The 68993-nt window shown below is 49.2% G+C and overlaps 4 protein-coding genes across 13 annotated transcripts; 2 read left to right on the top strand and 2 right to left on the bottom strand.

The window, feature by feature from the left end:
• Positions 1-21717: 21717 nt before the first annotated feature.
• Positions 21718-34004, bottom strand: SH3BP5L (SH3 binding domain protein 5 like). Of its 2 annotated transcripts, none has more exons than XM_037817831.1 (7): positions 33910-34004; positions 32825-33444; positions 27636-27698; positions 27018-27146; positions 25608-25769; positions 24154-24327; positions 21718-23707 (listed from the first exon to the last, which is right to left on the bottom strand). In XM_037817831.1, the coding sequence occupies exons 2-7, from the start codon at positions 33005-33007 to the stop codon at positions 23249-23251; spliced, it is 1170 nt and encodes a 389-aa protein (XP_037673759.1). In that variant the 5' UTR covers positions 33008-33444; positions 33910-34004; the 3' UTR covers positions 21718-23248. The 2 variants fall into 2 exon arrangements, with proteins under 2 accessions (XP_037673759.1, XP_037673760.1); XM_037817832.1 differs by having other exon boundaries at positions 33819-33926.
• A 419-nt stretch (positions 34005-34423) lies between these two features.
• LOC119519974 (zinc finger protein 786-like) lies at positions 34424-38776 on the top strand. Its single transcript, XM_037817690.1, has 2 exons — positions 34424-34540; positions 34917-38776. The coding sequence occupies exon 2, from the start codon at positions 35186-35188 to the stop codon at positions 36227-36229; it is 1044 nt and encodes a 347-aa protein (XP_037673618.1). The 5' UTR covers positions 34424-34540; positions 34917-35185; the 3' UTR covers positions 36230-38776.
• A 7119-nt stretch (positions 38777-45895) lies between these two features.
• ZNF672 (zinc finger protein 672) lies at positions 45896-55547 on the top strand. 5 transcript variants are annotated; one of them, XR_005214112.1, is made up of 3 exons: positions 45896-46094; positions 51755-51904; positions 52591-52719. XR_005214112.1 is itself a non-coding variant. In XM_037817700.1 (3 exons), exon 3 carries the CDS (start codon positions 54144-54146, stop codon positions 55533-55535), a length of 1392 nt encoding a protein of 463 aa, XP_037673628.1. In that variant the 5' UTR covers positions 45899-46094; positions 51755-51806; positions 53932-54143; the 3' UTR covers positions 55536-55547. The 5 variants fall into 5 exon arrangements, 4 of the variants coding, with proteins under 4 accessions (XP_037673628.1, XP_037673626.1, XP_037673627.1 ...); XM_037817700.1 differs by lacking the exon at positions 52591-52719 and adding an exon at positions 53932-55547 and having other exon boundaries at positions 45899-46094; positions 51755-51806; XM_037817698.1 differs by lacking the exon at positions 52591-52719 and adding an exon at positions 53932-55547 and having other exon boundaries at positions 45899-46094.
• Positions 55548-57016: 1469 nt separating this feature from the next.
• On the bottom strand, positions 57017-66444 carry ZNF692 (zinc finger protein 692). Of its 5 annotated transcripts, none has more exons than XM_037817694.1 (12): positions 66334-66444; positions 65564-65751; positions 65250-65281; positions 64636-64899; positions 63583-63631; positions 63374-63493; positions 62809-63030; positions 62642-62719; positions 62459-62537; positions 60811-60925; positions 57695-57794; positions 57017-57532 (listed from the first exon to the last, which is right to left on the bottom strand). In XM_037817694.1, the coding sequence occupies exons 2-12, from the start codon at positions 65737-65739 to the stop codon at positions 57208-57210; spliced, it is 1560 nt and encodes a 519-aa protein (XP_037673622.1). In that variant the 5' UTR covers positions 65740-65751; positions 66334-66444; the 3' UTR covers positions 57017-57207. The 5 variants fall into 5 exon arrangements, with proteins under 5 accessions (XP_037673622.1, XP_037673623.1, XP_037673621.1 ...); XM_037817695.1 differs by having other exon boundaries at positions 62809-63027; positions 66231-66427; XM_037817693.1 differs by having other exon boundaries at positions 66231-66426.
• Positions 66445-68993: the final 2549 nt, after the last annotated feature.

Below are 68993 nucleotides of genomic sequence, written 5' to 3'. Positions count from 1 at the left end.
TAACTCTATATCTAGTTTTCTAAGGAACTGCCAGACTGACTTCCAGAGTGGCTGAACCATTATACAGTCCCACCAACAATGAATAAGAGTTCCAATTTCTCCACATCCCCTCCAGTATTTGTAGTTTCCTGTTTGTTTAATGGCAGCCATTCTAATTGGTGTGAGATGGTATCTCATTGTGGTCTTAATTTGCATCTCTCAAATAGCTAGTGAAGCTGAACATTTTTTCATGTGTTTCTTGGCCATTTCTATTTCCTCTTCAGAGAACTGTCTTTTCATATCTTTTGCCCATTTTATAATTGGGCTGTCTATACTAACGTCATTGAGTTGTAGGATTTCTTCATATATGCAAGAAAGATATCAGTCTTTTGTCAGATACGTGGTTTCCAAAAATTTTTTCCCATTGAGTTGGCTACCTCTTTACCTTTTTGACAAATTCCTTCGAGGTACAGAAACTTCTAAGCTTGAGTTCCCATTTATCTATTTTTTCTTTTGTTGATTCTGCTTTGGGAGTAAAGTCTAGGAAGTGGCCGCCTAATACAAGATCTTGAAGATGTTTTCCTACATTATCTTCTAGGAGTTTTATGGTGCTTTCTTTTATATTGAGATCTTTGGTCCATTTTGAGTTAATTTTTGTGTAGGGTGTGAGGTAGGGATCCTCTTTCATTCTTTTGGATATGGATATCCAACTCTCCCAGCCCTATTTGTTGAATAGACCATTATGACCCAGTTCAGTGACTTTGGGGGCCTTATCAAAGGACAGTCGGCCATAGATCTGGGGGTCTATCTCCAAATTCTCAATTCGATTCCATTGATCTATATGTCTATCTTTGTGTCAGCACCATGCTGTTTTGACAACTGTGGCTTTATAATAAGCTTCAAAGTCAGGGAGTGTAAGTCCTCCCACTTCGTTTTTCTTTTTTAGAGTGTCTTTAGCAATTTGAGGCATCTTCCCTTTCCAAATAAATTTGATAACTAGCTTTTCCAAGTCTGCAAAGTAGGTTGTTGGAATTTTGATTAGGATTGCATTGAATCTGTAGATGAGTTTGGGTAGAATTGACATCTTAATGACATTTAGCCTTCCTATCAATGAATATGGAATATTTTTCCATCTTTTAAGGTCCCCTTCTATTTCTTTTAATAGAGTTATGTAGTTTTCTTTGTATAGGTCCTTTACATCTTTGGTTAAGTTTATTCCTAGGTACTTGATTTTTTTAGTTGCTATTGAAAATGGTATCTTTTTCTTGAGTGTCTCTTCAGTTTGTTCATTTCTAGCATATAGAAACATTACTGACTTGTGTGCATTAATCTTGTATCCCGCTACTTTGCTAAATTTGTTTATTAGCTCTAGTAGCTGTATTGTCAATTTCTCAGGGTTTTCCAGATATAAGATCATATCATCTGCAAACAATGACAGTTTTACTTCTTCCTTTCCAATTTGGATGCCTTTTATTTCTTTGTCTTGCCGGATTGCCCTGGCTAGCACTTCCAGCACAATGTTGAATAACAGTGGTGACAGCGGGCATCCTTGTCTTGTTCCTGATCTTAGGGGGAAGGCTTTCAGTCTCTCACCGTTGACTACTATGCTGGCTGTGGGTTTTTCATATATGCTCTTTATCATATTGAGGAAGTTTCCTTCAATTCCTACCTTTTGAAGTGTTTTTATCAAAAAGGGATGTTGGATTTTGTCAAATGCTTTTTCAGCATCTATTGAGATGATCATTTGATTTTTCCCTTTTGATTTGTTAATGTGTTGTAATACATTGATTGATTTTCTTATGTTGAACCATCCTTGCATGCCTGGAATGAACCCCAGTTGGTCATGGTGTGTGATTTTTTTAATTTGTCTTTGGATTCGATTTGCAAGTATTTTGTTGAGGATTTTTGCATCTATATTCATTAGGGAGATTGGCCTGTACTTTTCCTTTTTTGTAGCATCTTTGCCTGGTTTTGGTATTAGATTGATGTTAGCTTCATAAAATGAGTTAGGTAGTGTTCCATTTTCTTCAATGTTTTGAAAGACTTTGAGTAAGATTGGTGTCAATTCTTTTTGGAAATTTTGGTAGAATTCCCCTGTGAAGCCATCTGGCCCTGGGCATTTATTTATGGAAGCTTTTTGATGACTGATTGGATCTCTTTGATTGTGATTGGTTGGTTGAGGTCTTCTGTTTCTTCTCTGGTCAGTCTAGGTTGTTCATATGTTTCCAGGAAATTGTCCATTTCCTCTACATTATCCAGTTTGTTGCCATACAGTTGTTCATAGTATCCTCTTATAATTTTTTTAATTTCCTCAGGATCTGCAGTAATGTCACCTTTCTAGTTCATTATTTTGTTTATATGGGTCTTCTCTCTTTTTGATTTTGTCAGTCTAGCTAGGGGCTTATCAGTCTTGTTGATCTTCTCAAAGAACCAAATTTTGGTGTTATTTGTCCTCTCTATTTTTTTTTTTTTTTGTTCTCTATGTCATTTATTTCTGCTTTAATCCTTGTTATTTCTTTTCTTCTACTTGGTTTAGGATTGGTTTGCTGTTCATTTTCTAGCTTCTTCAGTTGATTCATTAGTTCTTTGATTTTGGCTCTTTCTTCCTTTTTGATATATGCATTTAGTGCTATAAATTTCCCCCTCAGTACCACTTTTGCTGCATCCCATAGGTTTTGGTATGTTTTGTTCTCATTTTCATTCATCTCTATATATTTAGCAATTTCTCTTGCTATTTCTTCTTTAACCCACTGATTGTTTAGGAGTGTGTTGTTTAACCTCCAGGTATTTGTGAATTTTCTAAGTCTGTGATGGTTATTGACTTCTAATTGTATTCCATTGTGGTCAGAGAATATGCTTTGAATAATTTCAATCTTTTTTAATTTATTGAGCCTTGTTTTATGTCCCAGCATATGATCTATTCTGGAGAAAGTCCCGTGAGCACTAGAGAAGTATGTGTATCCTGGTGATTTGGGATGTAATGTTCTATATATGTCTGTTAAACCCAATTCATTTATCAGATTGTTTAGGTTTTCAATTTCCTTATTGGTCTTCTGTCTGGTTGATCTATCTATAGGAGAGAGTGATGTGTTGAAGTCTCCCACAATTATTACGGAAACATCAATTGCTTCCTTTAATTTTGCCAGTGTTTCTCTCATGTATTTTGTGGCACCCTGATTGGGTGCATAAACATTTATGATTGTTATTTCTTCTTGCTGAATTGCCCCTTTTATTAGTATGTAGTGACCTTTGTCTCTCAAAACATCCCTGCATTTAAAGTCTATTTTATCTGAAATTAATATTGCTACACCTGCTTTCTTTTGGCTGTAGCTGGCATGAAATATTTTTTTCCATTCTTTCACTTTCAATTTCTTTGTGTCCCTGTGTCTAAGATGAGTCCCTTGTAAGCAGCATATTGATGGTTCATTTTTTTTGATCCATTCTGCAAATCTATATCTTTTAATTGGTGAGTTTAGTCCATTTACATTCAACATTATAACCGTGAAGGCATTTCTTGAATTAGCCATCTTATACTTTGGTTTACATTTGTCGTATATATTTTTCCCTCTCTCTATTAATATCCTTTAATGTACCCATACTGAATCTCTTTAGTACTGAACCTTTCTCCATGTCTCTCTCTCCTTTCTTTGTTTCTCTGTCTGTAGGGCTCTCTTTAGTATCTCCAGTAGGGCAGGTCTCTTGATAGCAAATTCTCTCAGCATTTGTCTGTCTGTGAAAAATTTAAGCTCTCCCTCAAATTTGAAGGAGAGCTTTGCTGGATAAAGTATTCTTGGTTGGAAATTTTTCTCACTCAGAATTTTAAATATGTCGTGCCACTGCCTTCTCACCTCCATGGTGGCTGCTGAGTAGTCACTACTTAGTCTTATTCTGTTTCCTTTGTATGCGGTGAATTGCTTTTCTCTTGCTGCTTTCAGAACTTGCTCTTTCTCTTCCATGTTTGACAGTGTGATCAGAATATGTCTCGGAGTGGGTTTATTTGGATTTATTCTATTTGGAGTTTGCTGGGCATTTATGATTTGTATATTTATGGTGTTTAGAAGATTTGGGAAGTTTTCCCCAACAATTTCTTTGAATACTCCTCCTAGACCTTTACCCTTTTCTTCTCCTTCTGGAACACCAATGAGTCTTAAATTTGGACGTTTTGTATTATCTATCATATCCCTGAGGTCCATTTTGATTTTTTCGATTTTTTTCCCCATTCTTTCTTTTGTGCTTTCATTTTCCATTCTGTCATCTTCCAGGTCACTGATTTGTTGTTCAGCTTCCTCTAGTCTTGAAATATGAGTATCCAGAATCTTTTTAATTTGGTCAACAGTTTCTTTAATTTCCATAAGATCATCTATTCTTTTATTTAGTCTTGCAATGTCTTCTTTATGCTCTTCTAGGGTCTTCTTGATGTCCTTTATATCCTGTTCTGTGCTCTTCTTGATGTCCGTTATATCCCGTGCCATGGTCTCATCGTTCATCTTTAGTTCTTTGATTAGTTGCTCTAGGTACTGTATCTCTTCTGATCTTTTGATTTGGGTGCTTGGGCTTGGGTTATGCATATCATCTGATTTTTTCATAGGCTTTAAAATTTTCTGTTGTTTTTGGCCTCTTGGCATTTGCTTAACTTGGTAGGGTTCTTTTAGGATCTGTAGACCAATTGAAATCCTTATCTCTAATTTGTCAGATCTACAGCTTTGTGGAGTACACTTTCTCTGACTAACCAGCAGGTGGCGTCCGTGAGCCACCTGTTCCCCTCAAGCCAGTTCTCCCCTGCTTTGCCTTTGTGGTGAGTGGGGGAGTAAGTCTTGTGGGGTCCAATTGGTGTACCAAGCTTGCGTGTGTAGTTGGTGTTGCCCACCCTGTATATGGGGCGTGTGTCTGGGCAGTCAGGGAGGGGGGTGGCTCTAACAATCAAATCTCCCTGGTGTTCCTGGAGTTTTAAAGCTGCTGCAATAGTCTAATCCTTCAGTTCAGTCCTGCCACAGTTTCTCTCTGCCACTGACCCACAAGTCCTTGGTATTGGCGTGTGACCCCTGAGACTTGCGAGTGGGTCCCTCTTCCAGGCCTTGCACCCCCTGGTCCTCTGTTGAGGGATGACTGTGCTATGTCACAGGTGATTCCCGGCCCCCCAGGGTGGTTCTGGGCTGCCGGTCTGTGTAGGGAGGCCCTCAGTCTGCTGAAATGATGTCTGAATGGGGCTTGTTAATTCACACTGCTCCACCTTCCCAACTCTGGGACAACCAGCTGAGGGTGCAGGGAATGTCCATGCCCAATTTTGTGTTGTATGTGTGTTATTGTAAGCACTTCCATCACATTCGGTTGTCTGGGGCAGCTCTGGGCTATGGGGCTGGTGACAGGCAGGAGTGTTTCCTGTCCACCAGGATGATGGCTGTGAGTGGACACCCCCCTTTTCTTGGGAAGTTGTGGTGTTTAGTGAATTTTCTCAGCCACTGGATTATTGCCTTTTGTCTCTGAGCTCTCAGTTCTGCTCTTGTCTTGACCTGTCCAAATTGCAAGTCTTTGATGCTTTCTGTATTGGGCTTCTTAGAGTAATTTTTTTAGAAAAAGAAAAAAAGATTTAAAAAAAGAAAAAAAAGGTCCCTCCTGGCAGATCTAATGGGTTATTGAAATGCTAAGAGACAAAGCAATTAGGGCTATTAAGGAAAGATCCAGGGGGCAGAGAAATCAGTTTTTCTTCGGGATTTGCAAATGAGCCTCAGGGCCTGAGCTCTGCCCTTCCCCTTTCTATGTTCGCCATAAATCCAAAAAGCCTCTGCTTTTATTTTTTAGTTTTTCTTGCTGTTTTTTGCTATGCCTGTCTCCTCTCTGCTGGGCTGGCTGCTCTCAGCTTCTCTGGTGTCTGGTCTCAGTCTGTCTATGGTTGGAGTTTGGATCAGAAGAATGAGTTTCTGATAAGAGCTGCCACTGCAGTTCTCCTTTCTCCTTCCCAGCACTGACGGCCCCTCCTCCCACGGGACTGAGCCTGGCAGGGAGGGGCGCAGGTCCCCTGGCCACAAAAACTTACAGATTTTGCTGATGTCAGCAGTTCCACATTTTCATGAGTGTTGTATGAAGTATGCCCAAAGTCAGATTGCTCTGCGGTGTCCAGTCCACGCAGTTCCTGGCTTTCTACCTAATTTCCTGGAGGAGTAACTAAAACATGCACCTCACCACTCCGCCATCTTGTCCCGCCTCTAGACCATTCACATTTAAAGTAATTATTGATCTATGTGGATTTGTATCAACTATATTTGTAACTGTTTTCAATCAATTGCCAGAGGCTTCTATTTCTGCCTACTCTAGTTTCAATTAAACATTTTAACTTGTTCCATTTTGTGTCCTTTCTTATTGTATAAATTATACTGCCTTTTAAAAAGCATTAGTAGTTGCCACAGAATTTACAATATACATTTTTAACTAAGCTTAGTCTATGTTCAAGTATCAGTACTTCACTCCATGTGTAGTTTATGAATATTATAATAGGGCATTTCTAGTTGCTCCTCCTATCTGTTGTGGCATTGTTTTTATTCATTCCACTTATCTATCTCCACAATCACCCAATATAACTATTATTACTTTAGACAATGGCTATTTTAGCTCAACTAAGAAGAAATAAAATATTTTATTTTATCTGCATTTATTCTTTCTCCAACACTCTATTTTTCTTTATGTAGATCCAGTTTTTTACTTACATCATTTTTCTTCTGCCTCAAAAAAATATTTTAACATTATCACAGGGTAGTCCTGCTAGCAACAAATTCCCTTGTTATGTATTTTGTCTGAGAAAGTCTACATTTCTCCTCAACTTTTGAAGGATTTCTTTGATACAGAATTCTAGCTTGGCAAGTTTTTTCTTGCAACACTTTAGTTATTTCACTTCACTCCCTTCTTGCTTGCATGACTTCTGATGAGAACTCTGCTAAAATTCTTTTTCTTATTCCTCTATAGGTAAGGTGGGAGGGTGGTATTTGGGGTTTTTTTTTTTCCATGATTTTCTTTTCTTTGGTTTTCTGCAGTTTGAATATGATTCTTAAGTATAGTTTTTTTTTGTTTTGTTTTTGTTTTTCATCTTTATTCTGCTTGGTGCTCTCTGAGATTCCTGGATTTGTGATTTGGTGTCTGTCATTGATTTTGGAAAGTTCTTGGTCATTATTACTTCAAACATTTCTTTTGTTCCATTCTCTCTTTCTTCTTTTTCTGGTATTCCAGTTTTGCATTGTTGCATCTTTTGAAATTGTCCCACAGTTCTCAGATGCCCTGGGTTTTCTTTTTTTTCTTTCTTTTTGCACTTCAGTTTGGGAAGTTTCTACTGACCAATACTTAAGCTCAGTGATTCTTTCCTCACCTGTATCAAGACTACTGATAAGGTGCTCAGAGACAGTCTTCATTTCTGTTACAATGTTTTAAATTTCTAGCTTCCTTTTCATCTTTCTGAAGAGTCTCCCTCTTTTGGCTGGCATTATCCATGTGTTCTTGCTTGTTGTCTATTTTTCCCCCCAGTAGAGCCCTTGACATAGTAATTACAGCTAAATTCCCTGCCTGATAATTACAACATCTATATCATATCTGAGTCTGGTTCTGATGCTCATTGGGAGGGAGGGGCCAAACATTACTTATTTTACTAATTTTAAATGGAAACTGACTTGGAAACGTATGACGTGTTTTCAAGATTACTTAAGTAGGCTATATGGAATATGATTAAACCCTATCTTTTTTTCCCATGCATATCTTTATTTTATTGCTCATCTAACCACACACAGGATAAAGGGGGTGTCAGTCACAAGGTTTTTACAATCACATGGTCATAAGATAAAAGCTATATAGCTATACAATCATTATCAAAGACCAAGGCTACTGGGTTACAGTTCAACGATTTCAAGTATTTCCTTCTGGCTATTCTAAAACACTAAGAACTAAAAAAGAAATACTCATATAATGAGTGAGTAGTTATAATCATTTGTTAAATCCTAACTTCTCAGTTACACCTCCTCCCTCTCCTTTGATCATTCTCTCAATCTTCAGGGATATCTGGGCAATGGCCATTCTAACTTCTTCATGCTGAAAAAGCACCTCAACATGGGGTAGAGGAATGAAACAGGTTACTGTTCTTGGACAGACTGGTACCTCTGGGTTTCAGGGTTTATCTGTGGCATAGGAACAATCTGGAGGTTTTAAGGTTCTGAAAAAATAAACTTAATTAGTAAAACTTTTTTATACAGTCTTAGATAGAGCCCAGGGTATTCTTTAGGGTTTTCAGGAATACTGTTTGTTGGGGCTTGGCATACTGTGGCAATTCCAAAAAAAGTAACCTCTAGAATGACCTCTCAACTCTGTTTGAAATTTCTTAGCCACTGAAACTTTATTTTGTTTCATTTTTTTTCCAGTTTTGGTCAAAAGGCATTCTCAGTCCCATGATGACAGGGACAGGCTCATCCCTGAGAGACATGTCCCACACTGCCAGGGAGACTTACTCTTCTGGAAGTCATGTCCCGTGGGGGGGGGGGGGCGGGTAGTGAGTTTATTTGCAGAGGTTGGCTTAAATAGAGAGGTCACATCTGATGATCTTGGCATGGGTTATAATTTTTTGCTGAAAGCCAAAAATGTTTTATTGGGTAATAGGAATTGAGGTAAATAAGTTTTTAGTGTGTTTATTCATGCTAATATGACTAGGAGCTGTGCTTTGTATGAAGTTTCCTGTAGAAATAGGTAATAAAGACTTCAAATTCCACTTGTGTAGTGGCTTGAATTGTGTACTGCAGTGTGGAGATGTTCTTGATCTTGGTCCACATTCTGCTGGGTGTGGCCTGACTGTGACTTGATCTCCTCGAGATGTTACTTCATTTAAGGTTTGCCCCAACTGAATCAAGTCAGGCTTTAATATGGATTTTTTAATCCTTTATAAGCAGAATGAAAGTCCAATGGAGAGAGAGAGCCAGAGGGAGCATCCAGAAGCCAGAAGTCACTGGAGTCTGGAAGAGAAAGGAGAAGATGCCACATTGCCATGCGACAGAAAATCCAAGGACCCCAAAGATTGCTGTCCAGCCAAAAGACACCGACCCTGGGAGAACGTAAGCCTAGCCTCTGAAACTGCGAGCCAAACCTTCCTGTTACTAAGCCAACCCATTGTATGGAATTTGTTTTAGCTAGGAAACCAAAACAGTTTTTGCTATCAGAAAATGGGGTGTTGCTACAGCAAACACCTAAAAATGTGGAAACCACTTTGGAATTGAATAATGTGAAGTGCTTGATAGAAAAAGCCAGTATTACCTTGAAGAGACTTTTGGTAGAAATATGGACGTTAAAGGTACTTTCAATGAGGAATCAGAAGGAAATGATGCATTATTAGAAATTGGAAGAAAGGTGATCCTTGTTATAAAGTTGCAGAGTACTTGGCAAATTGTGTTCTGATGTCAGATTGAAAGTGGAACATTTAAGTGAGGAACTTGGATATTTACCTGAGCAGACTTCCAATCTAAGTGTGGAAGGTGCAGCCTGGTTTCCCCCTTGCAGATTATGGTAGAAAGCAAGAGGAAACGGATAAGTAAAGAATTAAACTCTTAAGCACAAAGGAACCAGAAATTTATGATTTTGAAAATACTCAGGCTATCCAGATAATGTGCTCTGAAGCTAGAGTCAGAAGCAGCTCTGTCAGGGGCCTCCCTGAGCGTCCAGGAAGCAAGTCCCCAAACAACAGGGCCCCATGTAAAAGTTTGACTGAACATATCTGCCCAGTTAGATATCTCAGAGGAAGTGAGGATGGGAAACAGTTATCCATAAGGGATCTGTGCGAAGTTCTTTTGTCAAATGGTTTGGACCCCCTTGAAATATACACAAAGCCAACAAGGATTTTGCAAAAGTTGTATGAGCAGAACCACTGCCAGCCTGGGCTGAAAGGGACAGAGAAGGGACTAATTAAAGGAAAAATGACTTCAAGGGCATAACCATGGAAGCAAAGGTCTGGATTGAAAAGATCTCAGGCCAAGAGAGTAGACCCACCCATGTTTGTAGAAAGGGCGTATCCACCCCTGTGCTTTGCACCCTATTGCTCAGGGAGCGTGCTGCCACCCCAGTGCTCAGAGACAGTGGACCTATGTCCCAGCACCCACGGAGAGCCTGGCTGCCATCCCAGTGATCAGAGAGGGTGGAGCCTGCGCCTCGGTGTTCAGGAAGGACACAGCCACCGCACAGTGCTCGGAAGGTGTGGGACTGCCACCGTATCAGGCCCCGAGGTTAAAACACCCATCCCCAGAAGACTCTCAGACCTCAAAATCTAATAGAGTTTGCCTTCTGGGTTTTAAACTTGTCTGAAACCCTTGACTTCTGTTTTCCTGTCAAGTTCTCCCTTCTGGAATGGGAATGTCTATCTTATTCCTGTCCCACCATTGTACATTGAGAGCAGAAAACTGGTTTTCTAGGTTTTACAGGTCCACAAATGGAAAGGAATTTTTCCGTAGGACAGACCACACTCTTAAATGATTTTGATGAGACTATATACCTAGCATTGTTGCTGAAATGACTCAAAGATTTTGGGATGCTGTAAGGGAATTAAGTTTTTGTTTGCATGAGGGAAGAACATTTCTTTTGGGGGTCCAGAGGAGGGGCTGTGCTGAATTGAATAATGTGCTCCAGTTTGCACACGTCCTTGAGCTTGGTCCACATCCTGGTTGACGTGGACCCACTGTAAATAGATCCCTTCAACACGTTACTTCAGTTAAAATGTGGCCCAACTGAATCAGGTGGGGCTTTAATTCAAATCTTTGGAGTTCTTTGCAAGGCAAACTGAAAGTCAGATGGAGAGAGAAGCCAGAAGCTGAAACTCAGCAAAACCCAGAAGAGAAAGGAGAAGATGCTGCCATGTGCATTGCCGTGGGACAGAAGATCCAAGGAATCCCAAAGACTTCCAGCTAGCCAGAAGATACTGGCACCAGGAGGAAGCCAGCCTCCTAGACTCTGAAACCAGAAGACAAGAAATTCCTGTTATCAGGCCAACCCATTGTGTGGTGTTCGTTTCAGCTGCTAGGGAGCTCAAACAACTAGTGTCTTTGTTTTGTGTACTCTGTTGACTTTGAGCCACCCTAAGTACTCTTCCTCAGAGAGAGTCCATATCTTACAGCTCTTTTAATTGCAACCCACTATTATTGTAATGAGCCCTATTAATGTGGTGGTAAGGTGTGGGGAGGGGGAGTAATTAAATCAATTAAATCTCAGTCTTTTCATGGGACTGTGAGCTTCACACGTGTCTCTTCTTTTCTAGCACCATTGTCCCTTGAGTGACAGAAGACTTGAGGGACATAGAGTGGGTAAAATGCACTCACCATGGTGTGATAAGCTGTGGTAAATACTTTTCCCTGGAGATTAGCCCATTATGGAAAATATTTTGGGCATGTTTCACAATGATTACTCTTCTCCTGCTGCTGCCCGAGTCATGAGGGTCTTTCTTGGATCTTCACCTGGTAGGGTTCCTGGAGGTAAATCCTCCAAAGTTGTGGTATCCCCCTAAGGCTGTGGTCTCCAGGAGTTTCTCCACCACAAACTAGCCCATGCTTAGCCTCCAGCAATTCATCAAAATTACCATTTAAGTATTCCTACCAGTTCATGGCTCCAGTGACTTCTGTTTCGGGTTAGTAGCTATTGACTGTGACTCTCTGGATCCACCAGTCTCTCCAGTTTGGGGGATGGTGGTTTGCCCTGAAACTCAGTTCTCTGATGGGTCTAAGTAGTCATTGATTTTAACTTTGTCCAGGTTTTCTTGTTGTAAGGATGGGAGTGACAACTTCCAAGTTCTTTCCATGTCAGAGCTGAAATCAGAATTCTCTTATGATGTGGATCTTAATAACAGTATTTTTCTATAGGTCTGAGAGATTGTTTTATGTTTACTTATTTAATGAATCGATATGCTTGCAAAAATTTTATTAACAATTTATTTTGCAAAATGATAGGCTTCTTCTCAATCAAGATTGAAATTTTGGAGGAAGAAACTCAAAATAAATTCATTCCACAGGCCTGGGTCTTCTCAGTCACATCAGTCAGGTAGTGTGGTGCACGCTGGGTGAAAGCTCCACGAAAACAGGCATTTTGTGGTATTCATTGAAAGTGAACATAAGACTTAAGACCTTACTACTCAAAGTGTGGCCCAAGGACGAGCAGCACAGGCACTGTAGGTTCTCAGACCCTGCCCCTGACCCGCTGGATCTGAACCTGTGTGTTCACCACGTCCCCAAATGATTCATGGACACACAGTCTTGAAGGTGCTGACTGAAACTACCGAACACTGGGCAATCTATGGGCCCGGTTTGAAGATCACCCAAGGCAAAAAGGCATTTATAAGGCAATTGTGGAAATTTTTCTTTGGCAGAGAGTAATAGATAATACCAAGAAATTATTTGCTAACTTAGTATGGTATGATGATCACACTGTCCTTAGTTCAAAAGTCCCTGTTTTTTTAGACATAATTCTGAAAATACAAAGGGCAAACAGTAGCTTCTGCCATCTCTTCTGATAATGTTCATGTTTTCCATCTATGGCCTAAAATATCCTGAATCTCCTTCTTCAAGGCACATGGTAGGACTGCACTTCCCACACCTTTGACATTAGGCCAGATGACTTGCTTTGGTCAATGAAAGATGAGTGAAGTGATGAGTCTTAGGAGCCTCATGTGACATTTTCCATGTCATCTGTCCCTGACTCAAAGGTGTGGACTTTTGTCTCTCTCTAGACCAAAGATTCTCAACCACCAACATGCCCCAGAATTAACAGGAAAGCTTGTTAAACAGATCTGGACCTTGCCCCACTAATGTCTGATCCAATGTGTCTGGGATAGGGTCTGAGAATTTGCATTTCTAAGTTCCCATGGTGATGCTTTTCCTGCTGTTCTAGAGAATGCACTCTAGGAACCAGGGTTCTAAGAGGATCCTCTCCAGGCATGGGTCTACTTAACCATGTTTAACATGTACCGTAAGTGGCAAACTTTTCTTCTATCATTTCACTATGGGATTGTAATGCTCTAAGAGAAAAAGAATGTCTCACAAAGAAGCATACAACTCTCACAACCCAGAAATCCTTGAAAACAACTCTTTTTTGATAAGAGCTTGTTCGGCTTCTGCTGGAGCAGAGCTCCTCACTGGATTAACCGTGCAGAACCCTCAACAGGGCCTCGGGCATGTTCTGAGTCATGTCTCCCTTGGTCCGGTAACAGGATGGCTTTTTCCCAGGAGAACATCCAGTATATTGCAAGAAGTCAGCCCTTTTCCCCAATGCCCTCCATGGGTCCTACCTATGTGTTGAGTTAGCACAAAGGATCTAGTTTCCTGTTATTGGCTATTAATAGCTGTTGGAGCCAAGAGAGGGTGGGGCACGTCTGAACCAAGATTTACCACTCATTTCCTGACATCAGAGCCATAAACCTGGTCAGCAGACAGCTACAGAATCAGGCAACTCCGGAATGACCCCACTTTGAAATGGGTCCAGATAAGGGAGGGCTATAAATGTGACCGTGTTCAGGCATCTCTGAGTGCCCATTTCTGCTACTATTTCTGGCACCTGTAGGTGCTTTTCTCTTATCTCTTACGTCCCTCCCTCTAGCTGAGCTCATCTATCTTCATGTCCCTCTTCCTCTCCTCTGTTCTACTTTCACTTTCCCTAATTCTTTCAGATTCTCTGGCTGTGGGGAGGTTTTTCTCATCCCTACCCATTTATGCTTTCAGAAAATTTTGCATGTCTTTCTGTTTGTCTTCTTCTCTGTTACAACGTCTCTAGAATTAAGAAAAAAAATCTAATTCAATTCAGAATAAAGGAAACGCATATCCAGTATATATAAGGAGGTGGGCAGACTAAACTGTGGTTGCCTTTTTTAAAACCTCCAGTTAATTTTTGTTGGTGCCATGAAAATAAAGGTTCTCTAAGGGAGACCATCCTAAAGCTCCTTCTTGTTAACAGGTCCCTTGCACTGGGGCCTTTTGCTCAAAAGCAATTGTTGGAGGGAGAGGGTGGAGTTTGTGATCAGAAGCTTCTGAAATCCTGTCTAAAACGGAAGGGGATCAGGTGAAAGGGACAAAGATCAGCTGAAGGAAGGCCAAATGGGAGGAGAGTGGTGACTGCCAATATCCTCACTCCTCGGGTGTAGGGAAGGTGGGTTCCTGGCCCCTCTCTCCCGGAAGAGAGGGATGAAACCACAGTAGGAACACAGATTAGAAGAAAAGGGGTGTTTGTGACATTAAGCAGTGGCCAGTCCCTGAAAGGGCACACAAGAGTTCCATGAGCCTCCAACCAGGAAGTCCCCCATACCAGCAGCTGCCCCCGCTCCCTCCCTTTCTCTGACAACCCCCATCCAACTCCCCACCCCACCCCACCCCCATAAGGATTCCTGCTTCACCGGATGTGAGCTCAGTCCTTCTGGAGAAGGGCAGGCCCTGGCACAACTGAAATTCCTTTCTGCTGGGCGTGGAGAAGATGCTGCCCTCTCCTTTATGATCCTCCCAGGGCTGTGTGTTTTCCCAGAAGCCAAAAGCAGAGATGTAAAGGGACAAGTGACCTAGCAAGGGCCTGTGAGATGAAGCAGCAGCTGGGGAAGGCATTACCTTCTCTTGCCAAATTCCACGGCCCTTTTCCCCCACTCCATCCTAGAATGTTCCTCTTTCCTAAATGGTGAAGAAACTCATTTTGCCATCTTCCTCCTCTGTATATTGACAAACAAGTCCATTGCTTTAACCACATTGTGTGGTGAATACCACTTGCTTGGCTCTCCAAGTTTCTCAAACAGTGGTTATCTTCACCTCTTCTCCAGAAGCAGAAACTTCCAGCAGCTCTTCACTGTCTTCTGGCTAAGCCCTAACCAAACCTGGCCTCAGAGTTCTCATGTGCCTACCCCACACTTATTTCTGCAGACATACCCACCATCTTGCTTCTATGTGAACCACTGTTGCAGCCACCAGCCAAGCCCAGACATTGTCCACCAACACTTCCCACATGCCCAGACTCCACCATTAGTTGTACAATTGTTACCTACTTGGTGTGGCCGCATTATTTTTTCAAGAGTTGAGAGGCTCATTATTGTGCACACAGTCACTCTTGGCAGAGACAAGCCAAGGCCTGTCCCCTTGGGGCAGCCTGTCCAGTGTTCTTAATCCTTCAGCTCTGGACTCAACCAGCACTTACTGAGTTCCTAAACTGAGGGTAACCACACATCCTGGGTCACCTGAGACAATTCTGGTCATGCACAGCCCGCTTTACTCTAGAGTGTTCTGGTTTAAATGATAAATCACATATGTTCATTCTGCTTATAATGTCCATTGCAGCATGATAAGTGCAGAGTGAGATGGAGTCATCAGTAACACCTAGTCTTTCTTCCAAGGCCTTAGGGTACAGAGCCATGAGGGAACTAGTGGGAGATCAACTCAGACTGGGCTGGAGAGCTGGGGAAGCAGGAGAGGCCTTTGGTCAAACGTCCACATGACCCAGGCCTTAAACGACAGGCGGAAGTTTAACAGGTTAAGATGGGGAAAACTTGTGCCAGGGAGAGCACAAGCCAGTATGTTTGGTGGAGAGTGCCTGTGTGCCAGGCCCTGAGAAGACAACATGGGTGAGAGGCAGATCGTGGTCTCAGGGGCTCAGGAGGTTCTAGGAAGACCAAGCCCTTGGATCAGGGAGGCTCCGGGGTGGGTGGGTGCCTTGGACCACCTCCTCACCAGCCCGAGACCAGTGGGCTGGTTCACAGCCTCGGACAGCTTCCTCTTCAGGAGTTCCCAGTTCTCGTGTCTAACTTCTACACCCTTCCTTGACTAGTTCTCTCTATAATCATCCATTTCTTACTTCCTGGCATCACCTGTTACCTGTGTACATCCGTGTCGCTTACCTGGACACCCCACCCACAGTATCATACTTCCTGGTGTTCCAAACACCACCCAACACAATGTTTTGCATCCTGAAAGTTCCTGGTAAGTTTTTCTTAATAAACTAAACACACCCATTTGACGGCCGTGAAAGGGGCACCCAGTTTCCTCCTCAGAAGGTGCAGCACCGTGTGGTGCCGTGCTGGGCTCGGGAAAGGTGGGCAGGCACAGGTGGAGGGAAGTCACGGGGATTTTCCAAAGGAGGGATATGGTGTGCGGCTTGGGAAAGCGAGGGGGCAGGCCCTTAGGGAGGACAAGGAAGGAGGTGAGCTCTGAAGAGAACAGGACGTGCCAACGGGCGTGGGACGTCTGAGCGCTCCGGAACAGCTGTGACCCACACCTGGCCCGTTTCCCAGGCCTCTATGCTAAGGATCCACAATGCCGACCTGCCAGGCGTGGAGAACAAGGCAACCTGTGTGTTCTGTGCCTGCTGAACCAGGGGCCCAGATACCTCTCTGGAGTCTGCTGCCCCCTGCCGACAGAGCAAGGCAGTGACAATCGGAGATGCTCACCCCGTGCGAGGTTCCAGGCTTCCTGCCCCCAGCTAACCTGTCACGGCTACAAAACGTGGGCTGAGGTTGTCAGGCTTGTCAAAATCACATCCAGGTGAGGAAGGACACCTAACACTCAGTGGGAACTTTTAGAGTCTTCGAGTCTAGGGAAAGATTGGAAGAGGACTCCTTAAGTTCATTGCCTCCCAAAGCTGCAGCGAATCACTAACAAATAATTGAGGATCATATTCATTGATTCATTCATCCCTAGATTTCCTGGTTTTGCAAGTGGTAAGACAGAGGCATAGAGAAATTTTATAGTTCCCCTAGAGACATGGAGATTTGATCACGGACTGAGTCTCTCCAGAACTTGAACTTCTAACTGCTGTACTTATCGAGTCACCTGCTACAGTTTGGAATTGGGAGAAAGAGAAGAAAGGGTGAAAAGCAAGGCACATTTACTGAGCACCTGTTAGGAGCCAGACTTGTGCTGGGTGCCAGGGAGACCAAGGTGACAATCCCAGATCCACAGCTGGAAGGCCCCAGCCCCAAAGAACTCCTTACCAGCAGGCGTGAGGTGTGGCAGACGGCACCACAATGGGGACTGTGGCCCCGCATGCCTTGTACGTACCTTGATCATCTCCTGCTCACCTTAGAACAACGAAAACCTTTGACCCTCCTGAAACTTCTCAGCTCCTCTTCCCAGCAAGCAAAACTTCCTAAAAAGTAACTACACCTGTTCCCTCCACGTTCGCACCTCCTGTAACCGTGAAGCCATCCACGGAAGGGTGAAGAGCTGGGGGTCTTGGTTCCAACTGCCCGAGCCGGAGGTTGCCTCCACTACTTGCTGTGAGACGGGCAGGCTGGGAACCCTCACCGCACCTCGTGTAAGCAGGGGTTGTGGTTCTACCTACACCTTCACCATAACATCCTTGCGGGCAGTGAACGGCAAGCACGCCTGGCCTGTGAAATGCAAGCCACCACATTAGGGGGAGAACACATTTCCCACATTTCCTCCCAAGTGGAAGAGACACCATTAGCTCTAACCCTCCTGATCTTTCCCCACCCCTCATTCATTACCCATCGGGTATGAGTGCAGGGACCTACCTGGCAGGTATTTTGTAAGGAGAACCAGGGCGGGCAGCTTTCCAGGGCACCTCGTGCCAGGAGCCTCCAGGGTCCACTGTTTGCTGCCAGGGACTGGGAAGGAATGTCCGTCCCTGAGCTGTGCTCTCAGAAAGCCCACTGCTCGCGGATGTAAGTCATGCACTCTCACAGAAGCTTCTCCAGTGATGAAATACATGGGCACCCATGCACCTACTGCCTTACTGAAATTCTCAATTATGTTCATCAACCACGTTAGGGAAGGCTCCCTCTGGGACCCCGAGGTGCCAAAGGGCACGGTGAGGCTCAAGACATGACGGCTCCTGGCAGCAGTCTGGTGCCCGCTGCCACCTCCCCACGGTGCTGGCCAAGCCCTTGCCCCCCATTCGCCCTACATCTTCTTGGCCTCCAGGCCACCTTCCCCACCCAGGTTTCCCACTGTCCTCCCTGGCGGCTCCTTCTCTGACCCTTGCCATCTCCACTGGGTCCGAAATGCTGGAGCACCCCATGGGGTGCCAAAACCTTTTGCTCTCCACCTGCCAGCTCAAATGCTCATCCCCCAAAGCCTGATTCCTCTGGATGTTTCACAGGGATCTTTTTTTTTTTTTTTTTTAAGCTAATTTTTTTAATGTGATAGTTTTTGTGTTTTTTTGACTTTATCAATAAAAAATAAAAACAATTCAAACAAAACAAAGGAATAAGAAAAAAAAAAAAACCTAAAATAATTGCAGTGCTTTCAACATGTCCCTACCATAGCCCAAGAAAACGAACAAACCCTAACAAAACAAAAGAATAAGAAAAACAAATAATCTAAAATAACTACATTGCTTCCAACATGTTCCTACCATACCAAAGGAAACTTGCAAACCATAATCATTCCTGAGTATTCCCGTAACATTGAGATTTCCCTCAATAGCTTATCTGTTCCCCCTTCACTAGTTGCCATCTCTAAGTCCCCTACATTCTATGATATAAAATATTTATTTTACATTTTTCAGAGTTCACATTAGTGGTAACATACAATATCTCTCTTTTTGTGCCTGGCTTATTTCACTCAGCATTATGTCTTCACGATTCACCCATGTGTCATGTTTCATGACCTCATTCCTTACTGCTGCATAGTATTCCATTGTGTGTATATACCACATTTTGTTTATCCACTCATCTGTTGAAGGACATCTGGATTGTTTCCATCTCTTGGCAATTGTGAATAATGCTGCTGTGAACATAGGTGTGCAAATATCTGTTCATGTCATTGCTTTCAGATCTTTCGGGTATATACCAAGAAGTGAAACTGCTGGATCAAAGGGTAACTCAGTATCTAGTTTTCTAAGGAACCACCAGACTGTCTTCCAGAGCGGCTGAACCATTATACAGTCCCACCAGCAATGAATAAGAGTTCCAATTTCTCCACATCCCCTCCAGCATTTGTAGTTTCCTGTTTGTTTAATGGCAGTCATTCTAATTAGTGTGAGATGATATCTCACTGTGGTCTTAATTTGCATCTCCCTAATAGCTAGTGAAGATGGACATTTTTTCATGTGTTTAGCCATTTGTATTTCCTCTTCAGTGATCTCTTGCTGTTCTAGTTTGCTAATGCTGCCAGAATGAAAACACCAGAAATGGACTGGTTTTATAAAGGGGGTTTATTTGCTTACACAGTTACAGTCTTAAGGCCACAAAGTGTCCAAGGTAATGCATCAACAATCGGGTACCTTCACTGGAGGATGGCCAATGGTGTCCGGAAAAGCTCTGTTAGTTGGGAAGGCACGTGGCTGGTGTCTGCTCCAAAGTTCTGGTTTCAAAATGGCTTTCTCCCAGGACATGCCTCTCTAGGCTGCAGTTCCTCAAAAATATCACTCTTAGGTGCTCTTGGGATGTTTGTCCTCTCTTAGCTTCTCCAGAGCAAAAGTCTGCTTTCAACGGCTTCAACTGCCTCTCTGCTTCAAACTGTCTCTCATCTGCAGCTACTCCCTCAGCTTCTGTGCATTCTTCAAAGCGTCCCCCTTGGCTGTAGCTCCTCTTCAAAATGTCACTCAGCTGCACTGAGTTCCTTCTGTTTGTTGGTTCATTTATACGGCTCCAGTGATTTAATTTAGACCCACCCTAAATGGGTGGGGTAACAACTCCTTGGAAATTATCCAATCAGAGTCATCACCCTCAGTTGGGTGGGGCGCATCTCCACGGAAACACTCAAAGAATTACAATCTAATCAACACTGATACGTCTGCCCTCACAAGATTACATCAAAGATAATGGCATTTTGGGGGACATAATACATTCAAACCGGCACACTTGCCCACTTTATAATCGGGCTGTTTGTACTAGTCATTGAGTTGTAGGATTTCTGTATATATGCAAGATATCAGTCTTTTGTCAGATACATGGTTTCCAAATATTTTTTCCCATTGAGTTGGCTGCCTCTTCATCTTTTTTGGCAAATTCCTTTGAGGTACAGAAGCTTTTAATTTTGAGTTCTCATTTCTTTCATTGTTTGTGCTTTGGGTGTAACATCTAAGCAGCAGCCTCCTAATACAAGGTCTTGAAGATGATTCCCTACATTATCTTCTTGGAGTTTTATGGTGCTGTCTCTTACATTGAGGTCTTTAATCCACTTTGAGTTAATTTTTGTGTAGGGTGTGAGGTAGGGGTCCTCTTTCATTCTTTTGGATATGGATATCCAGCTCTCCTAGCTCCATTTGTTGAAGTAACTGTTCTATCCCAGTTCGGTGGCTTTGGGGGTCTTATCAAAGATCAATCAACTGTAAATCTGGGGGTCTATCTCCGAATTCTCAATTCAATTCCATTGAGCAATATGTCTATCTTTGTGCCAGTACCATGTGGTTTTGACTACTATGGCTTTATAGTAAGCTTCAATGTCAGGGAGTGTATGTTTTCTGCTTCATTTTTCTTTTTTAGAATGTTTTTATCAATTCAAGGCATCTTTCCCTTCCAAATAAATTTGATAACTAGTTTTTCCAAGTCTGCAAAGTAGGTTGTTGGAATTTTGATTGGAATTGCATTGAATCTGTAGATGAGTTTGGGTAGAATTCCATCTTAACTACATGTAGCCTTTGTATCCATGAATATGGAATACTTTTCCATCTTTTTAGGTCCCCTTCTATTTCTTTTAGTAAAGTTATGTAATTTTCTATGTATGAGTCTTCTACATCCTTGGTTAAGTTTATTCCTAGGTACTTGATTTTTTTTAGTTGCTACTGAGAATAGCATCTTTTTCTTGAGCGTCTCTTCAATTAGGTCATTTCTAGTGTATAGGAACATTATTGACTTTATGGGCATTAATCTTGTATCCCACTACTTTGCTAAATTTGTTTATTAGCTCAAGTAGCTGTGTCATAGATTTCTCAGGGTTTTTCAGATATAAGATCATATCACCTGCAAATAATGATGGTTTTACTTCTTCCTTTCCAATTTGGATGCCTTTTATTTCTGTCTTGCTGGATTGCTCTGGCTAGCACTTCTAGCACAATGTTGACTAACAGTGGTGACAGCGGGCATCCTTGTCTCATTCCTGATCTTAGAGAGAAGGCTTTCAGTCTCTTGCCATTGAGTACTATGCTGGCTGTGGGTTTTCTATATATGCTCACAGGGATCTTTGACCACATGGGTCCAAACTCAAACCAGTTGAGCCCCGGTTGGGAAATAGCCTTATAACCAGATAATACACAGGACACCATTAAATTTGCATTTCAGATGGACACTGAATAATTTTTAGTATATCCCAAACATTGCAGGAGACAAACAGTATTGTCATGTGAAACCCAAGTTTAACTGGGTGTCCGGTATATTTATTTGGTAAATGTGGCAACCCTACTTCATGTGCACATCCTGACCCATCTAGGATCACACCCCCTGGTACCTCTGCCTCAGTCTGGGACACCACCGTGGTCTGGATGGTGGCCACCACCCTCTCTAAACCCCTCCCCACCAGCGGCACCCATCACCTCACAGCACCGCACGACATGGCACCAGTACACCCAGCCTGTTCACACCTGCCCACCACCCAAGAGTACTCATGCCCTCGCCCTGACGTTCTCCCCTCCTGCCCCTGGCCAGCTCCACCCATCCTTCAGCTCTCAGGCTCAGGTGACAACTCCTGAGGCACCTTCCCGACCCCTCCCCACCCCACTCTAAAGAGTCTCCCACTTCACCTTATTCTCCCCCTTCTGTTCCATCCTTGCTCCCCCTCTCTCCTCTTCCCACCCCTGACAGGACAGTAAACATGCTATTACATAAACTATTTTATTTAAATAAAAGCAGGGGCAGACTCCCCCCACCCACATGTACAGTCATGTCCTCACCCCTCTTCTCCTCTCCCCGATGGCCACCTCAAACCCCATGGTTCTCATCGTGACCATCCTCCCTCACCCCAGAGGACAGGGAGACACCCACGCTTGCCCCCTTTGATACGACCATGCAGAGGCTCATGCCTGAGTCAGTGGCAGGGGGAACAGGCCAACACACTCTCTTCTGCCAAGAGCCCACTCCCCACCCTCCTGGGGTGGGACAAGGGGGGGACCAGCTCCCCCAAGGCAGTCCCAGACTCTGCTGCAGCCTCCCCACCTTGCCCCCCTCACAGATGGGAGCACCGCAAGGCACCTGGGGCTGCTCTCTGAAGGGCCTGGGGCCTCTCACCCCAGGCTGACCCCACCCAGCCTCAGGGGAGTTACGGGGCACAGCTGGCAGTCATGTCTGATAACTCTCCAAAGGATCCTGGAGTCAGGGTTGTTTGGTTTGGAGAAGATCAAGGAGAGCAACTGAGCACCAAATTCCCTAACCTGACCATGCAGAAGGGTGCTGAAATTCAGTTCAGCATCCTCTACCCAGAAAAAAGTAAACCACACTCTACAGCAGGAGTGTGAGGGACCGGGTACGACAGGGCCTCAGTCACCGGGAACGCGCACAGCGCCACACCACCACCCAACATGGGTCCCACGGGAGACCCAATAGCACCTTTGCAATCCCAAGGGCCCAGCATAGCTGGGGAAACACCACAGACACAGGGAGCCGGTCTGGAGTCGGTGGTATTCCCCAGGTTGATACTGGGCTTTCCTCTTCCCGGACACAGCTTTGAGCCACGTTTTGGGGCTCACATAACAAAACCGATAAGGTTTCGACGAGGGGTAAGCCCTGAAGGAAAGGGGCAGTACCTTCAATACAGGAGTGCACGGATGTCTCACAGATAACACACAGGCAGCCTGGGACAAGGAAACACAGGCGCGGGGTTTCCGAGAGGGCTCGGCAGCATCCCCGGGGCTTCATCGGGACACGCAAGGGTGGAGGAGGTGCGCGGGGCAAGGGTCCTGTGAGCAGGGAGCCTGTCCACCCACTCGGGCAGGGGTGGGGGCACACCAGGACTCCGTCCCAGCACCACCTTCTCTGCCTGGCCTCCCTGTGCCTTCTGGACCCAGTTTCCTGACGGGAAAGAGCCAGACAGAAGGAGAAAGGCCAGACAGGAAGAACAAAGCAAAGGGTACCAGAGAAGCGCTGAGGAACCAGGAGGGGGAGAGAAGAGTGAGCCCGGGAGCAAGCCTTCTGCAGAGGTAAGGCAAAGTGAGAGCTGCCACCTGGACTGGGGAGGCTGTGAGGGAGCCACGATGGACGCAGGGGACCGAGAAAGAGCCAGCCTCTCCAAGTGAAGCGCTGGAGAAGGTGCCCTCCGGGGGAGGAAGGACCCCAGAGGAGAGGAGCCGAGGGTCTGCGGGCCCTGAGTAGGACTGTGGTGGAGAAACCACGCCTGCCCGCGGGAGGCCGGGCCTACAGGCTCACGCTGCGCTGGTGGCGGCCCCCGCGGTCACTGCCCCGCCGCCCCCCGCTCCTGGGACCCAGCTCCCGGCCATCCAGACTGGCGTGGTCAGAGAGGCCCCACAGGTGCTCCACCGAGTCGCATTTCTGCAGGTCCGAGGCCACCGTGCGCAGGCTCAGCAGGCTCAGCGTGTCCGTGTCGGGGGCGAGCCCGGGCCCCAGGCTGCCCCCCTCCTCCAGCCCCCCGCCCTCAGCCCCCTCGATCCCGCTGTCCCCGTCCTCGGCGCCCTCGGGCCCGGCCTCGGCCCCCACTGGGGAGGAGCGCCGTGGGCCTGGGGCTTCGGGGGGCAGGCCCTGGCGGCGCGCGTGAATCTGCTCGCTGATCTGCTCCAGGTTCCGCAGGGCCACTGAGTAGCGGGTCTTGGCCTGGGCCACCTGCTGCTCCAGCTCCGTCACCTTGGCCTTGTGCTCCTGCGTGGGGCGGGGCAGTGCGAGGTGACCCCGGGGCGCACAGGGTGTCCTCCCCAGCAGTCATCCCGTGCTCTGTCCACAGCCGCCCTGCTCCCAACCAGACCCCACCTTCCAGCACTTTCCGTCCAGGCCTTCATCCCGGCCTCCTCCTCTCTACACTGGTTCCCCTTTTCCCATCTGGCTCATCTCTTTCCCTTCCCCTGGTTTCAGCCAACTCTCACTTTCTCTCTTGCTTACACCCTTTCTTCCACTGTGTTCTCTGCCACCACCAGTCCCCACACGGCCTGGCCTAGCAGACGCCCGTCCCACAGGCCTTGTGCTGCCCAGCCCCCGGGACAGCCCTGCAAGACAGACGGGCAGGCCCTCCACCTGCCCTTCCCTTCCGTGCCCGCCCCCTTCCCACCCTCCAGCCCATCATCCTTCCTCCCCTTCCCCCACCCAGTTACCTCCAGAATCTGGCTGAACTGGGCCTTGAGCTCGAAGTAGGGACGGCTCTTGCCAATGGCCCGGCGGAGGGTCTTCTGCAAGGCCTGGACCCGGGCCTCAGCTTGTTGGCACAGCCGCGTCACCCGCTGGTGCTCCCGCTCGCCGTGGAGCCGCTCCTCCTCAGCCTCATTCACCTGGGTCCAAGAGGGACAGGGAGGTCACATGTCACAAAGCTGGGACCCACCCTCCTGCCTCCCTCCGCTGGCCTCTCTCCCGGACACCATTCTGAGTGTTTGCTGCTCCAAACATCTGAACAAGGAAGGCCCTCCAAGCACGGCCCACTATCTGCTGAGTTCAAAAGGGCATGAGCTCACAAGACATGTGGGGCAACAGTGTGTCCACGCACGGCACAGAGCTTCTCCCTGTCTCTTCTGGGCCTACCACCAGACACCCTGGCCTTCAAGGACCGCGTCGCGAGCACACGCCTCTGTGGCTACCTCTTCCCCACGCTTGCGCCTATCGGTCACCAGCACTACCGGCCGTTCAGCTTTCCAGTTGGCAGGAGAGGGATCCCGGGCCCCTCTCAATCACTCAGGCTTCTCAGGAATGTCTGTCTAGGAACGTATGTGCAGCAGGACCATCCTTGGGGCCCTTCGTGCCAGGGCTGCAGGACGGAGGAGGCTCCCTCTGCAGAGAGTGTGGGGAGCCACAGCTGTCAGTGCAGAGCCACACCCGAGCAGGGAGCAGGCCGCAGGCCGGCGCTCTGATGGCCTCACTGGCACTCAGCCGGGACACACCCCTCCATCCCCACGTCCAGCCCTGCTGCTCCCCAGGGCCTGAGTTTCGTCCTGCCCTGCAGGTGTCCACCCACCGCCCTGCACAGCTTGCACTCCTATCCCACAGGGGCTCTGGACCACAAACAGAGCTCCTGCTCTGCGTGAGGCACGTGCCTGGACTGAGGGGCACACGAAGAAGCATCTGAGACGTGACTCCCCTCCCAAGGAGCTAGAGTCTGCCCTTCAGCACAATGAACCGATGCCTGGGATCCTCCCTCTCCCAGTCCCCCTTTCAGAAGGTTGGAAATGCCGCACAAAACAGACTTTAAAAGTTAATTATCCAGGAACATGGCAGAGCTCAAAAGCAAGAAAGAGGGAACATTCTAAAAACAGAAACTAAGTGGTCACGGCTGAACCTAACGAAATGTGAGTGGTGAACCTGGAGCACCCAGCAGGGATACAGTTTGGGGGTCAGTCCCAAACCTGGAGGTAAAATTGTAAGTAAAGTCCAAAAAGACACTCTAAATTAGATGGAAAAAGAATATGGGAAGCACTGGAGCCAAACAGGTGGAGAATGAGGGGCAGGTTTAAGCTGAGGGAAGGCTGGAGGGCAAGAGAGAGAGAAACAAAGGAGTAAAAAGGGACAGCAAAGGAGATAACGGAAACGGACGGGACCTGAGGGCCGCACCCTGGCTCACCTTGCAGGTGGCGTGGTTGAGCATCTCCTGCCACGTGGGGTCCAGCCTGTTCTTGTCGGCCATGACGCCCTGCTCCGCCACGAACACCATCTCCCGGGCAGCATTGTGCATGCTCACGGCCCGCTCGTAGCGCAGTGCTGCCTTCTGGGTCTCCTGCTGGGCCTGGGGGGACAGGGCTCGCTGGACCCGGAGGCCCCCAGCCACCCACAGACACCCAAAGCAGGGCCCCAGGACCAGAGGAGAGGAGGAGGAAGGGCCCCTGTGACTCGGCTCTGTTTCCCAATGCCAGGGAGACAGCATTCTATAAAGAATTACTTTAAGAAGAGGAACTAGAAACAAAGATTTAAAATAACGATAATGCCAGTGGAGGGTGAGTGTATAAATTCCAGCATTCTCCAAAGCTGCTGGCTGGAGAGAAAGGAAAGTCAGCACCAGGGAGGGAGCCTCAAAAAGTACACCTCCGAGGACCACGTTCGGAGGTTTGGCTGAAGGAAATGATCGACGAGCGCTCAGAGACTTTTCAGCACAGCCAGGTTTTCGAAGCAGAAGATGGGAAACAATCCTAAGCTTTCTGGTGATGGTGGCACAACATTGGGAATGTAACTAACACCACTGAATTGTACACTTGAAAGAGGTTAAAATGGAAAATGTTGAGCTGTATATATGTTACCACCATAAAAATTAAAAACAAGAAAACAAACAAAAAAAAAGTTTTCAGTCACAATGAATTGGTTAAATGAATAATTGTACACCTAATATAAGGAAATATTAAGCAACTCACAAAAATAATAGCATGGATGTATATTTGTTGCTATGGAAACAGGTCATAACATTAAGTAAAATACAGGAACAAATAGCATGTTGTGTAACTCCGTTTTGGCAGACTAAATACCAAAATGTTCAAAAAAAAAAAAAGGTGGTATCTGGGCATGGCATGGTAGGATTTGGGGTGACTTTAATTTTCTTCTCTTATTTTATTTTTATGATGATCGTCCAATGATGAACATACATTATTTGTGTAAAGAAAAAAAAACAAAAACAAAAATGGAGAAGGAGGAAAAAAAGGAAAGATGCAGAAAAGAGAGACAAGAATCAAAAAGAAAAGTAAGAGAGAGAGAACAAACAGACAGAAGATGAGACTAGAAGGATGTTAGAGCTGAAAGTGGATGACCCACCAGGAGAGCTTGGTTCCTTACACACTTGATAAACATCAGCCGGGCTGAACTGAGTTTTCTGGACCAGGACCTCCAGCCACAGCCCTGCCACAGCCCACAGGGGCAAAGGGTCTCCTCTGTGCACAGAGGTGGGTCAGAGCAGAGCCAGATCTAGGTACAGCTCTCCGCTCTCTGATGCTCCGTCTTGCGCTGTACGTGCCCTCCCCAAACGCGCGTTGCCCGGGCCCAGCCGTACCTCCTTAGCCAGCCTCCGTGCCTCGTAGTAGGGCCGGGCCTTCTCGATGCAGCTCCCCAGCTGGGAGCCCTGCGTGTTGAGCTTCCTCGCCGACTCCTGCAGGATCCTGCGGTAGGTGGTCCGGGCCTCCTGGCAGAGGCAGAGACGCGAACGGAGGGAAGGTGTGTGCAGAGGTCCTGCCCCTCATTTCTCAGACCCACCACTTTCCCCCTGCCACCGTATCGGACTGAACTGTGTCCCCAAAAGAGACATTTCAAGACCTAACTCCCAGTGCTGTGAATGTGACCCTATTTGGAAACAGGATCTTCAAAGATGTGATCAGTTAAGATGATGCCAAACTGGATTAACACGGGCATGTCACGGAGGCAGGGACTAAGTTCTGCCACAAGCCACCACAAGCCATCACAGAATCCTACAGACATCGAAGGGCGTGTGGCTCTGCCAACAAATCAATTTTGGACTTCTGGCCTCCAGAACTCTGAGATGATAAATTCCTGTTGTTTTAAGCCACTCAGTTTGTGGCATTTTATTACTGCAGACCTAGGACACTAAGACAGGGAGACAGAAAGATGGCCCCAGAACCTGCCCACAGATGCAACAATAAGGAGCAACACTCACATCCAGCTGCAGCTCCACCTGGTTGATCTCCTCGCTAGCCTGGTTCAGATGCTCCAGCTCCTCCTACCACAGAGAGAACGAGAATAGTCAGGAAGGAGTGGACGGGGCAGGGCCAGGAGAGCTGTGCAGAGAGAGGAAGCCTCCATCACAGGGAAGAAATGGAGGAGACGTGTAGACCGCCTCCTCATCAGAGACCAGGTACACACAGCCTCAGGTGATGCTCACAACCCTGCCTTCGTTCTGGGTATGAAAATCCCCATTTTAAAGATGAGGAAACCGAGGCTCAGAGAAGCCCGCCCTCTCTGTTAGACCACACCACCTTAGCTTCTAGAACACCAGCCGGCAGAGAGTCTCAGACAGAGGATGAGCCCTCGGGCCAGAGCAAGGCCCCTCACTCAGTACATGTTTATTACACACTTATCACACCTCAGCCCCATGGGAGGCACGTGAATTCAGAATACAGCGGCCCACCAAGGAAGCCCAGCAAGTAAGCAACAGGCCTTTGGTGGTGAGAGAAGTCACGTGAGGGTGGGCATGGGTGCCAGGGAGGGTGGCAGGATTACCCACCAGGGCAGCAGCAGGCCGGGCAGGCTGCCCAGAGACTTGCACCCAGGCTGGGCCTCAACAAACACACAGAAAAGCCACAAGCGACCCAGATCCTGCTTCAGGAGGGCCACAAATTAGGCTCTGAACTTTCCATAACAGAGCTGATAGAAACACAATGTGAGCCATATACGGAATTTAAAAATTTTCAGTAGCCACATTTTTAAGAGGTAAGAAGAAACAGGTGAAGTTATAACAATATGTTTCATTTAACCCAAAGTATCCAAAATATTACCATTTTGACATGCAATCACCATAAAAAAAACAATAATTTTAACCACATCCCCAACATTCCTTTCGGTGTTGTCGTACTAAGTCTCCAAAGTCCAGCGTGCACCTGAACTGCACAGCACATCTCATTCCCAGAGCCCAGCACATGTGGCGCCGTGCAAGCATGCTGAGATGCTGATGCGTACAAGCAGCTTGATTATCACACAACTCCACATTCATAAGATAAAAACAAACCAAGTTTTTAAGAGTGGCACAGGCAGTCTAGATCTGAAGGCCCAGACATTGTTCAGAGGCCCTCAGGGGAGATCCCAGTGGTGGCACCAATTCCACCCCAACATCTGTTTCTAACAGGGTCCGTTGCCATCAGCACATGGGATCCCTCCAAAGGGTCCTCAGGAAAGGCAATTCCCATCACGCACGAGGTAACGTGATGCCAAGCAGATGCCCAGCTTCCTGTGGCTCTGATGTGACCCACAGTGGGCTTCAGACTAACTGGGAGAGGAGTGACTGCTGATCCTTTCAGCATCCCCCCGAAAAGGTCTCCTTCTCAACTCATTTGCATTTGACAGATGGGAAAGGAGAGACAAGTAGTAAGCGACAGAAACTGGACCCACATCTAGGACCCAACTTTTGATCTCACTTTCCCGCCACCGTGACCCCTCTCTCTGGACTAAGGATGTCTCTGGACGGACTCCTCAGAGAGGAGTGATGTCACTTAGGAAACCACCGTCCCGGGAGGAAACAGATCAGCCCCAGGAATGCAGTAAACACTGACTTGGGGGGAGGAGAAGAAGGGGAGGAGAGGAGCCAGGCAAAAAGGTCACCTGCGACGTCCACGTGGGCAACCAAAGTCAATGACAGGATGCCCACAGGGTCCCACAGCCCCAGCCGTGCCCAATCTCCAACTCCTGGGTGCAGAAGAGCTCCTCAGTGGGACAAACGGCTCAGCACAAGTCATCCCCACTGGGACAATGACCGGCAGGGCTCTTGCTACTGGCAAAGGGTAGGAGCAGGCACCATCTTTCCGTGTGGGAACTCGCACTCGCACCCCCACAGCACCTCCAGCAATTAAAAGCTGCCTGAGGTTGTCAAAATTGGCTCCCAGGGAGGTCAGCAGTTCTGCCCCTCAGAGTCGCAAAGCTCTTTCTGATAGGACAGAGCAGGTGGGGGGCAGGGATGGCCGGGCAGGGGCTGACCCAGGGCAAGGCTGAGCCGGAAGCCACCGTGCACTCCGTGGTGCGCCGTCAGCAATACGTTCCGTTTGGCCTGCACCACCAGGGGCTCCTGTCACCGGGCTGAAATGGAGTTTGGGACGATGACAACTGAGTCAGCACGTCACCATCCACGAGCGAGCCGGCGGCCCAGGAGGGTGACCTTCCCGCAGCATGCTGGGTACATTCCCAGGATGCCAGGTCACCGAGCCAGACGCACGGGCACTTAGGCCTGACTGCTTCTGCCCTACCTAGTGGGGATGAGCAAAAGATTCAAGCTGATTCTAAATTGGAGCCAGAGTGAAGCAGGGCCTAAGGGCTTGGAAATCAGGGAAATGAGTTTGCTCCGTGGAGTTAAACTGACACTTCTGGATGAGGACTCAGAGGTGCAAAGTCACCCTAAAGAATCGGAATAGGAGCAGGTGCGTTAGCATTGGGAAAGAACGTGCCCCATGCAAAGGCGGCTGGACAGTCAGATAAAGCCACAGAAGAGGACAAACAGGTCCATCCTGGAAGCACCCTCCTTCCCTCTCTCAAATGGTGAAGGGATCCACCTGGAGACCCGGCAAACTGCTGCAGTCACGACACTGAAGACAGAGCCAGGGGTCTTCCTGTGTGGACGGCACACTCTAGGTGGGCTGCCCACTTGCCATCCTACAACTTCCAGAGGGAGTTCACCAAATAGTGTGCGCATGGAGCTGCCTGCTTGCCCAGAACCTCCACTTCAGAGCGTGGCTCACTCGAATGGCGGCATCTTCTGGGAACTTCAGGAAATACTGCCCAGGGTCCTGTCTTTGGGACAGCCCTAGTCCGGTGAGATGCTGTCCTAGTGGCGCATCAGTCACCTCAGATCCCACCGCGACCAGGAGTAACTGCTGTCTGCACGTGACTCAGAGCCCACTCTGCTGGGTTCCGGTGAATCTGTGGGTAGAGATCCATTGCATGCATGGAAAATCCAGAACAATGAGCACCCACCTAGAGCTCTGCAAGGTCTTGGGCACTCTCAACACTAAAAAGGACAGTGAAAGACATACTGACCCAATCTCTTCATCCAGAAAAGGAGCACAGACCCAGAATACCTAAACGGTGCCCCAGCCTCCACCATGAAGGGTGACCTTTCATACCAGTCCACTCCACACGGCAAGGGCAACGGGCCACCAAGACAACTGCTGAATTCCCAGAGACCAGAGAACTGGCCTAGCCACGCATGTGTCATCAAATGAAGGAGGACAGACAAGGCTTGTTCTCCCTACTGCACCTCACGCTTTGTACACGCCGCCGCCCAGTTCAGCAGGAGGGGAAAGGGTCTGATCTACCCCTCTGCTGAGTCTTATGCCCCCTCAGTAAACCACAACCCTTGCACAGCCTGTCCGAAAGAAAACTGCCCATGATGATGGGAATGTTTATTTCCGTATTCCTAATATAGCAGGTGGGATCTGCATATTTTATCTAATTTTAATTGATTTTTAGTAAAGCAGCTACATGAAGCTGGTAGCCACCTTATTAGCACAGTTTGGAGAAGACTCTTAACTAACTACAGGCTTCATCTGCATCGAGCATTGGAAAACTAACCAGGGACAGGAGAAGCCTGCAGTGGATTCTCCTCTGGAAAAGTCTCCTCTAGAACAGGGCAAGAATACTGAGGGGAGCAGGGGAGGGGGTAAAACAGCCCCCATCCCAAGGAACAGACTGGGGTCTCTTTCTCAAAGTGTGACTTACAAATTTTCACCAAGGAACAAGCAAAAAGAGTTAGTGAAAGAAAAGAATCATAGGACTGTGTTAGAGCAGAGTGGGTAGGAATCATACAAACTAGCTAGACCAGCCCCGCACTTTACAGATGAAGAAGGTGAGGTTCAAAGAGCTTAAGCACCTTGCTTAAAAATCACAAATCATAGGCTGGAGGTTACATGAATCTCAGCCCAAAGCTTTTTTCATTGCAACTTGTCTCTGTGGACAACACATTTGTGGAATTAGCAGGAGAAACTGAGCTGATTTTAATGCAACCCCTGTGAGATGCAGCAGAAACAAACTATTGACTCATCCCCAAAACAAAAGGATTGTCACTACTCCATTGTAAGCATGGACACAGTCAAGAGGAGCCTCACCCCAAGAACCACATCAAGAGGGCAGGGATGGTGCCCCGACCTGCTATGACTTCTTCTCAACTGGCTGGAGTAATTCAATTAGAGCTTGTTGACAGAGCAGCTCAGGAACGCAAGCCCCAGGATGCTCTTGCTCATCTACAGAGAGGTGAGTCACTTCTACAACATCAGAGTCTTAGAGTTGCTACCAGGCCAAATGACGGACTCAGAACTCAAACACCTGGAAGTGTCCTGGCTCTCACCTACCCAACCAGGTGTTCCTAGGCAAGACCTGAAAATGCTCCAGCCCAGCCCTGGCCATCCAACTCTCCACGCAGTGCCCCTCCTCCCTACCCACTGATCCAACATCCCCTTTACAAGGATCTGCCTGTCCCACCAACTAAACGGGTCAAGGCAGTAACCTGACTCTTCCACTCCTCTAGCACACTGACACAGTCACCCGACAGCCAGGAAATGTGCATTAAGGACTGACCATGACACATACGACTCCCTAGAACACATGGCAGTTCCTTATAGGCCTAAACTTGATGCTACCTTTATAAGAACTCAACTCACCCTTTACAAATGTGCAAACGCCTGGGAGGCACTGATAAAAAGGTGACAGAGGGAAAAAGATTCCACCACAGTGTTATCTCCTCCTCTCCCATCCCACTCATGCTGTTTCTCAGAGCAAACACTCCCCTCTGCTTATCTGGAAAGGAGAGCAACAGTTTTACAGTAGAAACTTATTCCCTCCACCGACCTCAAGTGCGCCTCCCTGCGCCTGCTGCCAATGGGTTGCTTCGTTTCTTCAGGGAGGCCTTCAGCAACACACCCCGGGCACTCAAGCCCAGCCTTTCCCTGCACTCCCAATAGCACTTTAGACTCCCAACTCTTTTGTACTTGTTACACCATATTGCAACTGTTTGTTGACAAACTTGTTTTCTCTTTCCCGCTCCAGCACACTAGGGAGAGAGCAAGTTTAAACCCTGTTTCATCCAAAAGCTTTTCAGGAAGGTTGGAATCTGGACTCCCTGTCCGTGCCCCAACTTAGTCTTCTCACCTGTATTCTGGGATCCAGTTCCTCCTCCTCTCTAGGGGACAATTTGGCATCACTGCTGTTGCTTCCTCCACCTCCCGGCTCCTCCGTGACTGGGCTCCTGGGGACTTCATCCTGGACAACCTCCAGCCGCAGCTCACCCTGCGGGGTCTCCCGGCCCCCTGGAACCTGCCTGAACTCAGCCATGCTGACAGGGAGAGGGCAGAGCCCTATGCACAAGAGAGGGCTGACATGCTGGGACCAGGGCCCCAGCTTGAGGCTTCCTGGGCTTCGAGGCAGCAAAGGAGAAAGGTCTCTCTCCTCAAAGGGCAGGAAAGGGGAGCACAGGAAGAACCTCACACTCAGTCAGAGTCTGAGGGTCAAGTTGTCAGTGGGGTTCCTGCAGAGATGGCCTCGTCGGGGCAAAAAGTTCTTCCTTCCCTGGGACAGGGAGTCCACCAGGAGAGACGTGGAGCAACAGCTCCGAGGCGGGGGGCAAAGGGGGCCTGGATCCTGGGCCGAGGCCTGCGAGGAGGAGCACCATTCGGGAGGGTGGAGGCAGGCGCCTCCGGGCGGTAGTGGCAGCAGCTGGGGCGAGAAGGCTGGGGCAGAGCAGAGACTGCTGGAGGAGCGTCTCTGGGGAGCTGGAGGGGAAACAAAGGCCAAGCATAAGGTCATGTCAGCATCAGAGCCTCGGCCACTAACCCCTTCTAATTCCTCCGCCTTCCGAGGGCTGCACCAGCCTCGCCTCACACCCCCACACTCCGACCAGCCCCCGTCCCAACTTCTAATTTCATCCCCCAAGGACTCTGTCCTAGCTCCTCCCGCCCCAGCCCCTCCCCCACCAGTGCCGTCCAGATTTCCCCCGTTCTCCCGCTCTCTCTTCCGTCCCCCCTTCCCTTCCCTTCCCACCCATTCCACCTGGGGCCTGCCGGGCTTTGCAATTCACCTTGTAAACCCCCGCCACGCCCCACCTGCCTCGCCCGCCCTCCGACAGTCTGAGCCTGCCGTTTCTAACCTCATTCTCCCTCAATCCCAAGGGCCCTGTCCCCAGCCATCCTTCGCAGCAAGGCGCGAAAGCCTCCCTTCCCAGCCCGATCTCCGTTTACCGTCCCGTGCTCCGAGCTCTCCGGCTGCAAACAATCTTCCCCCTCCCTCCCCGCAACAACCCGGTCCAACCACAGGCGACCCGGACCAGCGGAAGCGGAAATACATCATCACTTCACCCCGCCCATCCAACCGCCCCTCCCTCCCTCCTCCTAGTAAGCGATGCGAACTCTCGCTGTATCCCGGCGCTCAGATTCCGTACAAAATGGTGCCCCACGGCGCTCAGGTGCACCTTAAGTCGTCTGGAGTCCACCCTCCACCCTGGCTAGAATGAAAGTTAAAAATGACCGTGTTGTGCTTACAAAAGTCAAGGCAAGTGACGGAAGTCGAGAGTTCCGGATGAGTAGAGAACCATTAAAAATAAAACGAAAGTAGGTATTAGCGCCGTAGAGAGCGCTGCCATCTTGCTTTACGGCGCTGTGCTGCGGCGTCCGACAGCCGGAAAGTCACTTCGGAGCTCGCGGGGGAAGACGGGCCGCGGCGCCGGAAGCGAGCTCGTGGACTTCCGGTGCCGCGGCAATCGGGATGCTTACGTCCGGGAATGGCGCGAAAGGTCGTTTCCCCGAAATAGCTTTTTTCGTCTGTTGAAGTCAGCGCGACTTCTTACTCGCGGTATCTAAGCGGACAGCTCTGGTGGGTAAATCAGTCTCCTATTTCCGCGGCGGCGCGGAGGCTCCCCTGAGCCCGGCCCTCACGCACTGACCGTGCACGGGAACCGAACGTCGTTTCTGTGGGGGTCATCAATTTACAAGATGCACCCTGATTAGAAACTTCGTCTGCATTTACTAAATACACGCGGGCACCCAGTGCTCAAGAGTAATGAAGGTCTCCCGCGCTGGAGGAGGAGACGTTTCTGTTTGGTACTTGACCGTGTGTATTTTGACCGACTCTTCAAGAAAGAGGACTTTGTCGCCACTTCTAGGTGTTGCAAGACAAAGTCAGGGCCTAGAGCTGAAGGGAAAGGCTTCGGGGTTGGATTTTTGTTTTTACAAAAACCTGTCTTCCGCAGAGCCAACTTAAGGTTTGCCCTGGAGGTGGAGAAGGCAAGTGGACTGAATTCTGCCCTGTGAATTTCGTCCCTCCATCCCCTCTCCCATTAATGACCATATTAAAAAAAGTAAAAAGCAGGGTGCGCCGCAGGTCTCCCCAGCATCCGCGGGAGTTTGGGGCACCCGTGCTCAGCCTGAAAGTCGGGGCGCAGTGGGAGGCGGTGCGCAGCGGGCGAGCTGAGCAGAGACGGTCATCTCCCGGCCGGGTCCTGCCGGACAGCGACAGTCCATGGCGGATCCGGCCCCCTTACCTCTTACTTTTGAGGATGTTGCCATTTATTTCACGGAGCAAGAATGGCAGAACCTAGAGGCGTGGCAGAAGGAGCTTTACCAGCATGTAATGAGAACTAATTACGAGACTCTTGTTTCTCTAGATGTTGGAATTCCCAAACCAAAACTAATATCCTGGATTGAACAAACAGGGGCTCCCTTCAAAAACTGTGAAGAATCTCAGAAGTCAGAAAACATAATTTCTTCTTCTGCAGATGCACATTTTGATCCAGTGACTGAGGGGCAGCTGTTTGGGGGAAGCCAAAAAGCTGTAAATTCAGGAGAAACTAAATGTCATTTCCGATTAAACCCTCAGCTGAATATCCCCCGGGAACAGAGGGATTTCCACTGTAATGACTGTGATGACAGCTTCTACACGAAGGGCCTGCCGAAAGCCCAGCGGCTCAGACACAAAGGAGAGAAGCCATTTTCTTGCAGCGAATGTGGCCGAGACTTCAGCTACCATTGTAAGCTCCGCGATCACCTGCGAGTGCACAGTGGGGAAAAGCCTTTCCAGTGCCCAGAGTGTGACAAGAGCTTCCGTCTGAAGGGTGTTCTGAAGGTTCACCAGCGCTCCCACAGCAGGGAGAGGCCGTTCTGTTGTGGAGAGTGTGGCAGGGGCTTCAACAGACAGTCGAAGCTCACGGAACACTTCCGAGTGCACACAGGGGAAAAGCCTTTTCAGTGTCCCGAATGTGACAAGAGTTTCCGCTTGAAGGCACAGCTGCTCAGCCACCAAGGCCTGCACACGGGGGAGAGACCTTTCCACTGCCCCGAGTGTGATAAAAACTTCCGAGAAAGGGGGCACATGCTTACACATCAGCGCATACATAGGCCTGAGAGGCCCTTTTCCTGTGGAGACTGTGGCAAGGGTTTCCTTTATAAGTCTAAACTTGCTCAACACCTCAGAGTGCACACAAAATCCTGCAGTGCTCCAGATGAGCCTGATATTAAGAAAAGGCTTAGCCAACTGTTTGCAATGATAGAGGCTGATTGGAGTTGAGGTAGAGCGGGACATATAAGGTTGGAACAGAACTTCTATTGCCTGAGAATCCACAATGGTGCCCAAACCCAACTAGTAGACAGATTTTAGGAACAGGGGCCCTTTTTTGAGCAAGAATGTAATACTACTTTAGAATATGAGAACCACAAAGGATTTTCTCCTTTAGAACAACCGATTATATTTCCTATCTACTGATAAAGAGATAATATGCTTTTTCTACCATCTTAAGTGGTAATTTTCCCTAAAATGTTAGGCCTGCTATGAAATCCCAGCTTGAATAAAGACAGAAGGAAATCCCTCCAGTACCATTCTCAAAGCTGTACAGAGGAGGGTGGCTCTTATATGTCAGTTCTACTTTTTTTTTTCTGGAGTATGACACTAGACTATAGGTTTAAATCCAGTTGTTTTCATTGCAGATGCTGATATAATAGTGAATGTGGTTTGGATTCATTTATTTTGAAATTGATAGCAATAAAATAAATTGAATTAAAAATAAAAAGCACACATTTTTAAGAATATATTTTTCATAAGAATACTATAAAATATAAAACTATGGGTATATTTCCTTTTGAAAGGAGTTTTAGATTTAAAAAGAGGGTTTTTTTTTTTCCCCCATGAAGTCGGAAATTACATTTTTTTGAAATTCTAGAAATGACCTTTTTTCAGGAGACCCCTTAATAACTGTGTCTGGGTGGACAGCTCTGAAGGGAAATAATTCATCAGTTTTGTAGCACATTCCTTTTTGTTATTAAAATGCTATATAAAACCATGAAAATTACATAAATGTATTTATTCTTCGTGGTCACTATGTTTGTAAAACTGAAATTTTGATGTAATGACCCCAGCCTAACTACCGTCTTCTATCTACCATAGCCTCAATTCTCCACCCTTTCCTATTCAACACACCCCAATACCTGTCATCCTTATACATGGTTCCAAAGCTCCTTTCCTCTATGTATTCAGTCCGTGCAATCATGAGCTTTTCCTAGTTACCACTGATACAGGTCTTTGTTGAATTTGGTATGAAAACATGAATATATATAATGCCCAGATTCTATAGATCAAAACTTGAGATTGTGTAGCCTCCCTGAAGTCTCTGGCCTGTCCCAGTGGCACCTCTCACTGAGACCAAATCTGATTTCATCATGTATGGATTTTTCTACAGGATTTGGATAATGTGTCTGGTAGATGGAATTGGAGTGAAGGTTAAAAAGCTGTGCACTTGTTTAACCTAGGCTTGTCTTATCGAAGCCAGGATAGACATGGAGTAAACTTTTTTAGAGTTGCACTGTTCTACAGAACCTTCTATAATGATGGAAATGTCTGTATTAGTTCTGTGCAATGCAGTAGCCACTAGCCACATGCAGTGATTCAGCACTTCAAATGGAGCTAATATGATTAAAAACAGCATTTTTAAATTTTATTTACCTTTAAATAGCCACTGGTGGTTAGTGACTACCTTATTGGACTGCACAGGTATAGAGCATGCTTTTCCAGTATAATCTTTATCAAGCGTATAATTGAACTTTCATGTCTTCAATACAAAACAAATGCTTCTCAATCTCTACTGTGGCTTTTATTCTATCGCAACTTTCTCACCTCCCATTTACTCCTACCAGTCCTCTGAAATTGCAGGAATAAGATCATCCCAGCTTTCAATATTGCCAAATCACTGACATCTCTAACAGTGGGTTCTCTCTTCCCTGCTGTCCTTTGACTTCTGAGTCACCACTGTCCTGAATTTCATCTTGCATCTCTAGCCCATCGATTAAGTTCCTTCATGCAAGATGTGCTTACGAGTGTCTACTGTGTGCCAGGATTTTGAATGATAATGATGAGAACAAGAATACTGTTCCAGTTCCTGTGTAGCTTTTAGTCTATGGTCATTTTATAAATTGGGGACATTGAAATTAATTGGATCACAACCCAGAAATGTTTTATCTTGCAAAACAGTACACATATATCTGTGTAAATATATTCATAACGAAAGTATCAAGAAGAGACCTTATCCATGTTATATGCAAAGAACATTAATATTTTCGATACTGTTTTTAAAGGCTGGTGGGGACCTATTCTGTTAATGCTATGATGCACCACAGTTTGAAAACCCTATCCTAAATCTGGTGCTTCGCAACCTCTGATGTTTGCCTCTGACCATCTCGTGCTGCCCAGCTTTCCTGAGCATCCTTACCTAAGTGCAGAGCTACAGCCCCTACATCCTGAGATCCAACAGCCTCCCAGGCTTTACCACTGGCCTGTCCCAAGGTTGCCTCTCACTCATCAGATCTAACACTGGTCCCATCCCCCTCACCCCCAAACCTCCTCCTTTATTTGCTATATTGCCATCCACCCATTTACCTTAAAAAGAAACTTAGAAGGATCCTAAAGGCATCTCCCTCTCATCACTTTGTATCAAATTATGTATCTCCTCATGTGCCGGTTTGAATGTATTGTGTCCCCCAAATGCCATTATCTTTGTGGTCTTGTTGGACAGACGTTTTTGGTGCTGGTTAGATTTGCTTGGAATGTGCCCCACTCAGCTGTGGGTAATAATTTTGATGCGATGTTCCCATGGAGGTGTGGCCCCGCCCATTCAGGGTGGGCCTTGATCAGTGGAGCCATATAAATGAGCTGACTCAGAGAGAGGAAACTCAGTGAGTGCAGCTGGGAGTGATGTTTTGAAGAGGAGCAAGCTTGCTAGAGAGGAACGTCCTGGGAGAAAGCCGTTTTGAGGCCAGAGCTTTGGAGCAGATGCCGGCTGCCTTCCTAGCTAGCAGGGGTTTTCCGGACGCCACTGGCCATCCTCCGGTGAAGGTACCCGATTGCTGAGGTGTTACCTTGGACGCTTTGTGGCCTTAAGACTGTAACTGTGTAGCAAAATAAACCCCCGTTTTATAAAAGCCTATCCATCTCTGGTGTTTTGCATTCTGCAGCATTAGCAAACTAGGAAACCTCACATTTACCTCCTCTCCATTTTATTGCCATTGCTTCAGCTTAGACCCTCCTCACTTCTGTAGGTAACACCTCAAGAGTCTCCCAAATTATCTCTGTCCAGTAGACTTACAGCAATGATGGAAATTCTATGCCTGCACTGTCCAATATGGTGGTAACTGCCATGTGTAACTCTTGAGCACTTAGTGTAACTAGAACTAAGGAACTAAATTTTTAATTTAAATAGCCATTTGTGGCTAGTGGCTACTGTATTGAACAGACAGGTCTAAACGATCTCTCTGCCACAGGTGTACACCCTCCCAGTCCCTGGCACAAATAAGCAACCAACCAACAACCCCTGTTGACTAAGTTAATGAATGAAATATAAAAGTGTGAAAACACATAAAGAGATGGTACCACACTATCAATTATTAGGTAGTTTCACAAAACAAATCTGTTTCTCAGTTAAATTTATTTTATAAAATTTTATTGGTGACTATTTTCTTACACATTTCCTCACTGAAGTACCCTAAATTACCATCATCATTCAAAATTACCATTTTTCATTTTATTTTTTTCCACCGTTAGAAACTACCTTTTTTTTTTTTTTAATGTTCTTTGGTTTTTCCCTACCATTGGCTGAATATTTAATAAACCAATTGTTGATGAAACATTTTAGTTGACTAATCTGTACTGACAGGAGATCAGTGGTTGCCTGGGAGAGGAGGAGAAAGGATTTCAAAGGGGCATGCAGAAACTTATGGACGTATTTACTCTCTTGATTTTAGAGATGAGTTCATGGCGTATACATATGTCAAAATTTTTCTAATTGTACACTTTAAATGCAATTCATTATGTGTCAAATATACCTCTGTAAAGCTGTTTAAAAAAAAATCAGGTTAACTTGTTCCCAGAAAATACAGTGTAAAACCTACTAATAAATGTTCATGTAAGGGACAGCCTAAATTACTAAAAGTCCTATCACTTCTACCCTTGTTAAATTTGCTGGGTTTTCCAGAATAAATTCTTTTTTTCCTTGAGTCGTTTGCCACGTTCAATGATGAAAACAGCAAACACTTTGCAGTGTTTACCAGGTACCAGACACTGTTCTGAGTGGTTTATATCTGTTCGTTTGACCCTCATGTCAACCAACTGAGGTAAATTATATCTCCACTTTATAATTGCAGAAACTGGGGCACAACGGGGTTGAATAACTTGTCTAAGCTCATATTGCTTCTAAGTAGTGGAGCTAGTCTATGAACTCAGGTAGTCCAGGCCTTAGAAACGATATACTGCCTCAAGTTTTATACAAAAAGTATTTGAAATTGTTTAGAATTTTTTTAACAACATGCCACATGTCATGTTTAAGTGTATCTATTTAAATTATAGTTGCCCCCCAATTTGTGAAAACAGCCAAAGCTCAAAATGTTTTCTAAAGATGCCACTGGTTGCATGTGATACCAGTATTATTTAATGCTGTTGCTCTTAGTTAACCTTTAAAGTGTTTTCAGTTGTACATTCTATCCTTGCTTACCTTGTTTTTTACTTTTAAACTTATTTCCCCTGAACGTTCTGCTTCATGATTTTAAGCTCATTTTATGTCTTATTTTGTGAACCACTGATTCCTAAATGTGAATTTTGAACATAATTTACATCTAATATAATTTTTTATTTCACCATTTGTTCGGGTTTGCTAATGCTGCCGTTGTGCAAAATACCAGAAATGGATTGGCTTTTATAAAGGGGGTTTATTTGGTTACAAAGTTACAGTCTGAAGGCCATGAAAATGTCTAAATGAAGACATCAACACAACTATACCTTCAGCGTGAAGGCCAATGCTGTCCAGAAAACCTCTGTTAGCTGGGAAGGCACATGGCTGGCATCTGCTGATCCTGGGCTGTGTTCTAGCTCCTCTCTCAGCAACTTTGCGTTCTTCAAAACGTTGCTCTTTTCTTCAAAGCCATCACCAAAATGTCTCTCTAGGCTGCAGCAGTGAGCTCCTTCTGTCTGAGCTCTTATATAGGACTCCAGTGATTAAATTAAAGACCCATGCTGAGTGGGTAGGGCCACATTTCCATGGAAACAATCAAGAGGTGACAGCCTAATCAGAGGTGTCACTCAAGTTGGGTGGGTCACATCTCCATGGAAACAATCAAAAGGTTCTAACCTAATCAATACTAATACATCTGCCCCCACAAGATTGCACCAAAGAACATGGCATTTTGGGGGGCATAATACATGCAAACCAGCACACCATTAATGTCTAGGAAAAAGCTTGCATTTTTTAAAAAGTTAATTCTTTAAAAATCTCAGCAATTTTGTGATATACCAAATTTATCTATTTTTTATATCTCTTCACAATTAGTTTACCTGCATAGATGTAAATGTAGGCAGCAGTCTTTCTGAGGGAATCTGTGCCTGGACCTTGAAGTTTGCTGCAGACTGTATGTTGTTAAGGAAAGGATAACGAACACAGAGCCCAATTGTTTTCTATTAAGATTGTTGTTTAAATTGAGTTAAAAGATATTTAATCCTCTATGTCATGCCATTAAAATTAATACTTCTGTAATTTGTGCAATTTGCAAGTTTTCACTACTTTTTCTTTTACTTCCTGAAATCTATTTTGATCTGACATTACAATATGTTTGGGATTTGATGTTAATAAAAATCCTCCTTCCTTAAGAAAAAATATATCTGCAATTTAGAATTTTCATTGTCAATCAGTGCTTCTTGTCATTCTTCTACGTAGCTATATTTAGAAAATACTTGGTTCTTTCCTGGACTTGATTCTTTCCACTATTGGAAAACTATGTCAGTTGACATCTGTTGAATTACTTGGGGAATCACTTAGAAGCCACTGTGTTCTAGAGGCCAACATTTTTATTGCACATGGAACTAAAGTAGGAATACTTGAAGAATGAAAGCCATTGTATTTAGTGATATAGGAACAAATGGAGTGAAAATGAAGCAGTCCTCTCAGTCTTACAGCAACACAGAAAGCCTTCCAAATGTGATTTTAGACATTTTGAATAACCATTGAGTTCATATTTGAAAAAAGGAATTTGAAAGTGGACTATACCATCAGCCTTATTTGCCTTTCATTTTGCCCTTCCACTGCAATGTACTATGTGCTTGCTCCATATATCTGCAACCAGTGAAAATTCTTTACTTTTACTCCCCCCTCCCTTTCTGTCCCTATCTTTCTTAAACCACTTATAGTGCCTTCTGACTAAATGTCTTGATGATGTCTTGATGCTTTTTGACTTACTCCAACATTGGACACTGTCCTCCATTTCTCACATGGGATCCAAGATCCGACCCTCTTCTTCTCAAAGTCTTTACTGATTGGCCTTTCCAAGTTCTAAGATTTCCCCTTGGCGACTGATGCTCTAGGGTTCTGGACTCAGCAACCGTTATTTCATCTAAAGCTTCCCTGGGAGATGTCATGGACTCCCAAGCTTCACTTTTTCTCCTCTTGATTTATGAGTCCATTGTGGCTTCTCCCCTGCCCACTGAAGGAAGTCCAAACTCTCAGGTGTGGCACAGATTTCCCTACCATATTGGGGTAAGTGCACATAATTGGCATAGGATGTTTTATTTATCTGACTTCCCAAGACTCAGCCAAATGCCAACTCATAGTGGGCCCTCAATAAAGGCCATGGAAGGGAGGGACTTCTCAATCTTACCCGACTTAGTTTGAGTTTTCTCTCAAGACCTTCACCTCCTCAACCCCCTGGAACTCCTGCCCTGCCTTACTCACATCCTCCAAGGACATCTGAGCCTCCTCTACTCACACTTTCTCCTCAGTCTGGACTGAGAACATTCCCATTCCTTTCCTGTTTATCCAAATCCCTCTGTCCCAACCCATTATCAGTGTCTACATTATCAGAAAGCTCCCAGGGGGTGGAAATCTTAGTCACCACCATCTATTGGCCCCAGTACAAAATCTTGACTGCATGTTGAGTCGATGAAGAACACTGATTACCTATTGCAGAATTATCCTTTCTTTCTATTACTACCTGGGATGGTTAAGTTCACGTCTCAGCTTGGGTAAGTTATAGTGTTTAGATGTTTGGTCAGGGAAGCACTGGTCTGATTGTTAGTGTGAATATTGTGTGGATTTAAATAATTAGTTGATTGCATCTGTGGCTGATTACATCTACAATCAACAAAGGAAATTGCTTTCAGCAATGGGAAGTTTCATCCAATCAGTTGAAGGCCTTCGAGGGAAAACTAACTATTTCAGCAATCAGAAAGAGGAATTTCTATCTGTACTTCAGCCGGCCAGCTTCTCCTTGAGAATTCATCAAAACTTTGATCAGAGTTTCCAACTTGCAGCCTGCCTTACAGCATTTGGACTTGCCAATCCTCATAGTCACATGAGCCAATTCCTATAAAAAATCTCTGAATATTTATATTCTGTCAGTTGTGTTTCTCTGAAGAACCTTTAGAACACTACCGTTATACCACTTTACACTTGGCACACGATGGGATGAGCTGGTTCTACGAATTCTGCCCTACAGCACACGTTCAAAGGGCTTTGTCTCCATTTTGTTGCTAACACTCAACTCACTTCCTTGCAAGTAGTAGGGAAACTTCCTTGCACATACTGTGCTATATGCTGGGTAGCATTGGAGTTATAGCTGTTAACTGCCACATGAATCTCCCTGAAGCAAAGCTCTGATTATGTTATATTCCTGTTCAAAAACTGTCAAAGGTTTGTATTCTCCTTTAAAGTTTAGTCCCCTGGTGTGACATTCAAGGCCCTCTTCCACCTGCCTTTCCAGTCTGTTCTCCCCAACTCTCCACTAAACTGGATCATTCACCCACCTTCTAGACTCTGCCACTTTGTTCAGACATTTCTTTCAGCCTCAGTAGACCATCCACAAATATCTTTGGAATATTTATAGAACTACAGTGGAAGTTGTCATTTATTGATGTAGATATGTATAGCAAGAAAAATAAATTGGGTGTGACAAATAATTTAAGTTGACAAATACGCCTATAGCTTCATTTATAACCTAATGACTCTCTCACTACACTCAATATTCCTTGAAAATCTTTTCCATTTTCACAGTTCCAATTATCACCCCCCACTATGATGACCCCCATAAGAAACCTTTTTCTCTGTTGAAACTAAAACCTGCCTTCCTGTATTTTCTCCACAAAGTTAGAGTTCTTCCCTCCATAGCTACACAAAACAAGTCATCTAATCTGGCCCTCTTTCACCTGACAGTTTGTCATGTATAGGTTTCTCTTTTCTGGGTTAATTATCCCCAGCTCCTTTATTTATGTAGCATGTCCATCATCATCTAGTCACTTCTCTGGAAATGGCCGTGTGTCAGTGTCCCTTAAAAACATAGCATCAGTGCTGAGAAAGAGTCCAGAAATGTTCTGATTAGTGCTGTTTCTCCGGCTCCAAAGGCTTTGGAAATATCCTCATCTAGTCATCCTCTACAAACATTGCCTTATCTGCGTGTGGTACTTTACAATGTAAAAAACATATTCACTTTACTTCGGGCACATTTTCCGTTTCTCTTTTTCATATTTCTGCCCTTCCTGGCTCAGGCCCTCATCACCCCAGACCTGTGACGTGTGTCTTCCTCCCTGCTGTTGCCTGTCCTGCCCTCCTTCCACCACGGTGTCGTATGCTGGTCAACGACACTCACTGACCATCTGCAAAGTGCAGAGGCTGTGTTCCCGCTTCCGGGAATCAGTCATGGGTAAGCTGAGTCCGGTCCACTAAACTAAGGGGAGAAGGGTTCACCCACCCAGCAACGTGCAGGGGGCTGCGTTACAGCATGCTGCATCTCCCGGGCTGAGGCCATGGACCGGCGTTCAGGCAGGGCTTTGTGGAGACGGCATTAGCATAAGCCTTAAGAATGGAGGGGATTAAAACAGAGAAGGAGGAAAGGGCATTAGAGGCTCAGGTGTCCACTGATCCAGCGGATCCCTGGGCAGAGCGGTGGGGCAGGAGTTCTGCACGTGTAACAGGCTAAGTGGTACGAAGCGTCTTGGAAAGGAAGGTTAGAGCAGGTAAATTAGAGTCCTGGGGGCCGTCGCGTGGAGTCTGTTCCCACAATGGGCGACACCGAAGAGGGGGCTGTCACACTCCACGACGCCCTTCGGGAGAACGACTCGCCGCACCTCTCAGTGGAAGCGGACACTGGGGTTTCAACGTGGACAGAAAAACTACCCAGCAAGCTCCCAGAGAGGCTGCAGGACAAGCAGCTCAGGAATATCCTACCACCGGCGGTGCAACCTTGGGGTGATCATTCTTGAAATACTAAGAAAATGCCTCCGGCAGGTCTGCGGACAGGATTAAACGAGTTAGTAGCCGTCAAGTCTGCTCCCTAGTGTTCACTCATTTGCTGCTGGAGCGTCTGGGGCCGGGTCGCGCGGGGCTCCAGGCTACCCCAGGAACAGCTCTCACCGAGACAGCCATCCCAAGCCCCGCGGGCCGCGCCAGCCGGAAACCGAGGAAATGGATCCCCGCTGCCCGCCTCCAGGCTGAAGCTCTGCGCGGGCTCGGCGCCTCTTCCTGATTGGACAGGAAGACCCGGGGGCGGGAATGCGGCCAAAACAGGGGGCAGGGATTGGTTAATACTGGAAAGAAGGCGGAGCCTCTGCCACGGGACTCAGCCCCACCGGTCCTCCCGAGCGCGCGAACGCCTCTCGGTCCTCCCAGCAACTGGTGACGCGCCACTGCGCGAGGCCGGCCATTGGCCAGCGGGCTAGCGGAGGCCTGGAGAGTGACCCCCTCTCCCGAGGCGCCGGACGCTCAGGCGCCTCCCCTCGCTCCCCGGGTTCCGCGGCCGCTCGCACCGCCCTCCCCTCCTCCCTTCCTCGCCCCAGTCCTGCAGTCCGGGAGGCGGGGGTCGGCAAGCCCGCTGAGTGGGAGCCGCGCGGTGTCTGAAGAGTCGGCCGGCGACCGGTGAGGGGACCGAGCCTCGGCCGGCTGCCGGCGGCGCGGCAGCGAAGGGGACGGGAGGGTAGGGGTGGCGCAGGGCCAGCGGTTCCCAACTGCCGCCCGGCTTCTCCCCTCCGCCTCAGGCGGCTGGCGTCTGCCGCTGTCGGGAGCGCCGCCCTGGCAACGGGTGACGTAGCGGCGCGGCGGCGCGTCCGATTGGCCGGCGCACGCCCGGGCCGCGGCGCGGCCTCCTCCCCCTCCCAGGCCTTGCCCTCTGCCTGTCCTCGCCTGGCCTCCATGTTTGCTGGCCGCCGCCCCTCCTCCGCCGGGTCATCTTCGGGGCCGGGGCAGCGAGCGGCTCGGTCGTCGCTCGACTCCCACTCCCCACCAAGTTTTAGGCGCCCTGTCTCGTCCTCTGGGTGGGCCGGCCCGAAGGTCAACGTTCCGGGATGGGACGGAGGGTGGGCGGAGGCTAGACCAAGGAGAGTCTGCCCAGCAACTCGTGACGCGCGCTGACCGAGGCGCCCGGGGATTGGCTGCGATGCGGGAGGGGAGGAGGAAGACCTGCTGAGGTTTGGCGTTCCTCGAATAGCTTTTGAAGTAGCAGGTACTAAAAATGAGTAACCAACTTCCCTGCTTCCTCTCGGAGTTCATCGTGGGCAGCGGTGGGACTTCGGAGGGCCCACGCGTGAAGAAGCCGTGTGAAGGAGGATTCTTGTGGAGAGGGCGGGGAAAGGACTGGGAAGGGTCCTTGGGGTGGGGGTAGGACCCCAGCCCCTTATTCAGGGACCCTCTTTGGAGAGCCCGGCCTGGGGAGAGTAAATCCTAAGCACTCAGCAACTGCAGTCTCAGACTCACAAATGTTTTGACCTTCCCAGTTTTCATAAGAAGCATTATAATAGCTTCCCTCCCAGGCTTTTGCTAGGGTCAGGTGCCCTAAAATCCCCTGTTCGGGGTTACACAGCTGGTGGTGGCAGCACTGGAATCTGAATGCTCCTCTTTCTAGTTCCTTATGCACGTTACAGTCCCTACTGGTAAATGAAATTTAGTCTTTGCATAGGGCTGTGCAGGATAAAAGACTAGAAAGAAGCCCTGTCTTAACACTTGGTAGAATTGTATTCCAGACTAACACATGATATTTTAAAAATTGAGTGCTTTATATGTTCCCAGCTCTTTGTTAGGCCCAGGGAGGGTGCAAAAGACCCTAAGGTCTCTTCCCCCATCCCAGTTCTGGGATGCTTTAATCACTCTGAGTACGAGTGTCAAAAGAGGATAAATGACCTAATGTGTGTGTTCCCTCCCTCCCTCCTTATATACACATGTCCACGCTTCCCAGATTTCACAGAAAAATCCTTGTGAAGCCAGATCTTCCAAAAGAATATATTTGGATCGTGATCAGGCTTGGGCACTTGGGATCGGGAGGGAGCTGTCACTCCCATACTTCCACCTGGTCCCATATGTCACACTATCTGCAGCTGGAAGGAGCGATTTCTTTTGAAGCACTGGGCGTTATTTCTATGAGTGGGAAGGAGGAAGTGGCCCTTTGGGTGCTATGGATTCCACTGGTGACCCCATCTTCACCTCCCAGAAAAGATGCTGACACCTTTCCTGAGTGGATGGGAGTCGCTGTTCCCTGTTACTTTCACTAATTCCGGAAAAAAGCGGAGTAGGAGCTGAAGGTGTAGAGCACCCATGGGGCCTCTCTGGTGGGGGGACATTGAAGCAGAACTCTTAAGAGAAGCAGGGAAGGGGTTTTCCCACTGAAAGTTTCCAAAGCGGGGTCCAGAGGATCAGGTGAACGTTCCTCCCCAGCCTCCATCAGCCCCCCGAGAGTGGCGAGCGGATCATGTGCCCCTCTCCTGGTCTGGATTCCAGGGGTGTGTCGGGGCGTCGCCGAGTCCTGGAGACCGTCTCTGGGCCCCCCTGGGGCTGCGGTGGGGCGAGGGTAGCGGTGAGAGAGGGTGCAGTGAGCTGCAGACCGCCCCGGCCGGGTCTGTACAGAAGCACAGCCCTGCGGTGGGCCAGGGGCTGAGGCTGGGAGATGAATGACTCCCCGCCTTGCGTCTGGAAGACCTGAGGGTCAGGAGGGGTCAGCGACCTCTTCCCAGGGAAAAGCCCTCCAGGGACCTTGAGGCAGGCCAGCCTCTCCTAGAAAGATCATGTGGTCCAGCACTGGCCAATAGAAATGCAATGTGAGCCACACTGGTCATCCTAAATTCATTTACAACCAGCTGAGATGAATTTTAAAAACACATTGTAACCCAATATATCAAAATATTATAATTTCCACATAGAATCGACACAAAACATTATGACATATTTGCAGCCTCCCCCCCATACTAAGTCCTTGACATCGGGAGTGTATCTGGCTCTCACTGCACATCTGAGTTTGAACCAGCCACGTTTCAGGTGCTGAGTCACCATATGAGGTTTGTGGCTACTACAGCAGTTCCCCTCAACCCCCACAAGTATTATCCAACTCCAGCTTCCAGACTGAGGAATCACGGGACTGTCACCTCGCAGGAATCCAGTCCTTCTGGGGTCCCTCACCCCACCCCAGAAATGCTGGCATGGCAGAACAGGTAACCAGGGAAGATAAGTCTTTCTCTATTCTCACTGAAGGAGACAACCCAGAAGGGAAAGCACACACCCGGTTCTCACCAAAAGATTGTTAGCTAATGTGCTAATCCTGATGAATTCCAACACTCTTCATGCATAATTTGTGATCAATTATATGGTATGTTGTTTTAGTTTGCTAATGCTGCGGAATGCAAAACACCAGAGATGGATTGGTTTTTATAAAAAGGGGGTTTATTTGGCTATACAGTTACAGTCTTAAGGCCATAAAGTGTCCAAGGTAACACATCAATAATCGGGTACCTTCACTGGAGGATGGCCAATGGCGTCCGGAAAACTTCTGTTAGCTGGGAAGGCACGTGGCTGGCATCTGCTCCTAAGTTCTGGTTTCAAAATGGCTTTCTCCCAGGATGTTCCTCTCTAGCAAGCTTGCTTCTCTTCAAAACGTCACTCACAGCTGCACTCCGTTCAGTCTCTTTGAGTCAGCATGTTTTATATGGCTCCACTGATCAAGGCCCACCCTGAATGGGTGGGGTCACACCTCCATGGGAGTATCCCACTAGAGTCACCACCCACAGCTGGGTGGGACACATCTCCATTCAAACAACCTAATCCAAACAGTCCAACTTAATCCCCACTATTATGCTTGCCCCACAAGATTGCATCAAAGAATATGGCTTTTTCTGGGGGACATAATACATTCAAACCGGCACATTCCACCCCCTGGACCCCAGAAAAACATACTCTTTGCAAATACAAAATACATTCATTTCATCACAATATCACAAAAACTTAAACCATTTCAGTAACAAAAGTTAAGTACAAAATCCCATCAAAATCAAATACAGGCGTGGTCAGTCCTAAGGCATACTTTTCCTTTAGCTTGGATCTGTGGACTTAGAACAAGTTATATGCTTCCAATATATAAAGGAGGGACATTCACAGGATAAACATTCCCATTGCCATAAGGAGAAAGAGTAAGGAAAGCAGGGTTAACAGGACCAAAACAGTTCCTAAAACCCGCAGGACAAACTCCATTAGATTTCAAAGTCTGAGAGTCATTTACAGAACGACATTGCATCCTTGGGGCTTGAGAGAGCGGGAGTCTAACCCTTCCCAAGGGCCTTTCTGGCAGCCCTTTCCTCTCCAAACGCTTAGGTAAGTGCTCCAACATTTCCATACATTGGGGAGACCACCTTCTCGGCCCCACCCTCCTCAAACATCGGGGCAGCTCCCGGATTCCCTTCCATCTCCGGGGCACACGCTCAACCCCTTCAGAACAGTGTGGTGGCAGCCAGGCTCTCCCCAATTCCCTGGAAATGTGCTCCACCCTCTTTGGGACCTGAGGTAGCAAAACTCTTCCAGAGCATCGAGGCGGAAAGCCCGCCCTCGACCTCCAGGGCAAACTCACCCTTTCCATGCATGTGGGCTGCTCCGCTCTCCCAGCCCTAAACCTCTTGACTCCAGACCTCAACCTCCATGGCTCTGTCTTTGAAGAGATTTTTCCTTTAATTTTTTCCTTGTCTGTCTCCTCCAGTCCAGACCGGCAATGGCTCCGTCTATAAAGATCTCGCAAAAATTCTGTTGGCTTTGCATGAAGCATGCAGGGGTCAAAGCCATCAGACAATAGGATTTTCCACAAATCCTTTCTGCTTAACTCCTTTTCCAATCTTGGCTTGTACTGAAATGGCGGCTGGGTTCCATGTTTGGTTCCATCCTCACGTTGGGCTGTAGCTTCTGGGATTCCACCCCCTGGAAGCCTGTAATTTTCCAAGCCATCAGTTTCTGGTTTCTTGGAACCCAAGAGTTCAGTTCTAAGTTTATCTCTCTCTGCTCGCATTTTACTATAAGCTGCAAGAAGCCAGGATATATCCTCCACAGGTAGTCTGGAGATCTCCTCAGCTAAGTATTCCAGTTTGTCACTTTTAAATTCTTCCATCTGACACCAGGACTCAATTTTGCCAAATTCTCTGCCACTTTAAAACAAGGTTCGCCTTTCTTCCAGTTCACAACAACACATTGATCATCTCTGTTCAAGGCCTCATCAGAAGTATCTTTAGAGTCCGTATTTCCACAAACAGTCTCTTTAAAGCAGTTTAGGCCTTTTCTATCAAGCTCCTCACAATTCCTCCAGAGTCTTCCCCTTATCCATTTAAAAAGCCGTTCCAGCATGTTTGGTATTTGCAAACTCAGCAGCAAAAGCACCCCACTCCTGGTACCAAAATCTGTTTTAGGTTGCTAATGCTGCAGAATGCAAAACACCAGAGATGGATAGGCTTTTATAAAACGGGGGTTTATTTACAATTACAGTCTTAAGGCCACAAAGCATCCAAGGTAACACATCAGCACTCGGGTACCCTCACCGGAGGATGGGCAATGGCCTCCGGAAAACCTCTGTTAGCTAGGAAGGCAGCTGGCATCTGCTCCAAAGCTCCGGCCTCAAAATGGCTTTCTCCCAGGACGTTCCTTTCTAGCAAGCTTGCTTCTCTTCAAAACATCACTCCCAGCTGCACTCCTTCAGTCTCTTTGAGTCAGCATGTTTTATATGGCTCCACTGATCAAGGCCCACCCTGAATGGGTGGGGTCACACCTCCATGGGAGTATCCCACCAAAGTCACCACCCACAGCTGGGTGGGGCACATTCCAAGCAAATCTAACCAGCACCAAAAGTCTGTCCCACAAGACTACATCAAAGATAATGGCGTTTGGGGGACAAAATACATTCAAACCGGCACATATGTATTACCTGTAATATTAAGAAAAAAAAACCTATACATGTAACTCAGAACTTTATTTTTAATCTATTGTGAATGTTAATGTTTCTGTTCATTTATCTTCTTGGTACCTGATTTTTAGTTATATGTATCATATTTGTAAGCACTAAATGTTTTAAAAGCACTAAAATATCTTAATGTAGTCAACAGTTAGACTTTTCACCAATTCACACATAATCACCCCTTTCTCTTTTTCAGAGCCTTTCTTATCCTTTTTTCCCAAAGTATATAGTAACCTCAAAACTCACACTTAATCAGGAGAGTGGTGGCTAAGGCTATCTAGAGATCTTTTTTCCTTTTTTTTTTTAAATAGTAATTTTTTTTTTCTTTCAGATATCCCCCCTGGGCACAGACCCCGTGCTCCCTGGGTGAGCGTCAGCATGGGGTAAGACTTGAAGGACATGCCCTGGCACTGCAGAACCAAAACAACCAGCACCCTACACCAGGATCTCTGTAACTCCACATCCGCAATGGAGGAACATGGTATCTTCGTTTATATGACATTCACATGTGGACGTTTTTGTTTGCATGCTTGTTTCACCTTCCTTGGGCATGTGCCCTGTGAGGCAGTGGTCTGGGAGATGGCAGGCTTCCGGAAACAGAGCCTGACAGGTGCCATGGTTCCCGGAGACCCCCTGACGTAAGGAACATCACAGGGACAGAGGCATTGCTCCCTTTGACATATGGAATCAGCCACCGAGTCTGCAGGGAAGGTTTTACTTACATTAGGACAGACCTTCTCTTTACCAGCAGCTGCTGTGCAGCAGTGAGCTGACCCCACGTTCGGGTACAGTGAGCAGGACAGGTGTGCTGGTTAAAAGCCCTCTGGAAGGACTGAGGGGCTCCATCTAAAGTCTGTTCTCAGGTTTGCAGAGGGGTTCCTGTGTCTGCTTTCAAATTTATCTTAAACTTTATCCTCTTTGAATAAGATGTTTGGAAGATTTAAAATACTCCAGGCAAAAAAAAAAGGGGGGGGGGGAGTAGGTTTCATATACGAAACAAGAATGGTCAAATTTTGATAAATATTGCAGATATATGATTCATGATACTATTTTCACTAGTTTTTTTAATATTTGAAAATGTCCATTAAAATAGAAAAAATCCTCCTCCAAAACCCTCCTCCAGGAAAGCTTCCCCTCTTCTTTCTCTCCTTGCCTCTCTCCACTCAGCTCGGTTTGAGTTCACGTTTTCCCCGTTTCTGTCACTCCTGCGGGGCTCGGCAGCTCCACACACAGGAAAGCAGGACCTCCCGCGTTGGCCACGCCTCCCCAGCATGGAAGGAAGCAGAAGCTCCTGGCCTCACCTCTGCAGGCCTGTACTTTATAAGGCTTTTTTTTTTTTTTTTCAGTTGACCCTATTTGCAGCCAAAAAATGAGGACCTCCTCCATGGGACCTGGGTATTTATAATCAATTTCCATCTGCTTCCTCTCTCCCATCTGTTGGGTGATACAGGGCCCTACTGAACCACGACTGTACATAACCCCCAGTGTCCCACTGACCTGGGCTGGGGTTAGATCCCTGAGGCCTGGGGGATAACAGGCAGTGGTGAGCCCAGCCAGGATGAGGAGGACAGCCCTGTCTGTGCTCTATCTGGAGGGCGCGGGAGGTTCTGTGCACTTGGACAAAGGCTGATCCTGCTTCTAGGCAGCTACCTGGAGCAACCTGCCAGAAGGATTTCAGGGATACCATTTGAGATAACCATAAGAGAGCAGATTTGTTCCCCATAAAGAGGCTTCTCTCCCACTCCCAGATCACAGATCCCTGGAGCTGGGGCAGTGAGAAAAGTCTGCAGAATGTTCATCAAACAGCTGGAATACCCTGAGAATTAGAAGGCATACCTCTTCTCCCCAGCCTTCCCTAAAAATGTGAAAAACAGTTTTTGGATAATGGCATCAACTTTTGATAATACTCTTTGTGAATTATACATGCAGCCTTCCCACCTCTTTCCCAGGTCCTGAGTTGCTTTCTGAAGGAAAGTTTAGGGCTGTGTACTAGTGTGGGGCAATTGCTTAGCGTTTCCTTCCAAAGCCAAAGAGGAATGCACTGGGGCTTCTCAGATACTCTCCCTTGCCCAGCCAGAACCCATCCCCTTCCAGTAACATCAGTTTGGGGGGCCCAGTTTGGGCTTCATCTCATTGCCCTCCTTGTCCTTCCAGCCCAGGCATGGTGGGGTTCACCTTGCTGACCCAAGAAACCTAGGTCTGGGGGGAAGGTATAGGCGTGGCCCCTCCTTGTTGGTTTCCTCATGCGTCTCCAAGCAGGACCTGTGGCTCACAGCCGGAGAAGAGGGTGGGCAATTCTGCACAGTGCTAGCAGTTCCTGCACTGGGTGAAGGCTGCCCCTTGAGTCCACCTTTTCTCCAGTACAGCTGCAGTCTGTCCCTCCCGCACCTCCAGCTGGCTCCACTCTCAATGGAGGGGTTTCAACTCCTCTTGAAGGGAGTCCGCGCTCCCCACTCACCAGTGCGTGTGTAGCCCTTACTGGGACTCAGCGTGACCCTCTCCCCACAGGGCTCACGGTGCAGAAGCCCCGCGGCAGCTCCCCAACGGAACAGCCTCGGCACCTGCCCTTGACGGCACGAACCCGGGAATCCGCAGATCAGTTTTCCAGGCCTCCTGCTCTTCCCTCCACAGCCGATCCCCACCCAGGCCCGAAGAAAGCTGAAAGTTACCCGCAGTCCGAAGAGTGAGCGGCAGGTTTCCTTTCCTGCGCGGCCCTCGCCATGTTGGCGGCGGCCGCCGGGAGGCCCTACGCGTGCAGCCAGTGCGGCAAGAGCTTCCGCTACAGCTCGGTGCTGCTGCGGCACGAGCGCGCCCACGGCGGCGACGGCCGCTTCCGCTGCCTCGACTGCGGCGAACGCTGCGCGCGGGCCACCGACCTCCGCGCGCACCGGCGAACCCACGCGGGCGAGACCCTCTACATCTGCAGCGAGTGCGGCCAGAGCTTCCGCCACAGCGGCGGCCTCGACCTGCATCAGGGCGCGCACCGGCGGCGAGGCCGCGGCTGCTCCTGCCGCGTGTGCGGCCGCCGCTTCGCTCACCTCCCGGCGCTGCTGCTGCACCGCCGCCGCCGGCACCCCCCCGAGCGGCCCCGCCGATGCCCGCTGTGCGCCCGCGCCTTCCGCCACAGCGCCCTGCGCTTCCACCAGGCGCGGGCCCACCCTCCCGGAGCCCCCGCCGCCCACCGCTACCGCTGTGCCGAGTGCCCGCGGGCCTTCCGCAGCGGCGCGGGACTGCGCGGCCATGCACGCGTCCACGCAGCCCCGAGCTCCGGCTCCGGCTCCCCCGTCCCGCCGCCTCCGCAGCCGCTGGCCACCGACGCGCACCAGTGCGGCGTGTGCGGCAAGACCTTCGGCAAGAGCTCGACGCTGACGCGACACCTGCAGACGCACTCGGGCGAGAAGCCCTTCAAGTGCCCCGAGTGCGGGAAGGGCTTTCTGGAGAGCGCCACTTTGGTCCGCCACCAGCGCACGCACACCGGGGAGAAGCCGTACGCGTGCGGCGACTGCGGCCGCTGCTTCAGCGAGAGCTCCACGCTGCTGCGCCACCGGCGCAGCCACCAGGGCGAGCGGCCGCACGCGTGCGCCACTTGCGGCAAGGGCTTCGGGCAGCGCTCCGACCTGGTGGTGCACCAGCGCATCCACACGGGCGAGCGGCCCTTCCCGTGCCCCGAGTGTGGCCGTCGCTTCAGCGACCGCTCGGACCTCACCAAGCACCGGCGCACGCACACGGGCGAGAAGCCGTATCGCTGCGAGCAGTGCGGCAAGCACTTCACCTGCGTGTCCAACCTCAACGTGCACCGGCGCAACCACGCCGGCCACAAGCCGCACAAGTGCCCCGAGTGTGGCAAGGCGTTCGGCGTCGGCTCCAAGCTGGCGCTGCACCGCAAGACGCACCTGGGCGAGCGGCCGGCCGAGTGCGCCGAGTGCGGCAAATGCTTCAGCCACAGCCGCTCGCTGTCGCAGCACCAGCGGGCGCACACGCGGGCCCGCGCCGTCGCGGCCACACAGGCCGCGGTGAACCTCGGCCCCGCAGGCACCGCCCTCGTCTTTTTGGGGGAGGCCGGACAGGAAAAACCGGAGCGCCTTGTGTCCCACTTGGGGGAGACTTGCTAAGTGGCTTCTGCCTCCGGGGGGGGGGGGGGGAGGCTGGGCAAGCATCCCAGATCCTTCTAGGGACGTTGGGAGGAGGGCTGGGGAATGATGGAGTGGTGCTACCTTCCCTCCTGTTTGCTGTGACCATTTACTTTTATTGTTGGCTATTCACCGGGCCTCTTGTTGCATCCCTAGGAGTACTTCCTTTCAGCTCTTTTCTTGTTCTTAATCCTTCCATCTCCCTGCTTCTCTCCCTCCAAAAGTGCAAAGGAAAACCTCCCAGACCCTACACATTTAAGAGGACCCAGGTACTGATCCTGTCCCAGCTCTGCAGAGCTCACCAGTGCTTTTCCACTTTGAGTTCTGTCTTCTCTCTCCTTACCCCAGCCTACATCTCCTTTCTCTCCTTCCCCTGCTTCCTTTGCTGTTCTTTTCAGGTAATGATCACAAATGTGGCATCTAAGTTACATCCCACCAGTCCTGTGGTCCTTTTGGTTCCACTTGACTTTTAGTCTCTCTGCTTTTTCAGGGGAAAAAAAAAAGATGTGGGTGCTGGTGAGAATTTAGGAGGGAGAAGAGAAAGAGATGATGAGAGCTCTTTGGTGAAAGAACTCTGCAGGTATGAAAGTGTCCAGCCTGTGTCTGACAGATGGCCTGGCTGTGAAGGTGCATTGCAGGGTAGGGGGCTCGGCATAGCCTGCCCACCTGCCCCAGGGCCAGGCCTGATGAAGCTGATGGAGATGTCTCAGGAGAGTTCCCCAGCCAGATGGGGGACCTTCCCCTGGGCCTGGGGCTAAACCCATTTGGTCCAGAAAGCTGGGCACTCCCCAGTGGAGCACCAGAGTGTTATTTCCAACTGAAGCTTGGAGCCAGGGTCTCTACTCATGGGGAGACTGAGGCTGCAGGGGTTCCACCAAGGGGAGAAGGCAGAGTAGCAAATCCCCTGGAATTAGCTAGCAACTCTGGTTATGAATGGTGAAATAAAGTTGTTTGCTTTGATTCCTGATGCCAACAGCCTCCTTTGTGAAACCTTGTGCTGAAATGGACTTCACAGGCTTTGAGAGTGATGTGAGCCAGCCCCTTTCACAGTTCTGAAGTCTCTCTCTCTCCGAAGGCAGCGCAATCATCTCCTTGAGTGGAGAACCTCTCGTTTCTGCAGCGGATGGCAAGACTCTTCGGGGCTTACACGTGGTTTTCTCAGTTAATGGCAACTACACATGAAGCCCTGTATTCCTGCTCTAGACCGTCTCTGACCAGCTGTCAGCCTGCCCCACTTCAGCACAAGGGTGGGGGTGACACCCCTCGTGAAAGGGCTGCAAAGTGCCAGAGTCTCAAAAGCAGCTGCAGCCTTCAGGGCAGGTGGGAGTGGGCAGGGGGCTTGCAGGGAGAGGAACGGGGCCTGCTTCTCCACTGCACTCCAGCACATTCTGGCAGAGTCTGCTTTCAAAGGAAGCAAGAATTCTCCACGTCAGGTGCCGGAACACTCACTCTTCTCACATATGCACTCTGAATAAAAATACGCTGTTTATTCTGTCCTTTAGAAAGACTAAGGTAGTCTGGCTCCCCTAGATCCCCGTCCAACTTTTCGTAGCCCTAGTTCCTGGGGACCCTAAGCACCTGGCCTTTCTCCTCCAGCCACTCTCCTCCTCACTATTTTCTGGGCCTGGGGTCTGGCTCCCTGAAGCCTGAGAGCTTATTTCTGAGGTAGCGGAGTCAGAGCCTGAGGGGATGGGGAGGGCCCAGACCCCAGCGGGGCAGCAGCCGGGGCCTCACCGGACCCCAGGGGCTCAGGGACAGAGATGCTACGACAGGGCTCCAAGGAGCCAGGTGAGTCTTGGGAGACTGGGAGCAGGGCTGGGTGGCTTTTGCTGCGGTGGGCTGCAACACTGTCCGGCTTCTCGAAGCGCTTGCCGCAGAACTCGCAGGGGAAACGCAAAGCAGCCGCAGTCTCTGCGTGCTTGCGCCGGTGCCAGTTCAGGGAGGCTTTCTGGCGGCAGGTGAACCCGCAGATCTCGCACCTGGAGCCAGGGGGCAGAGGAGGGCAAGGAAAGGGCCTCAACCCATCCTGACTTGCCACCGGGGGCCCCTCCAGCTCCCTGGGACCCCCATGTCCTGCCTGCCTCCCCCCTTCCCCGTCCCCGCTGGCCCCGAGACCCCTCCACCCCTCCCCAGGCACTCACTGCAGCGGTTTCTCTCCAGTGTGGATGCGCCGGTGGATGATGAGGTTGCTGCTGGTTCGGAAGGACCGAGCGCAGAACTCACAGATGTAGTCCCGGGTGTCTGTGGGGACACAGGGGACACCCTAGCATCCATCCCCAGGCTGCAGTGCCCCACAGGAGTGCCCCGGCACTGGGTGTCAGGACGCCTGGGCTCTGCTGTGCTGTCGTCTCACGGAGGAAGTAGGAACAGAGCCTGTGACTCCACCTCAGAGTCACCATTGTTACTCCCAGCCCCGCCCGAGCCCCTGAACTCCCAGGGGAGGGACACCTCCTCGCATCTGGTCCCCAAAACGGGTCTCTTGTCACAAAGACCCAAAGGATGGAGGCTGGGTCCTCGTGTGAGCAGGAGGCACCAGGCAGTGGCAGAAGCCTGGAGACAGGGATGGGAACTAGGACTGAAGTGCAAGTCCCAAGGCCACTCCCTGGCACCTGGAACCTTCTCCCCATTGAGGCCTTTCTCCCACTCTCCCCCAGTGCTCCACACTGCCCCGCGGAACTCCCGGTCTCATCGCCAAATCCCTTGACCGTGCCCTTCCCTGCGGCTCTGACAGCACCTTCCTGTCACCTAAGGAGCCTGCATCTCCAGCAGCTCTTGCGGGTGGCTGCCGGGGACTCCTGTGCTCCGTGGGCTCCAGGGCATCCTTGCTCCTCATGCCCCCTGCAGACCTCTGCCCGCCCACTCCCGTGGATGCCCGCCTCCCCCAGGGGGCTCATCAGACCACGCACCCCACCCCCCATCCCTGGCTGCCGCTGTCTGCCTCAGTCCTCATCACCCCTCCCTCCACATGACTCGCACCCCAGGCCCTCTCATCTCTGCCATAGTATTCCTCCTCTTGGCTTCTTTCTCAAACATCTGCTTTGCAGTCCTCTGGCCTCCTCCACCAAACCTAACACCCCTCCCTAAGCCCCCACTCCCGGGTCACCAGGCCTGAGCGCCCCCATCACTGCACAGCTCGGAAATCACAATTGCAGGCATTCCAGCTTCAGCCGGGGCACCCTACCTCATCCCACAATAATCCTGTCACTGTCAGGCCACCAAGTCACCAGCTCCACCACCTCCCCCATCCCGTGCCACCCTCCTAGCGTTCCTTCTCCCCTCCTCACCCAACTGTCTCCACAGCCTGTGTTCACAGCCATTCCTTCACTCACATGCCAGTTCACCTGCGCCTTCTGCCTGGCTGAATCCCAACTCAGTTTGAACACAACTCTTCAACCCTCATGGCCTGTTCCAGACCCACACGTGTATACTAGTAAGGGTTGGCGAGCAGATTCACACCCCACAGCCCTTCCCACAGCCTCACCTTACACCACACCATGGATCCCAAGGCCCCTCTCCTACCCACTTCTCCATTTCCCTGGATAATTCACTCTCCCATCTTCTGGGGTCTAAAAGGCCATTCCACACCACTTTCTATCTCCACAAGCCTCCAACACCCCCACCCACCATCCTCATTCATTCAGCTGGTAACCTTAGTTTCTCAAGTCACCCAGGAAAAAAAAGAAACCAGAACTCCCACATCTTCCCACCACCAAATCCACCGGCCAGCTTGCATCTGTACCCATATGTGAGTACTCAAACCGATCCCTTGAGGCCACCTTCCACGGTGCCCTGGAACACACCTCTTCTTACCAACTCAAGGAGACTTCCAGCAAATACCCCACCACCCCGTGTCAGCAAGCCTTTCCTCTCTGTGAGATCACTCCCATCACTGTGCCCCACCCAACACCCCTCCAGCTAAGACCCCACTTCTCTGCTCGTCTTCACAGCAAAACTCCAATGAGTCGTCTATACTCACTGTCTCCATATCCTCAACTCTAACGTGTCTGGAGCACACTCCAGTCCGGCTTGGGCTCCTTCCACTTGACGGCCACTCTTGTCCTCGAGACGGGAGCTGGAGACATTGGCCTGCCCAGCAGTGGTCTCCTTTCATCCTCATCTTACTGGCCCCTCCTGGGGCACTTTCTTCATTTGGCTTCTCAAATCCCACCCTCTTCTCCTTCGGCTCCGTTCCACCCCCACTGCCCTTCCTCTGCTGCCCTCTAATTGCAGCCTGGCCACGTGACCCCTCTTCCCTGTGGGACCCCCGTCTGGTTCCATGGCATCACACCCCACCCACGGGCTCGTGTTGCACGTACTCACACCGTTTGCCCAACATCTCCCCGAACTCCAGACTCACATACTCACAATCTACCTGAGGGCGCTCCTGGGGTATCTAGCAAGCACATCTCAAATCAAGTTTCCCTCTCTCCAAGCCTGCTTCCCTGCGCATTCTCAACAAATCCCAGACTCTGCCTGCTTGCACGGGCTAGAATCCACAGTCACCCGAGACCTCTCTCCCTCTCCCACCGCAGCCAATCCACCGGCTCCAACAGCAATGCTCCCGGGTCCACCTTCACTCCCCAGCCAACCTCCAGCCACTTATCACCAGCTTGACTGCCACCAAGGGAGTCCGAGCCACCACCGTCTCACACACGGGATTTCAGCGGCTGCCTCATAGCTGAGCTCCAGGCGCAGCCCCTGTCCCCCAGCAGTCTATTTAATCTCCACACAGCAGCCACCACGATTCTTCTAAGTGGCCATGTCTCTCCACTGCTCAAGACCCTCCGGTGGTGCCCGTCTCACTCCGAGTAAGAGTCAAACCATCCTAATGGTGGTCTCCAAGGCCCCCCATCGCTATCTGACATCATCTTTCCTTTCTAACCCCACTGGCCTCCTACCTATTCCTCAAAAACAACACACAGATTCCACCCCAGGGCCTTCCCCCCTGATCTTCCCTTATATGAGCACAGGTCCTGGTGCCTCAGTGGGTTCAAAGGTCCTTCCCTTCCTAAAATAGCAACCCTTCCCTCACGTTCTACTCCCTTACACTGCCTTTACTTTTCATAGCCCTGTATCACTAGAACAGAAATTGCATGAGTTAGGGACTCTGTCAGCTTGCTAATGCTGTATTAATAACTAAAGCAGAGTCTCTATCAGGCAGGTGGTCAACACGTAGTGAGAAAAGGATGACTGAGTAAACAAACAAGATGCCCAGGCCCCCTCAAGGGGAGCTGGAGGTGGTAACTGCACCACTCACCACTGTGCAATTTCACGTGCTCCTTCAGGTGTTTCTTAAAGTTGAAGGACTTCCCACAGGCTGGCTCTGGGCAGGAGAAGGACTTCTGGTGGATGTGCTGGTACTTCCTGTGATGCTAGGGAGAGAGAAGTCGTGGGGGAGAAGCGGGGAAAGGGTGGCTGCCTTCCCAGGTGGGCTCCTTGCCCCTGGGCCCTGGGCCTGCACCACCCACACCCCAGCAGATTTTCCTGTCACGGCCAGAAGTTCCCGTCGTGTAGGCCCGCTCCTCCCCTCCAGCACAAGCATCCCAATCCCCTCTCTTCCTGGCCACTCAACTCTGCCCTTCACCCGACTGTGCTGTCGACTTCTACTACCTCAACTCCTTGCCACACCACCAACCCAGCACTACCCAGTTCCCCACGCAAAGTACTGCACTGGGGGACACTCCCCGTCCACCTGACCGTGGATTTGCTATTTGCTGGGGTGGAAACCTAACACATTTCAGGTGGGCATGATCTTCCTCTTCAGTATCAGCCTTAACGTACAACAGTATCTCCCAGACAGCCTACTGTTTATTAATGGCTCACCACGGATATACAACTACATTATTTTCCCTTACATCTGTTTTGGAAAACACACACACAGTCTCAGCCTAGAACACATTTAAGGGTATTAGGTTCTTCAGCCTGAACTCCTCAATGTGGGAAGGATTTCTCTTTTACCTGGCCTGATTTCCCATGCTGGCTCATAAAGTGCACAGGCTTGCCTCTTCTCCATAACCCCATTTATTTTCATAGTTAAACCTCCATAATTCAAGGGATATTTGTCCTGCCCCTGCCGAATGTTCTCTGCCTAAAACCTCGCTGCCACTCAGACTCCCCCTGCTGCCCCCTTTTCCACTCGATTTGCCCGTGTTTGTCTTCTCTCCACAGTGTTCTCTCCCACGCTGCCCCCCCAGGACTCACCATCCCTCTGATCTAGTGTTTAGCCTCAAGGCCTGCCCTGCACAGGGGTCTGGCTGAGTATGAGGCTAGCACTCAATCCTCTCCCCTTCTGTGCCTCACGCTTCTCACGTAAGGAGATTTGGGACAGGACCCTGTACCGGCTCCTTCCCACCCTAGAACTATCCAGTCGAGCCAGCACGGTGACGTGGCCTAAGTGTGGTCTCTGGAGCTAGGCCACAAGGCCTGGGATCCCAGCATTACCACCCTCTAGCTGGCAGCCTCGGACAAGTTGCTTGAGCTTTCTGTGTGCCTCACTTTCTCTTCTGTAAAATGGGAGTAACAGCACCTGTTGCCCAGGAATGTTGTCAGGATCACACAACTTGATGCACATCAGATGGTTACAACAGTCCGTGACACACCGCAAGAGCTCGATAAATGTCCCGTCTCCAGGTATAATTCCCTGAGGTTTTGTGTAATAAGCAGTGGACAGCGGCTCTGTGCAGCTGAAGCTTAGTTTTTCTACCTCATCTATTTGGTTTAGTGAAACAACTATTTGATTATTAACTTTAGAAAAGCTCTGAACGTCTCCAACCCTCTTCTTTCTGGCTCTAAATCCCTCCACATCTTAGACTCCGTTTCCTCAGTTTTCCGTTCAGCCCTTACCCCCTCCTCTCCCCTCTCCCCCACCCCCACCTGCCACCCAGAATCTGACAGGTGCCCCTCACATTCAGATACTGCCGGTTGGAGAAGATCTTTCCGCAGCCTGGGAAGTCGCAGGGCAGCAGCTCTCGTTTGGCAGCTTTCCTGGGGGAGAATGGGGAGGAAGCAGGAGCCATCCCACCAGCTCTCCTCTGCCCGCTTCCTGTCACCCCTCTCCCCAGAGCACCCGCCTTCTCCCCCAGTCCTACCTAATTCTCTTGGGGCCGATCTGTGCAGTGTCCTCATCCCAGGCCGGGGCAGGGGCTGACTGGGCCTCACTCCCAGGGCTGTGGTTAGCAAAGAGGGAGCAGACGGCCTCGAGGAAGGGCCACGTGCCAGGCCTCCCCTGCCCTCTCTGTCACTGCGGGCACGTTACCTGGCCTGGGGCTCCAGCTCCTGGACCACCTGAAGCGTCCTGCTGAGCTCTGGCTGCACAGTGACTTCCTCAGGCAGAGGAGCCCCAGAACCCGAGGAGGAAACTGAGGAGGCTGCTGCAGCAAGAGGAGTGGGGAGAGCTGAGGGGGTGGGTGGTGCCGCCCCCTCCTTAAGTGAGTGGGTGAGAGAGGAAGGAGGAGGTCTGGGGGCATCTGGCTCACTGCTGAAGAGAGAACCAAAAGGAAGAAGGCGTTAGTTCCCAAGGCCTGCAAACCAGCCCAGTTTCTCCCTGATCCCAGGCCTATTCGGAATTGCCCCACAACAACCTCGGGCTCCCCGTTCTGCCCTGCTTTCAGCCCTGTCTTCCCCAGAGCCTGACTTGACCCCTTTCCACCTCTGTTTGAAGCCTTCAGTGCTCACTGCCTTCCCCAAAGCCCACCCTGTGCCCCCTGCCTTCCCAACACCACCAAGCCCATCCCTCGAGCCCGCAAGATCCTGGATTCCCCAGCCAGCTGCATCCTCCCTCCTCCTGCTCTACTCAGCATCCCTCTCCAGCCCCCACTTGCTCATCTGCCGAGGAGCTGTAGGTCCACGGGCTCGCATCACTGAGCATCTCCTCTTCATCTTCATCTTCTTCCTCTTCCTCTCCTGGGAGCAGGGAGGTCTCCAGAGGAGGTTCCGCCCCCCTGCAGGCCACAGAAGGCAAGTCTGAGGTCCTGCTCCCTCACCCCCACTGTGCACCCGGGTCTATCCTGCCTCTCCCCACAAATCTCACCTGAGCAAACTGGTCTCCTGAGTCTTCTCATCATGCTCAGCTCCCGAACCTGTTGATGGGGCCAGGATTCAAAGGGGAATGAACTCTGGCTCAAGGAATGAAGACAGAGCTCTATGGGCTGATTTGGTGGGAGGAGGAGGAAGTGGGGGCACAGGCTACTGGAATGGAGGGGTAATTTAATTTAAAAGATGATACATTCACACGGTTCAAAAATAAAAAGAAAGGTATACAAAGGTACACCATTTCTTGGAAAGCACCTGCAGGTCACTTGCTTTCCAAGAAAATGAAACGACGGAAAGCACCCTACAGGACTGCAGATGAGTAACACCTGGGAATAAGCCAATTTTGGTCCAGTAGAAATAACTTATCAGAATGGATGGGCATACCATATAATCAATGTCCACGTGCCCCCCACTTTGTAAACCCCCCTATACAAAACAGAAACTTAATGTCAACCAATAAGAATGTTTCCTCACTTGCATCAGTGTTTACACTCTATGTTCACCTATTTGTTCACCTCTATGTTCTGATTGGTTGGTGTTAAGTTTCCGTTTTATATAGCGGGCTTTACAAGGTGGGGAGCAGATAAATTGCTTAGTACAATATGCCCATCCATGCCCTTGGGGGAACTCCTGTCCACTTGCGGTTTGGAATCTGCACATTTCATGAACTGGCAACTGCTCAAATAAACTCTCATGGGGAAAAAAAAAAACAAAAAACAGTGAAGTTTCCTATCCAACACTGTCCACAAGCCACCAGCTCTTCCCACAAGTAACTTGCTTTCTTACACACCCTTTCAAACATATTTTATGCATTCACAAGTATGTATGATTACACATTCTTTTTCCTCTTATTTTATTTTCCACAAATGATAGCAGACCATATATTCTCTTCTGCATTTTGCTCTTTATTCCTAACAATATAGTTTGTGATATGGTTGGCCCAGGATTTTCATTGAGAAAGGATCATTTTTCAGAGAGAGGGTTCTGAGCTACAGAAGATGGGAAATATTTTCCTCCCTTTCCTCCACCAACTCTTCTCTCCCCCACCTACCTGCAGTCTCCTGCCCGCTCCTGGCCTCTGCACACCAGCTTCTCCGGGAAGAGCGTCGGAGGGGGACTGGCCTGGGTACCTTCGGAGGTGTGGGGGCTGAGGAGGGTCCCCAGGAGAAGGTGTGGCCTGCTGAGCACTCCCACACAAGCCCCCCATCTCGACCCCCAGGACCCCGCAGTCCGGGCACCAGGCTGCATTCTCGGCTGTGAGCATGAGACAGGAGCACGAGGTACTGCAGACCTTTGGGGGGCGAAGGCTCGGTGCCTGGAGGGATGAGGAGGGCAGTGAGGAGGGACTGCGGGGTCCTCTCGCCCTGGAGAGTCACACTCAGACAGCCCTGTCCCTCCAGCCGCCCTGAGCAAATCCAACTTATCATCCTCCAGAACTCAGAACCCACAAGGGTCCCAAGACATTGCTCCTTTCCCCTCAGGCGGTCCCCATCACACCCACTCAGCCTCTAACTCACCCACTGCTCTCCTGCCCCTTCCCCCTTGGGGTCACACCACTCCCTGTGGCCTCCCTTCCCGTTCTGGTTACTGAGCCCCTATGCCCCATCCCTTCCTCATGGCTGCGGCTGCTGCCACCCCGTCCACCCCTCACCATCCCCTACCAACCTGCACAGAGCGCACAGCCGGGAGAATTGTACCTGCCACGAGAGGAGGCTATCAGGCTTGGGCCAGTCTGCAAAGGCCCCCAGCCCTAGACATTGCATACGTAAGGGGGCAGCCCTAAGGGGTCCCTAAGCGCTGGGACCACAAGAGGGGAGCAGGGAGCTGGAAAGTCCCTCCCCATCCCCCCCAAAAAACAGCTGAGGGCTGGAAGGCGCAGCTGGCCAGGACTTGACCCTGCGGAGCGGAGGCCTGGGGGCTGCTGCTGCCCCTTCCCCGCCTCCCCAGCAGCCTCCCGCCCGCCCCGCCCCGCCCCTAACCGGTCCAGCAGGAACTTGGCGAGCTGCGAGTGCAGGGAGAAGCCCAGGCGCTCCTTGAGGAGGCACCACTGCTCCATGTGGCCGCCCAGGCGGATGCGGCACTTGCTGCGCCGCGCGTCCAGCTGCCGCCGCTTCTCCCGCCGCCTGCGGGACGCGTCCGCCGGGGAGGAGGCCATGCGCGCCGGGGTCTGCAGGGGGAGGAGGCGCGCCCGCTGGGCCACCCGTCCCGGGGCTCCTCCCCGCCTCCGAGCCCCCAGTCCTGCTCCTGAGACGCGGCTAGACTGAAACACCCCGATCGCTGGGCCGCCGGGGCCCAAAACGCCCCCCTGCCGAGGCGTGGGAATTCTGCGCGCGGGGCGGGGGGCAGGGCGCAGGGTCCCGGTCAGGACAGCGGCCCGGGCCCTCGAGCCCTCTGAAGGGCAGGCGCAGGAGCCGGGGGACGGGGAACCTCACCTGGGGCGCGAGGCCGGGGACCCCCATTTCATCCTAGGGGGTGTCCCGCCTACCGGTTTATGGGCGCGGGCGAGGGAGGGTCGTGCGCAGGCCTGCATGGGCGCGCTCCCATAGGAGGGTGGACTGCGGGGGTGGGAACCCGGAGGGCGCACCCCACTTAACCCTCGTAACGCGCGGCTCCGACCCTTCCCCACCGCCGGCCCCAGCGCCTTACCTGCGCGCCCCCGCTCCCGCCCCTGCCCACACCGCGACTGCGCCTGCGCCTCCGGCGGCCTCAAGCGCACGCCGGGAGGACGACGGGAAGACGGGGGGCCCACCTCGCGCGCTCCGCCGCCGTTTCTCTTTTAAGAGGAAACCGTCCCCCTCGGCGTAGGTGACTCCAGCCCGGAACTGACGCCGAGGTCCGCAGCGGGGAGGGAAGAGTCGGAGGGCGACGGCGTGCGCCTGCGCGCTGGCCCGTCCCGCGCAACGCCTGCCGGGAAACGTAGTTCCCCGGCATAAATGGCTACGGTGATTCGCTGAGCCCCGCGGGAGTTGTAGTTCGGTAGCTTTGGTGGCGCGCGCCTGCGCTTGAGGACCAAAGGCTTTAAGGGGCAGGGGTGTGGGACTGATGGGGTCAATCCTTTCTTCTGTTCCCCGACCCCAGCTCCTCTAGTCTGGCCAAGGACGTCGCATTCGCAGTTGTTCTTACTTGTACTTCACCTACAATTGTCTCTTCTCGGTTGCCATCAGCAGGCAAGCACGTGCTGCTGACTCAACCATCTTAAAAACCAAATTGAAGAAGTAATGTCACAGAAGTGTATGCTTAAAAAGGGTTAAAATGGCAAATTTTATGGTATATGTATGTTACAACAATAAAACAAAACAAACAAAACATAGAGCACTTTCTGGACCCCAGAATCATGCCAGCTATGGCCTCTTCCCTATGTTCCCACCAAAATTCCTCTGAAGAAGTTGCTTAGATGGGCTGCGGTCTCCTCCTCACTTCCCATTCTCTCTTTAAATGACTCCAATGGAGCTTTCCTCTCCACCTTTCCACTAACACGGCACCTCGCGAGGTCACTTGTATCCTCCATGTTGCTAAATATAGTGGTCGACTCTGTCTGTCTGTCTGCCTCCTCCTTTACGCATGCTCTCTCTGCACTTTCCTGTTTTCCACTTTGCTTCTGGGGCTTCACAACTCGCCTTTCCTCTCCTCGTTGGTTCCTCCTCCGTATCTCTTTCAGGAGTGTTCCCTGCTCGGGTCCTGGACCTTTCCTCTTTTCTGGATGTGCTCTCTTTTTGGGCGATCTATTTAGGGCCCATGGCTTTACATGCACTGATGACTCCCAGATTTATATTTCTAGCCTAGCCCTCTTTCAGCTCCATACTCAAATGTCCAGCTGCCCATTTGGCAGTCCACAGTCAAACTGGTCTGATACTTAAAACATGTCTGGCATGTAGAGAGCAGCAATAGATGGTAGTTTATATTTTCTCATACATGACCATGACCAGCACATAATACATTAAGCCCTGCTGCCTCTCCCATCCCAGTAAGTGGTGTTGTCATCTGCCTCATTACTCACAGCAGAAACCTGGGAATCATCCTTGATTCTTCTTCTGAGACACCCACACTCAATACTTTAACAAGACCTATTGGGCCTATCTTCAAAGATGTATCTTGAATCTAACCACTTCTGATCCTCTGGACTGCTAAAATCCTATTCCAAGGCACCTATATTCCTTTCCTATGACTGCTATAACAAATCACCACACACTCAGTGTCTTAAATTTACAGAAATGTATTCTCTCACAGTTCTCGGAGGCCAGAAGTCCAATACCCCTGGGTCAAAATCAAGATGTCAGCAGGTCCACACTCACTATAGACACTGTAGGGGAAAATCTGTTCCTTGACTCTTCTAGCTCCTGTGGTGACTGATGTTCTCTGACTTTTGGATGCACCACTGCAAACTCTGCCTCTATGATCACATAGCCTTTGTTAGGTTGAAAACAGACTCTGAAAACCAAGGTGCAGAATAAGTTTATTGAGCTAAGTGGCACACGTGGAGCAGAATTAAAAGAAAGTTACTGCTCAAAGTAAAGTGGTGGGGAAACAGTTTATATACTTGCTAAGAACAAAGAAAGAGTATGGGAGAATGAGGAGGGGGAAGCAAGGAGGGTGTGAGCTATGTAAGTTGTCTGGGTCAGGGCGTCCCTTGGTACGATAAATCTGCAAGTCTGCCCAGGCAGAATGTTGGAGTGGGAATGGGTCTATCTGGTGAAGATAAGCAGTCTTGCTGGGGTCAGCATGACTTGTTTATCATACTTCCTCTTCTCCTGTAGAGGCAGGGGTCTTAATTAGCACCGCAATGGATCTTTGGCATGTCAACCTGCCTCTGTTGCTTTTTGTTTCTTCTATGTAGTTTTCTGAGTAAAATCAGAGTTTAAATATTAGTAAAGGTATTTATCATTCCAACTTCACACCTTCTCTTCTGCCTGTATCAAATCTCACCTTTCCCTCTCTTATAAGGACAGCTGTGAATTTGTTTAGGCCCATGCAGATAATCCAGAGATCCTTAATTTAATCACATCTGCAAAGTCTTTGGCATATAAAGAATTATTCACAGGTCCCAGAAATTAGGACATGGGTATCTTTTGGGAGCCGTTTTTCAACCTAGCACACCATCATCATCATCATCTCTCACCTAGGCTATGGCAAAGCCAAATGGTCTGCCTGCTTCCACTCTTTTCTTCACAAAGCAGAGGGAGTGACCTCAAAGAGAAAATGTCCTGCTGACAACCTTTCAGTGGCCTCTAGTGCAATCCAAAGCCCTGACCTCGGTCTCAAGGCCTTATGTTTTCAGAACGTTGCTGCTTCTCTGCTCCTCTCCCATGTTCCCCCACTTTGCCTATTCTGTCCTAGCTACTCCAGCCTTCTTGCTGTTTTTCAAGCATGCCCAGCATGCTAGATGGAATTTCCTGTCTGGAGTATCATTCC

This window comes from Choloepus didactylus, chromosome 24 (genome assembly GCF_015220235.1).
Source record: "Choloepus didactylus isolate mChoDid1 chromosome 24, mChoDid1.pri, whole genome shotgun sequence".
NCBI lineage: Eukaryota > Metazoa > Chordata > Mammalia > Pilosa > Megalonychidae > Choloepus > Choloepus didactylus.
Note: the sequence above shows the minus strand (reverse complement) of the source record. Positions and strands in the feature narration are given on the sequence as shown.

Coding starts and splice junctions, on each gene's coding strand:
- SH3BP5L (XM_037817831.1), bottom strand. CDS start 33,007: ATGGCTGAGTTCAGGCAGGTTCCAGGGGGCCGGGAGACCCCGCAGGGT. Junction 27,699..32,824: donor AACTGGATCCCAGAATACAG/GTGAGAAGACTA, acceptor TCTCTGTGGTAG/GAGGAGCTGGAGCATCTGAA. Junction 25,770..27,017: donor CACGGAGGCTGGCTAAGGAG/GTACGGCTGGGC, acceptor CTGTCCCCCCAG/GCCCAGCAGGAGACCCAGAA.
- LOC119519974 (XM_037817690.1), top strand. CDS start 35,186: ATGGCGGATCCGGCCCCCTTACCTCTTACTTTTGAGGATGTTGCCATT.
- ZNF672 (XM_037817700.1), top strand. CDS start 54,144: ATGTTGGCGGCGGCCGCCGGGAGGCCCTACGCGTGCAGCCAGTGCGGC.
- ZNF692 (XM_037817694.1), bottom strand. CDS start 65,739: ATGGCCTCCTCCCCGGCGGACGCGTCCCGCAGGCGGCGGGAGAAGCGG. Junction 60,926..62,458: donor CCAACCGGCAGTATCTGAAT/GTGAGGGGCACC, acceptor CTCTCTCCCTAG/CATCACAGGAAGTACCAGCA. Junction 57,533..57,694: donor ACTGGAGAGAAACCGCTGCA/GTGAGTGCCTGG, acceptor CCCTGGCTCCAG/GTGCGAGATCTGCGGGTTCA.